This window comes from Elgaria multicarinata, chromosome 13 (assembly GCF_023053635.1).
Source record: "Elgaria multicarinata webbii isolate HBS135686 ecotype San Diego chromosome 13, rElgMul1.1.pri, whole genome shotgun sequence".
Taxonomy (NCBI): domain Eukaryota; kingdom Metazoa; phylum Chordata; class Lepidosauria; order Squamata; family Anguidae; genus Elgaria; species Elgaria multicarinata.
In genome coordinates, this window is record NC_086183.1 from 26,445,508 (window position 1) to 26,516,876 (window position 71,369).

The 71,369-nt window shown below is 45.6% G+C and overlaps 3 protein-coding genes across 3 annotated transcripts; all 3 read right to left on the bottom strand.

The window, feature by feature from the left end:
• Window positions 1–6,168: 6,168 nt before the first annotated feature.
• LOC134408399 (phospholipase A2 inhibitor and Ly6/PLAUR domain-containing protein-like) lies at window positions 6,169–14,130 on the bottom strand. Its single transcript, XM_063140657.1, has 5 exons — window positions 14,079–14,130; window positions 11,791–11,907; window positions 9,561–9,782; window positions 7,528–7,683; window positions 6,169–6,446 (listed from the first exon to the last, which is right to left on the bottom strand). The coding sequence occupies exons 1-5, from the start codon at window positions 14,128–14,130 to the stop codon at window positions 6,169–6,171; spliced, it is 825 nt and encodes a 274-aa protein (XP_062996727.1).
• Window positions 14,131–39,938: 25,808 nt separating this feature from the next.
• LOC134408400 (phospholipase A2 inhibitor and Ly6/PLAUR domain-containing protein-like) lies at window positions 39,939–46,352 on the bottom strand. Its single transcript, XM_063140658.1, has 5 exons — window positions 46,295–46,352; window positions 45,465–45,581; window positions 45,022–45,174; window positions 42,824–42,961; window positions 39,939–40,084 (listed from the first exon to the last, which is right to left on the bottom strand). The coding sequence occupies exons 1-5, from the start codon at window positions 46,350–46,352 to the stop codon at window positions 39,939–39,941; spliced, it is 612 nt and encodes a 203-aa protein (XP_062996728.1).
• A 5,926-nt stretch (window positions 46,353–52,278) lies between these two features.
• Window positions 52,279–58,907, bottom strand: LOC134408401 (phospholipase A2 inhibitor and Ly6/PLAUR domain-containing protein-like). The gene is made up of 5 exons (XM_063140659.1): window positions 58,859–58,907; window positions 58,160–58,276; window positions 56,542–56,691; window positions 54,585–54,725; window positions 52,279–52,436 (listed from the first exon to the last, which is right to left on the bottom strand). The coding sequence occupies exons 1-5, from the start codon at window positions 58,905–58,907 to the stop codon at window positions 52,279–52,281; spliced, it is 615 nt and encodes a 204-aa protein (XP_062996729.1).
• Between the last annotated feature and the right edge of the window lie 12,462 nt (window positions 58,908–71,369).

Genomic DNA, 71,369 nt, shown 5'->3' on the forward strand with positions numbered 1-71,369 from the left:
AGGGGGAATAACGTACTTTCTGCAGGACTCAGAAAGCTGCTTCCCCACACACACACTAGGTGTCCTCTTTTTTGGTTTCCCAAATATGGTCACCCTACCCTGTAATTGGATCTCATAAAAGCACAGTCTGTGGCTTTTTATGTGTTCACTTGATGCTTGTTTACAACCCAATTGGCCCTAAACAAGGTGCAAATAGTTTGTATTTGCCATGCTGCCCTGGTTGATAAGTGACCAATTTTACAGGCTTGGAAATCTTGTTTTCTACCTGACATGGAAGTGTGGGTAGCAGAACACCTTGAATTGTCAAGAGCTAGTGATCTGCACACAAAGGAATACATTATCCAAATGTAATGATGTTTGGAGTATGCACCAGAATATTCCCCCTACTCAGCAAGTAGTGATCTTTTGATAAACTTACTCCTTGCTCAGTGAACACATATGGCTTTTGTACATGAGGCTTTTCACCCACACCTTTAACAAGGCTTCTGCTTCCGGATTCTTTCTGGGATTTAGATCGGCTTCATTACACGTGCTTTTTTCTGGAGGTTTTCTTTTTCTACCTTTCTATATGTTTCATTATACAATCAGTAGATAGTGCTGTGGCATAGCGGAATTGCACAATTACATGAGACTCTCATTCCACCAAGTCTAATACTACCAAACTGCCCTCATTAGGGGGGAAAACTGTGATAATGGTGTCAAAGCATAGGAGTGGCCCTGAAAGATGACAATGTCATGTAAAGGACCCGCAAACTACCATGAATAAGGAATCACGATTGTACGATAAAAGCCTCATGTACAAAGGCTCACACACAAAAAGTGAACTTCCCAACTCATCTACATCTCGTTTCTCCTTTCATCCTTCTCTATGGGAATGTCTACACAAGGGCATATCCCGGGGATTGCCCCGGGATCATCCCTGTGCGTCCACATGATGCACGGGGGATCCCAGGGGCAGGAAGGGATGATCCCTCCCTTTCCCCGGGATAACCGGGATGGCTTTAATCCTGACTTTTCCTGTGGTCTCAGGATCATCCCAAAACCACGGGAGGTGTGGGCAGCTGCCTCCACCTGGCTCCTTGCTAGTAAATGCGAGGAGTTCGGAACAGGGCATAGGGCACGGAGCTTTTCAGGAGCTCTGTGCCCATCAGGGGTGGGAGGGGGGAGCAGGATCTTTTTTTAAAAAAAAACACTTACCTTTTCAATGGAGTGCTTGTGCGCCCATCTTCAATAGAAAAAAAACCACCAAAATGGTGGGCCCGACTTCCTCCTTCCTCCCAGGACGTCGCACGCCACTTGTGGGTTGAGGTGGGGGGATCTCACGATCACCATATTGCAATATTCTCCCCTCCCTAGGTCTAGACATGCCCTTATGTCAGCATGATCAAAACCATTCACACTGAAAACAAGCACTAGGTTTTCTGTGATTAGCAACCAAGAGAGACAGAATCACATAATCTAATGATTAGAGGCTTCTGGAGTTCTAGTTATTTTGACACCATATGATGTACTTGCTTTTTTTTGGGGGGGGAATAGTTTTTCTTTTATTTATTTATTTATTACATTTATGTACCACCCCATAGCCGAAGCTCTCTGGGCAGTTTAAAAAAGAGAGACAGAATCACATAATCTAATGATTAGAGGCTTCTGGAGTTCTAGCTGTTTTGACACTAAATGATATACTTGCTTTTTTTGGGGTGGGGAATATTTTTTCTTCTCGTTATTTATTTATTTATTTATTACATTTATATACCACCCCATAGCCGAAGCTCTCTGGGCAGTTTACAAAAGTTAAAAACAGTGAACATTAAAAAGTATACAAAATTTAAAACCATCAGAAAAACAACAGTATAAAAACAACAGTATCCATTGTAACCCTTCTCCTTTTAGTTATACCCTGCTCTTCCATTTTTGGTGGATGGATAGATAAATAGATAGATTATTATAATGACCTTAACCTCATGGCTGTCTTTTATTAAACAGTTCTTGCACAGGACAGCCCTTCAAATAAAGGGCACTTCCAAATAGAGGACGGCCCTCTGTACAGCAGGACACATCATACCCCTGTAGATTACTGGCAATTCTCCCCCTGCCAAAACAATAAGAAAAATGGAGGAGAACAGAAAGAGTCTGCCTATATAATCTAATTGATGAGAGCTGCATGAAAACAGCAAAGAAGAGTACGTCATTAGTCTGGCAATTAAACTGTGGCCAGGAAGGCACGCAGCTAACATAAACTGTGCTTTTGCACTCTCATAGCTTTAACTGTGTGTCCTCCCTGGGCATTTATTTATTTTTAAATGGAAGATGATTCAGAAATACAATCAACACCAACACCAAATAAATAAATAAAGCGGGTGAATTGACCCCAGAGACGTCCATTTCCTGGCATCATTTTAAGGGGAGGAATGGAACACTCCCAGATGGTATAGGCTGGCAGAGTGAAAGAAGGGAAGTTGGTCACCTTGTAATTTGAAGCTGGCTCCCAACTTGTATTTTAATAATATTTGCTATTTGTTACACATTAGAGTTCTCAAAACATCCCATGCATGCTGTCTTCTTCTTCTTCTTCTTCTTCTTCTTCTTCTTCTTCTCCTCCTCCTCCTCCTCCTCCTCCTCAGTAATCAATCAATCAATCAGTCAATCTTTATTTACAGTCAACAGACCATTATTATAACATATAGGTACATAGACATTAATAAAAATACATGACCGTAAAAAGAAAGGATACAAAATCTGTAAAAATGCTAATCAGTAGGTTTAAAATAATGATCAGACATCCATGAGTGGTCTAATGAGAATAGCCAGATCCAGATATTTGGCCACTTGCTCAGTAATAGGCTTGTTGGTGCCCGGAAGTAAAATAATTATAAGAGACTTGGGAGAGTGACTGGGGAAATGCTGTATAATAGGACGTATTAGGTCTTTCCTGGCCTCTTGATAGTAACTGCAGTAGAATAGTACATGCAAGATGGACTCCACCTCGATGTCATTACAGGGCCAGCATCTAAGGGCCTTGCTAGACAAGGCTTTAGCCCGGTGCGAGCCCTGGGCTCACCCTTGTGTGTCCAGATGACGCACAGGGTATCCCGGGCTCAGGCAGGGGTGAACCCTCCCTGGGCCCTGGGTAACCAGCACTGCTTCTGGCCCATTTTTTCGTGTGGTCTCGGGCTGAGCCCTGGGCTACAGACGTGTAGCCAGGTCCGCCGCTTTTCCCGGCTACTGCATTTACTTATAAGTAGCCAGGAAAAGTGGCGGACGGGCCGCAGCGCTCCACAGGAACGCTGCAGCCATCAGGACTATGGTGGGGACATGGGGGGTGGGAATTGTGGCCTATGGGACATGGGGCGGAATCGCAGCCTACCGGACATGGAGGGGTGGGAATCGCGGCCTACGGGACATGAGGGCGGAAATCGCGGCCTACAGGATATGGAGGGGTGGGAAACAGAGGCCATGGGGAGATGGGGGGAATTGTGGCCCAGGGGTGATGGGGGGATCAGAGATCGTGGGGGATGGGGGGATCGCGGCCAGGGTGGGGAAATTGGGGGGGAGCAGGGAAATGTATACCGCATTTCTTCAATTCTAAGACACATTTTTTCCCCATATTAACATCCCTAAAATTGGGGTGTGTCTTAGAATCACAGGTGTGTCTTAGGATTTTTTTTTTTCTGTTGGTGGTACTGAAATTAGTGTGTGTCTTACAATCGATGGCGTCTTCCAATCGAAGAAATACGGTATATATTTTTAGAAACCTACCTGTCGTCACTGGAGCACTCCTGCGCTGCTGGCCTTTTAAAACCTTTTTAAAAATGGCGGGTGCGATGGCTCTCCTCCAGAGCTCATCGTACCTCGCATGTGAACGGGGGTGAGATCCCGCGATAGTTTCATCATGGGATTTCCCCTCCTCTAGCCCAGATTTACAGGTAGGTCTAGCTAAGGCCTAATATTCTTTGGGATTTTCTTGAATCTGGCCTTGAATAGCTTGGAGGGGAGAACGCTGAACCTTGCTAAGGAGAATGCCTTCCTATATTTAGGGATAGTTAGCCATCCCAGGTATGACATTCCGTCTTTGCAGGGATGGCCTGGTAGACCCAATGACTGAGGGGAACATGGTCCCCACGCAGCTCCCTGGAGCTCCAGCAATCATTTCAAGCATTCCGTAATGTGTGTCAGCAGCTGCCTTCCCCATATTTCAGGGTTTAGGAGGAGAAGGCAGGTGAAACATGAGTTTTGCCTTTCTTTTGATCCTACTTTGGATAGAATAAAGCTATGTAAGTTTCTGAGATCTGCCCTCCAGATTTACATCACAGGTCCTCTGTCTCATCCTCCCCTTTCATTTCACGGCATTGATTATATTTCTATACCGCCCTGTAGCTGAAGGTCTCTGGGCGGTTCACAATACACCGTTTGGAGTACGAAATTCCCTCCAGGCACTGAGAAGAATCCCGCATGTTTTCTCCCTTCCTTCTCTTAAGGCCAGTCAAGAGTTTCAGGATGTTGACCCCCATCCAACCTGCTGTACTTTTGCAGTGTTGCCTGAGGGCATTGCGAAACAGACCCAGCATTGGCCAGTGTCCAGCGGTTAAGTGCACTGCAGTGAGAGCTGATGGAAAGTGGGAGAGAGAAGTCCGATCATTAAGTGCTGGGCAGCACTTAAGCATTTTAAAACATTGCGCTTAAGCATTATCTAAATGGGAAAGATCTCACGGTGAGCCAAATGTGCTCCAGCGATAATGGCTGGCTTCAACGATGGGCAATTGCCCCATCTCCCTTGGCTTGGACAGGGAGCATTTGCCCATGCCTGACACTGTAAGGCAAATGTGGGGCCCCACACACCCTTGAAGGCCCACCATGCCTGATGCGGGTCTCTCTTTTGGTATTGCGTTCTTTTGGTAACTTTTTGGGGGGCTCTGGGGCTCTCAAGAGAAGCTTGACCCAAGGGGGCAGCAGCTAATATCTTCATTTCCTCAGACATTTGGAAAAATAAGATGGTGGCGGCCGCAGCAGTAGCGTCACCTGATGCTTCTCTTGAGAGTGCCGGGCCGCCCCATTGCTGCCCACCATCCTGCCCCCTCATAAGTTCTTCCAACTGGCACCAAGGTTGCTCTGGCCCAGGGCCCTCTCAATCCTGGCCCTAGCACTTCTGGGGTGAGGGTGTGTTGCTCACCCTCCCTAAAATTATTATTATTATTATTATTATTATTATTATTATTATTATTATTATTATTTATATAGCACCATCAATGTACATGGTGCTGTACAGAGTAAAACAGTAAATAGCAAGACCCTGCCGCATAGGCTTAAAATAGTGTCTATTGTGTGTATGTGTTGGTGGGAGGGTGTGCGTGTGTTTGAAAGATCTTCAAAAAGTTCAGGGATAAGTTGGTTACTATTTATTTATTTATTTATTACATTTATATCCCACCTTTTTTCCTCCAAGGAACTTAAGTCAATGTGCATAATCCTCCTCCTCCTCCTCCTCCTGTCTGTTTTATCTTCACAACAACAACTGTTGTTGTTTTTATACTGTTTTTATGTTTTTTAAAATTTTTGTATACTTTTAATGTCTACTATTTTTAATTGTTGTAAACCGCCCAGAGAGCTTCGTCTGGGGGGCGGTATATAAATGTAATAAAATAAATAAATAAATAAACAACCCTATGAGAGTCTGTGACTGGCCCAAAGCCACCCGTGGCTTCCATGGCCAATTGGAGACTAGAACCCGGATCTCCTGACTTGACAGACCCCTCCCCTTTTCTTGTTCTGCATGTGGAAGAAGCTGCAGAATTTCCCTTGGATGATGGCTGACACTACCCTGACTCTGAATTTCCAGACACAGCATCAATCCAGGGCATTCCAGGGAGGGGGAAAGAAGAGAGAGAGAGGAGAGGCAGGAATGAAGGAAGGAAGTCAGCATAGGGAGTTGTAGTGCAAAATGTCTGAGTGCTCAGGTTGCCTACCACTATTGAAGCTTAAGGATTTTATGAGCAGGCCCTGTTAGAACTAGGCCCTTTCCTGGAGAGAGCTTCTTCCCCCAGGCCATCACCAGCGCTGGTTAATCTGCAAACATTTTCTCCGATGAAAATCAGCCGCTGTCACTCTTCAAGAGGGGAGGAAGTGATAACTGCGGATGCTTCCTCTATGAGATGTTATAGCAGTTGCGTCGGTTCAGAAGAAGGAGGGCCACGCTAATGGCTTTATCCTCAGGAAGGAGGAGAGGAACAGGAAATAGGAGGACATGAGAGCGATAGTGGGCTGAGAAAAGAGGCCTCCCCAAGAGCGGTGGTGAAGGCAGGCAGAATTAGTGCTGGGGGGTGCTGGGTAGCATTCCTTGACCCTGGATACCGTGTAAGTGAAAGGCCCCGAAAAAACAGACATCTCCTTGCTGTGCTCGCAGACACTTTGTGTGCTGCAACCTCTGGCAGTGAATCTCGAGCTGACAGCGGCTGCAAAGAGAAATTAATGCATCTCATTCCAAACGAGGCCGTGTCCGGTTGCACTGATTCTTAATTCAATTTAGATTGAGTTTAATTGATTGAATTACACCGTATGCTGTTCCTCACATAATCAAGCTACGGTGCAGCAAAGACAATGGTGTAAACTGACGACCTTCAAGGGCAGTTAGGTTTACTACACTGTAAAGCCATTGACTTTTGGTTGAGTTATTTCTATTAGTAATAGGAATGACTCCTACTCAAATCATCCCTTGACCAGTCCGAAGCCTAACAGCACACTGCTTGGCATCATTACTCAGAAGTAAGTCTTACCATGTTTAATGGGGCTAACTGCTAGGCAAGTGTGCATTCCAAATTGACCCAAGACCACAACCCCAAAAGGCCCTCTTTATACATCCAGGATCTCTTCTCTATGCATCCAGGATCTTTTCTCGATCATCCCAGAGTGCAGGACATGGAATAATGGGCTCAAGTTACAGGAAGCCAGATTCCGGCTGGCCATCAGGAAAAACTTCCTGACTGTTAGAGTAGTACGACAATGGAACCAGTTACCTAGGGGGATTGTGGACTCTCCCACACTAGAGGCATTCAAGATGCATCTGGACAGCCATCTGTCAGGTATGCTTTAAGGTGGATTCCTGCATTGAGCAGGGGGTTGGACTCTATGGCCTTGTAGGCCCCTTCCAACTCTACTATTCTATGATTCTTTATTTTGCTCAATTTTGTTTATTGCGTTTCAATCCTGCCTTTCATCTAGATGATCCCAAGGCAGCTATAAGTGCCACTTCTAATTTAAGGTGCAATTCTACTGATGTTTTGACAGGAAAAAATGTCTTACATGTCCCAGCATGCCCCAGCTACCCATGCTGGCTGGGGCATACTGGAAGTCATAGGATTTTTCCCCCTGTCGAAACATGCATAGGACCGCACACTCAGGGAGCAATCCTATGGTCCCTGGGCGAGTGTCCCAAAGACCCTAGGATTGCTCATAAACTCCCTCCAGGGTTGGAGTCAATGCCCCCACCTCTAAATGAATAAATAATACATCCATTGGTGTTCCTCACTGACTTACTGATATTTTGTAATAAATCCAGCATGCCTATGATGTAGACACAATAGTTCTCCGATCCAGTACAAGCCATGACCTTTTCAGCTTCACACCCATGTGAATGTTGTGCGTAGCAAGCTGGGCAGCTGAACCCATTCAACGAAGTATTGACTGGAGGTACTGAGAGAGGAAAGACAGGAATAACTACAAGAATGAGGATACATTTAAGGGGAATGGGGAATGAGTAAAATAATCACCAAAATTCCGCATTATGCAATTATGAAAAATTAATATGGAGTTTTCGTATGCCAATCTTTTGCCAGGAACTACAACACTGAACAGATGTTAGCATAAGATTATTTTCCAGAGTCAAGTTGAGGCGCCCTGTTGTGGAAAAGCCAAGTGTTTGCAGTCAGGAGGTTAAGTGCTATCTTTCTCGTGGTTGTACCTGCTACAGTCAAATCAACAGGTGACTATTGGCCATAGCTAGACCTATGGTTTATCCCTGGATCGTCCAGGTGTCAAACCTGTTCATCTAGGTGACACACAGGGGATCCAGTGCTCAGGCAGGGGCGAACCCTGGATGATCCCAGGATAAACCTTAGGTCTAGCTGTGGCCTATGTTTCTTCTTTTACAGAGGACAGCCCTCTATTTGAAGAACTGTGAGGGGATCATCCCCTATTTTAAGGCAGTCTCTGTCCGAAAGTCGGAACTGAAAGATAAAGAAGCATAAGGACTTTTTCCCATCAGCCCCTTGGCTGCAGAAAGAACAGACAGGGACACAGGGCACCTGATCACAGTCACCCACACTATGGTGAGAAGTGTGGTATTTCTATTTAAATTTTATTTATTTATTTATTTATTTATTTATTTATTTATTTATTACATTTCTATACCACCCAATAGCCAGAGCTCTATTTGTTTCAATTTTTTCATCTATTCATATAAATGAGCATATGTATAGTTTAGACAAATTGGTGTCCTCTTTTTGTACTCTTTTTAGGGTGATAATTTCCTCTTTTTACGGTGATTCATAAGTGGCCACCCTACACTGGTTGGGTGCTAGTATTCTAGTCTGGCCGCAAACTGAATGTTGCCATGCACTGTCCGAGATAACGAAGGCCAGCAAATCGGGTAATGCAAGCACCATAGAGATATACAGTTGTCAGAGAACTCCGCAATGGAATCAAATGAGTTTTCATTTCTGGGAATCCGACCAACAGATTCCACAGTGAGCTAGCTTTTCCTGAGTCACATGGATTCTATGGACATGTGACTGTTGTTGTTGTTGTTGTTGTTGTTGTTAACTTTCTGGAATTTCACACAAATTTAGTCGTAGACAAATCCATAAAATTAAATTAAAAACCACCAGCCAAAACAGCACATTTCTCCCCATAGGCTAAAGCATAATAATGTGTATAAGGAAGGGTGGGATTAACACATTTTAGGGTTTTTTATGCAATTCGCAAGTGCGAATTTGTGCAAGTTTGTGAAATCGGGGGGGGGGAATCCATTCTGTCACTGAACGAATGACTAAACAAAATGCAGATGGGATGTATTTCCCACAGCCCATGTGTCCCTATGTGTCCCTATAGAGATATGAGTATAGAGTGGCATTCCACAACACCCTCACTGTGGTCTTGCACTGCAGCTGAGGCAAAATGACACTGTTGCTTTGAAACGATTTATAACAGCAGTGACAACAGTTGAGGCCCAGGACACACTCCAGATACAGTTTTCAAACCATTTTCAACGTGTTATATCCTGCTTGGTGGAGATCTGGCCTTAGAAGTTTGTGAGTGAAGGGCTTTAAGAACATAAGACGTGCCCTCATGCTGGATCAGAGCAAGGGTCCATCTGGTCCAGCACTCTGTGGCCAACCAGACATCGGCCAGGGATGAACAAGCAGGACATGGTGCAACAGCACCCTCCCACCCATGTTCCCCAGCAACTGGTGCACACAGTTGTCTCTGCTACTGGAGGTAGCAGAGTAGTCTCTGCTATTGGAGGTAGCACATAGCCATCAGAGCTTTCTTCCTGTTACTCTAGCCTATACTGCCTTGATAGATGCAAGATTCTATGCAGCCTGGAGGCCCGGTCTCAAAGAGATTTGTGAGATACATGCATTTAGCTGACTCCCCCTGGCAGCTCTCGCTTTTGCAGCACAAGGCCTTCCTCCGCAGCGTGATCCCAGGGCCAAGCGTCATTGTCCGGATGCCAGCTCTGCAAGCTCGGTGCCCCGTGCAGGCCTTCAAGGCACCCATAAATCCCACTGGACCTGTGCCAAGAAGGAAAAAGAATGGAAATAGAATGATTTACTGATACATTACAAGAGCCCTTGGGGCAAGGGTTTGCCTTCTTTCCCGTGCCGTCACAAAGGTCACTTCTGATATAACCCACTGCAATGTCATCCTGGTGTCTTGCGACACAGGACACCCAAAGCGGTGTCAGCCCTGCATTGCTCCACATCAACGCTCCTACGTTTTCAGCAGCAGGTGGCCCTGTTGGCTACGAACCACAAATGTCGATCAATACAGGTGTGCATGAACATCACGCAGCAGACAGCTTGGTTTTTTTGTGCACCGCAGCTGCTGAGGTGTATTGCAAAGTGTTGATAAAATTGCAGGACAGCTGTGGCTTCTCCCCACCTATACCCACTCCTTAATTTAACTTTAACCACCAGGAGAACTATTAGCTACTTGGCTTCCAAATCTATATAAGAAATGGCTAGTGCAGAGTACATGTCTTCAGTGAACAGCAGGCGGTGTGCATCCTTCAGTAGAGTGTGCTACTGGAGGGCATGGGCCTTGAAATCTATCCCTTGATATGAAGAAGGGGGGAGGCTCAGTGGAAAAGCACATGCAGGACATTGATCCCTGGCTTCTCCAGGCCAAGTTTGCCTGGGAAAGAGCCCTGGGGAATTTCAGTTGTAAGTGAGCAGAGCAATTTTGTATTAGTGGTGGTACGGAAGTCAAGGGTTCAAGTCATTGTTTTATTTATGTTTGGACTACAACTCGCATCAGGCCCAGCCAGCTTGGCCAATGAGCAGGAATTATGGGAGTTGTCATCCAAAACATCCAAAAAGCACCAGGTTGGAGCAAGCTGGCCTATCCAGAAGACCTGGATCAGGCCGAAGATGTATCTAGTCCAGCATTCTCTTCCCACAGTGACTAACCTAAGTCCACAATTGAGATATGAGGAGAACTGCACCCTCCTACTCATGTTCTCCAGCAAATGCTACTGAAAGGCATACTGCCTCTGATACTGGAGGTGGCATACAGCCATCAAAACTAGTAGCCATTAATAGATTTATCCTCCTTGAATTTGCCTAATCCCCCTTTCAAGCCGTCCGTGTTGGTAACCATTCCTACATCTTGTGGTACCCGTCTCCATATTTTAACTATCCACTGCGTGAAGAAGTACTGTATTTTCTGGTGTATAAGACTTCTTTTTAACCCAGGAAAATCTTCTCAAAAGTTGGGGGTCGTCTTATACGCCCAGTATAAGATGACTTTTTAACGCAGGAAGATCTTCTCAAAAGTTGGGGGTCATCTTATACGCCCAGTATAAGATGACTTTTTAACCCAGGAAGATCTTCTCAAAAGTTGGGGGTCGTCTTGTACGCCCAGTATAAGATGACTTTTTAACCCAGGAAGATCTTCTCAAAAGTTGGGGGTCATCTTATACGCCCAGTCGTCTTATACGCCGGAAAATACGGTACTTCATTTCAGCTGTCTTCAGGACATTCCTGATAGATACCTCTCTCCTTTTATGTTCCTTACAGTACAATGCTATGTATGGCTACTCAGTAAGTCCCTCTGAGTTCAACACGGTTTAATCCCAGGTAAGGGGATATAGACTTACTGCCTCATAACATGGTTTGTTGTTGCTGTTGTTCTGATGAACTCAATTATGTACAAGGTGGCAGCTTTTATAAAGATACACTTTTACGTTTGTGAGAATGTGGGAGATTGTTCCATTATTGGGGGGGTGCACCATCAGGAGCACTTGCTCTCTTCTTGCCACCCTCCAAACATCCTTCAGAGGAGGCACCTGAAGGAGGACCTTAGATGATGACCGTAGTGCTTGGGCTAAATAAAAGTCCAGTGCCGACTCCAGGACTTTGAGGGCCCTTGAGAAATTCCAGCCCAGTTCCTATATATGGGGAGGGGGGAGGGAGAGAGAGAGAAAGAGAGAGAGAGAGAGAGAGAGAGAGAGAGAGAGAGAGAGAGAGAGAGAGATGCTAGATAAATGAAAGAAACCAATGCCTCATCCAGTTTGCCTACCAAGAGTGGTCTCCCCTAAGAAGCTTCCACAAGTATCTTCGCCCAAGAAGCAAGGCCGTATATTTCCATGACAAGTCTCCCCTGGAGAGATGCAGTCTTCACAAGACAGCAGGTCCACTGGAAAGAGAAATGCAAATTAGATCCAGCTGGAGATAAATCCACGGAATTTTGTACTCGAAACTTAACGTTGTTCTGTCTAAGGATTGCCCCTCCCTCTAGCTTCCCTTCTAGGGTTGCTACCTTTCTTCTGTGACAAGGGAGAAAGACTGCGCTTTTAACCTTAGATCATCATCATCGTCATCATCATCATCTTTTTTCTTGCTCATGGAAGTCTTTCTAAATTGACATGACAGGCTTTGCCAAGTCATACTGTCTTTTACTGATTCAGGAATTTCCTGGCTAGTCTTCCTGTTTGAGTCCTCGGGCTCAATTGAGGACCGCGGATGGATGCAGATAAGGGAGAGGAGGGAGGAGGGGTTTACCTGGCCCTGCCGCCGCCGCCTGTGCGGCAACAGCAGCAGAGCCAGGTAAGGGGGCAAGGAGGAGGGGGGTCTTACCTGCATCTGTCGCGCCCTGTCACCACCTTCACTAGAGCCTGCAGCTCAACCAGAAAGTGTAGGCCGCAATCAGGGCCTACAGTTTCTGGTTGAGCTGCGGGCTCTAGTGAAGCTGGGATGGGCCAGGACGGAAACAGGTAAGGGGAAGGAGGGAGGGGGGCCTTACCTGGCGCCACTCCCAGCCACTGTGGAGCTCTGGTTCGGAGCCAGAGCTCTGCAGTGGAGCGGAGTGGCCCCTAGGCGGATCGAGGCAGGGAGGAGTGGGCCTGATCTGCAATTTGTGGATCGGGCGAGAAGAGCATCGGGGGTCCGTGCACACCCCTAATTGTTATGCACACAGCACCTGGTGAAATCACTCTTCATCACAACAGTTAAAGCTGCAGGAGCTATACAAGAGTGACCAGATACAAAAGAGAGTAGGGACTCTTGCAGCTTTAACTGTTGTGATGGAGAGGGAATTTCATCAGGTGCTGCATGCATAACAATGATACCTGCTGAAATTCCCCTTCCAGTACAACTGTTAAAGGTACAGGAGCCCTGTCCTCCTTTCCATATGGTCACCCTATTCAAAAGACTATGGGGCCTCTCTGAGAAGGGGACAAATCATATGGTCACAGATGGGTGTCATAATGGTGGGACTAACCGAGGGATGGAAAGCCATGGTAAGGGGTTTCCTGTAGGGCTGTGCACAGACCCCTTGATCCTCTTCGCGGCCTGATCCAGAAGTTTCAGATTGGGCTGGTCCGCCCCGCCACGATCCGCCTGTGGCCCGGTCTGCTTCGTTACGAAGCTCCAGATCCGAATCGGAGCTCAGTTTTCCCCAACCCATAGACTTACCTGGCTGCGCCACCATCGCCACATGAACTGCAGCAGCAGGGCCAGGTAAGCCCCCCCCTCGTGCACACCACTTACCTGGTCCGTCATGGCCCATTGCCAGCTTCACCTGAGCCCACAGCTCAACCCGGAACTGTAGGCCTCGCTTGTGGTCTGCACTTCTGGGTTGAGCCGCGAGCTCAAGTGAAGCCGGCGATGGGCTGCGACAGACCAGGTAAGACCCCCCCTCCCCCCTGCCCCCTTACCTGGCTCTGTGCGGTGGCAGCGGCGGTGGCAGGGCCAGGTAGCCCCCTCCTCGCGCACACCACTTACCTGGTCCATCGCAGCCCGTCGCCAGCTTCACTTGAGCCCACGGCTCAACCCTGAACTGTAGGCCCAGCTTGGGCCTACACTTCTGGATTGAGCCGCGAGCTCAAGTGAAGCCGGCGATGGGCTGCGGCAGACCAGGTAAGACCCACCCTCCCTCCTGCCCCTTTCCTGGTTCTGCCGCCGTCACAGCATGGATGGCAGCAGTGCCAGGTAAGGCCCCATTACCATTTTTCAGAGCTTCGGATCGAGGCAAAGGATCCACCGTCATCTTGATCCGCTCCATGATGCTCCGCTGCTCCCCCAGATCCTCTTCGCCTCCACCTTAAGGGGAAGCAAAGCACCCCGATCCGCTACTGCTTCTCCGACCCGAAGAGAAGCAGAGCACAGCCCTAGTTTCCTGTGTGTCTGATCCAGCAGGGCTCTCTCTCTCTCTCTCTCTGATTATTTCTCCTTTCTTTCACTACCTTCCCTCCCTTGCTCCCAAAGGGTTTTCATCCCCACCCACCCCCACCCCATTGCAATGTGCTTCTCTTCCAACATTCTCTCCCTGGTCAACTCAACTGGGAAACAAATTGTAGTTGTATTTACCTGCAGCTACCAAAGAAGAGAAGATGGAGAAGAAGACAAGGCACTTTTGCATGGTGGCTGCTTGTGTTCAAACTGGGATCAAGGGCTTCATACAGTGGAAAGCAACAAGTTCTCGGCACACCTGAGGATTTATGGGTAGGTTGCAATTTATACATCAGATGGGGAAGAGAGTGGGCAGTTAGCCGTCTAGGGACATTTACCAGAATGCTAGAGCTCATTTTCCAAAGCTGCGGTGATGGAAATCAGACATTAGAGAAGTGCAAACAAACAATAAACCACATGAGTTCCCTGAATGCTGGGTGTGGCTGTAATACCCATAATATTTTATTAAGGCTTCTATGTTCTTTTATGATCATATGCAATAAGGAAACAAGAACTATGCAAACAGAGGTGTTTGCATTTTCCCCACCAACATCTCAACAGCTTTCCACCTGGTACATAAATAAATAGAGCTCCAGCTATTGGGTGGTATAGAAATGTAATAAATAAATAAATAAATAAATAAATAAATAAATAATTGGGACTTCACCTTGAGGTCCATTTGGTGGAGAAGTGAAGCCATGAAAAATCCAAATTCCTAGGGAGGGTGTTGTTGTACTCATGCCATGTTTGTGGGCTTCCCGTGGATAGCTGGTTGAGCAGAAGGCTGGACTAGATGGACCCTTAGTCTGATCCAGCAGGGCTCTTCCTTAGGAATCTCATTGCACCATTGTGACATCAATTCCATCCTTCATCTATTATATTTAGCAATATATAAATACCACATCTAAACAAATATAAATATAAATGCCACAACATGTAGTGATGGCCACCAGTTTGAGTGGTTTAAAGAAGGATTGGACGTATTCATGGAGGACAAGGCTATCAATAGCCATATGCTACCTCTACTATCAGAGGCAGTACGCCTACATACACTATTTGCTGGGGATCATAGGTAGGAGGATACTGGACTTGATGATTTACCACAGGCAGCTGCTTTGCCACTGTGTATACAGAATGCTGGACTAGATGGACCATTGGCCTGATCCAGCAGGGCTCTTCTTATGTTCTTGTGTCCTTAAGTTCTAAGGTCGTCAAAGTGAGAATTTGACTGTGCTGTGCTCCAAGGTGGAGAAAGAAAAGGCCTCAGTTGAGCCCCAGAAGATGTTGTGCTGGAGGTATCCATGGTCCTGAAACTCCAGCCTGCCTCACCCTACTTGCTACTGACTGACCAACAGCAAAATCTGATAATTGTCTACTAACAGAGTTCAATGGAGCTTACTCCCAGGTAAGACTCTATAGCTGGGGTCTCCGGTATGGTGCTTCTGGGCACCAATACATCCACCTTAGCTCCCTGTCACTTCTATTGTTGTAATTCACACAGACACACACTCACACACACACACACAAAATGTAGCATGCAGTTTTAAGCACTCAGACCAAAAAAGGTCACATAAGTAGCATTGGAAAATAAACGTACCCTATTTCTTCGATTCTAAGATGCACTTTTTTCCCCATATAAACATCTCTAAAAATGGGGTGCGTCTTAGAATCACGGGTGTGTCTTAGGGATTTTTTTCTGTTGGTGTGGTGGTACTGAAATTAATGTGCATCTTACAATCGATGGCGTCTTACAATCGAAGAAATACGGTATATAACAATAAGACAGCTGACAGTTTAGTGCCTTCTACTGGCATCCCAAATCTGCCACTTAATGCCATCACCTCACCCTCTCTCATGGAAGGATTGCAAATCCAGAATAGTGTAGAAAAAAGTAAGAAGAGCCGTGCTGGATCAGACCAAGAGTCCATCTAGTCCAGCATTCTGTTTCAACCAGCTGCCCATGGGAAATCCAGAGGCAGGACAAAAGTGCAACAGCACCCTGCCACCCATGTTCCCTAGCAACTGGTATATTATTATTATTATTATTATTATTATTATTATTATTATTTATTACATTTGCACACCACCCCATAGCCAAGGCTCTCTGAGATAAAACACAGGATAAAAACACTTAAAACAATATACAAAAATTTAAAACCACAGAAACATACAATTTTAAACCACAAAAACATACAATTTAGAACCACAAAAACATACAAAAACAAACCCAGGCTAATTACATATTGCTAAATGCCTGGGAGAAGAGAAAAGTCTTGACCGGGTGCCGAAAAGATAACAATGTCGGTGCTAGGCGAGCCTCAACAGGGAGATTGTTCCACAATTGGGGGGCCACCAAAGGAAAGGCACTCTCTCTTGTTGTCGTCCTCCGAGCTTTCCTCAGAGTAGGCACCCAGAGGAGGACCTTGGATGTTGAGCACAGTGTATGGGTAGGTTCATGTCAGGAGAGGCGTTCCATCAGAGGCGTTCCATTGTGGTCCCAAGCACATAGGCTCACTGCTTCAAAGCTTTTTCTTCTTCTGTGGTGTGTGTGTGTTTGTGTTTTAATTTGGCTACTCTGGTAACTCTGCAGAGCACAGATTTGATAACTCTGCAAAGGACATACAAACCTGTCCACAGTCCATGCCAAAAGAGGAAAATGCTGAATAGTTCATGAAATTTCACCCAACTTTGCCTTCTCCCTCTCTCTCACTAAATAGCAGTTTCAACATGTCAATAAATTCCATGTTGCATTCTGCTCTGCACAAAAGGGTGCAAAGGGACACCTTGTGTTGACACAAGGTGTGTCTGTGTGGTAAAGGGGAGGAGGAGAAGGACATTGTCAAATGAAGATAGACTTATTTTACTGCCCTGGTAAATCTTTCCTAGTATGCCACAGAGCCCCTGGACGTGTTTCAAGACTGTGTCAAGCTCACCTGTGCTTTAAGGACTGTATAGGTATATTAAAGGGCAGATAGTCTCAGACCCCAGAACGAGGATGCTCAGGTTCATCTACTGTAGACCTTCCCATCTCAGCATTTTCCATATGATTGCAGCTATGATAGCTATGATCCCCGGATATTATGTCCAGCGGTTATGGGTGATTAAAACTGCAAGCTACCTTTTGGGTGTGTGTGTGTGAATTACAACAATAGCAGGAACAGGAAGCCAAGGCGGATGTATTGGTGCCCAGAGGCATCACACCAGAGACCCCCAGCTATAGTCTTACCTGGGAATAAGCTCCATTGAACTCTGTTAGTAGACAATTATCAGATCTTGCTGTTGGTCAGTCAATAGCAAGTAGGGTGAGGCAGACAGGAGTTTCAGGTTAGCTCCATCACAACATCTTCTGAGGTTCAACTGAGGCCTTTTGTCCACCTTGGCGCACAGCACAGCACAGTCAAATTCTCACTTTGACGACCTTAGAACTTAAGGACACAAGGACATAAGAAGAGCCCTGCTGGATCAGGCCAATGGTCCATCTAGTCCAGCGTTCTGTATACACAGTGGCAAAGCAGCTGCCTGTGGTAAATCATCAAGTCCAGTATCCTCCTACCTCCTATGATCCCCAGCAAATAGCGTATGTACTGTAGGCATACTGCCTCTGATACTAGAAGTAGCATATGGCCATTGATAGCCTTGTCCTCCGTGAATATGTCCAATCCTTCTTTAAACCACTCAAACTGGTGACCATTACTACATCTTGTGGCACTTCTTTATTTATATATTTATTTAGATGTGGTGTTTATATACTGTAAATATAATAGATGAAGGATGGAATTGGTGTCACAATGGTGCAATGAGATTTCTAAGGAAGAGCCCTGCGGATGGCACCAGGTTGGGGAAGGTTGAGGCAGCGTACGAGGCCTAACATGCTTAGTGTCATAGATGATTACTTTGTATCGGCTTTTCCATGGGGACAAAAAGAGGTGCGCTGAATGAGACCAAGGGCCTATCTAGTCCAGTATTCTGTTCCCCACAGTGGCCAGACAGATGCCCCATTGGAAACGTCACAAGCGGGAGATCAGGGCGACTACAACTTCCCAGCAAAGGTGTTGAACGACATAGTGCCCCTGAAGCTAGTGGTGACATATAGCCGGCATGACTAGTACTCATTGACAGCCTTCTCCGCCATAAATTTGCCCAGTCCCCTTTTACAGCCATCCACATTAGTGGCCATCACTATGTCTAGCGGTAGTGAATTTCCATCATTTACGCACAGTGTGAAGAAGTCCTTCCTTTTCTCTGCCTTGCATCTCCCACCATTCATAGAATCATAGAATCATAGAATAGCAGAGTTGGAAGGGGCCTACAAGGCCATTGAGTCCAACCCCCTGCTCAATGCAGGAATCCACCCTAAAGCATCCCCGACAGATGCTTGTCCAGCTGCCTCTTGAAGGCCTCTAGTGTGGGAGAGCCCACAACCTCCCTAGGTAACTGATTCCATTGTCGCACATCTTCACACAGCTTCATGAGATGTCTGTGGGTTTTACTATTACGACATTATTATTATTATTATTATTTATTTATTTATTTATTTATATAGCACCATCAATGTACATGGTGCTGTACAGAGTAAAACAGTAAAACAGTAAATAGCAAGACCCTGCCGCATAGGCTTACATTCTAATTAAATCATGGTAAAACAATAAGGAGGGGAAGAGAATGCAGACAGGCACCGGGTAGGGTAAACAGGCACAGGGTAGGGTAAAACTAACAGTATAAAGTCCAAACTATCGGGGTAATTGCTTACCCAAAATATAGCAGAGTGCGAAATAGCAGCAGCGTAGAGTCTGGAAATGGTTTCAGCTTGAATTTAGGAACAAAAAGAAGCACTCACGGTCTTTGGTCAGTAAGAAGCTTTACTGACACTAAATAAATTACTTACAGAATAAATGGTCATATATACAGTCCTTTCACCAACAGTACAGCAACACAACGTAGCAGTATAACATCAGCAGTAAGTTCCAGCAGAAAGTTCCAGCAGTAAGTTCCAGCAGTAAGAAGCCATACAACATGGACTTCTTAAATACACTTTTCTCCTTGGCCCAATTAACCAATAGTCTCTTTACCTTGTACATCTCGTACCGCACGTAGGCCAGGGAAGAATCTGCTTCATACTGGACTTCTCCTGGCAGAGACAATCTGGCCAAGGACATCTTTTTAACTCTTTAGAGTCCTTTTCCTTCTGTGGGTAAAAACCTAACCCCAACACCCTTTCATTTTTAACTACAGAAAAAATACAATTTACATTTCATTACATTTCACCTGTAAGAAATCAACTTTACATATTTACAACAATCCCAACATTGTGTACATTTCTCTGTGTGTTACATTTCCCAGAGACTTATTTATATGTAAGCTTTTCTTTTCTTCTTCTTCCAAGCACTGTTGAAAAACTTGGTGCTTTGGGGCGTTGAACTACTTTGCAATCTTCCAATTTGCAAACTTTCAGCAATTTTAAAACTTTCTGCTTCTGGCTTTTTAGGTAATTTCCTTTGGAAACTTTTCTACCTCTACACCAAGGTAACACCTAACTTTCCCCAGAGACTTCAGTTTCAACCCTTCCTGCAGCTTTGGGCTGAGTTTTCTTGAATGTGGTCTTGGGAACTCCCTGCCACCAGTAGACGAACCACTAGCTCCACAATCATGTACTCTTTTGCTTGCCCGTTTGCATACAGACACGTGTGTTTGAAAACACCCCCTTTCAGTTTTCGCTGCCTGAAAACACTTTTCTTGCTCTTGTTCAGGCAATTTTAACACACCATTGTAACACTCGGGTTCAGACTTCACACAACAAACACTGAATTCATCTGAATACTTTAAAGGTGGAATTCCTTTGTTTTTTCTTTGTGAACGACGAGGTACACTGGAAATTTCTTCCTCCCTTTCATTTCCCTCCTCCCTTCCAGTTTTGGGAGTGGAAACACTTTTCTCAGAGATGTGAGGGCTCTGAGAAGTTAACCCCTGAGTTACTGTTTTTTCCTGGTTGTTCACGGTTTCTAACAGAACTTGGGAACCTTGAATCCTGTCCCAACCTGCCTCCTGAAAAGTAGCAGACCTAGAAACAACCACCTTCCCATGACTTAGGGAAAAACGCCAAGATTTGGATTGCATGCCAGAATAACCCACAAAACGTAATTTCACAGACTTGGTTTCACCTTTAGACCTTGGGATATTCACGTATGCCCAAGACCCCCATGTTCTCAAGTGAGACAAATCTGGCTTTGAACCAAAAAGTAAACAGTAAGGCGAACTGCCTGTAACCCTGCTCCAGGTTCTATTACACAGATAGTTTGCGGTTAAAAATGCTTCTCCCCACAAATCTTGCTCAGCGTTTGCATCAGCCATTAGAGAATCTTTCTTCATTTGAAGTACTCCAATTCTTCTCTCAACTGACCCATTTTGAAAAGGAGTTTGGGGATCTATTAACCTGTGTGTGATTCCTGTTTTCTTAAACCACTCACAGAACCTTCCAGAAACAAACTCACCCCCACGGTCCGACTGCACAGAAATAATGGGCTTGTTAAAGAACTTTTCCGCCCAAGTTTTCCAATCCCTAAAAGTTTCAAAAGCTTCTGATTTTCGCTTCAGTAAATAACACCAACTAAAGCGTGTGTAATCATCCAGAATTACAAACACGTAACTGGATCCCCCTTGTGTAGGCGTGAATGGCCCTACCAAGTCAATAAACACCAATTCAAAAGGCTTTTGTGACACCCTGTCACTTTTCCTGCAGATGTTCTGCACCCGGGATTTGGTCTGATGACAGATTGAACAATCCAAGAAATTTTTATAGTTTCGCAAGCTTAACCCTGTACACACTTGAGGCATGTGACTTAACACTTTAAAACTTGCATGACCTAAACGCCTGTGCAACTCATGAACACAATTTTTATGGTCTGGCACGTTACCAGTTTGTGCCACCCTTTCTTTACCTGCACCCATGTAGAACAGTCCATTTTTAACATGTCCCAGTGCCACATTTTGTCCATCCTTAATCACTTGGCACTCATCCTTCTGAAACGTAACAACGTATCCTTCAGACGTTAGAGCACTGACAGAAAGGAGACAAAAATCTAAATCTGGAACATACAGAACCTGTTCACACTCCTTTTGCAGACATGGAACGTAGCAACAGCCAATTCCTTCCACCCTCGACGTTCGTCCATCTGCAAGCGTGATTGACTTCACCTTGCTTGGTTCCAACTTCCGAAACGCCTCTGGATTATTAGAAATTGTTCTGGACGACGCAGAATCAATCAGCCAAACCTCTTGGGCCTCGTTACACCTCACTGTGGCCGAGACAAATGCATTCGAGCATTCCTTCTCCTCTCCAGCCTGTGTAACTCCCTTCTTCCTTTTTTTACAGAAGCGTTTGATATGGCCCGGCTGTTTACAAAAATAACACTTTCTTACTGCAACTGCGGCTCTCTCCACACTGTCGCCTTGGAAACTCTTATCTTTCTGCATTCTTTCTCCGCTGCCAAGGGCTGACTGCTTAACCCTTTCCTGGCAGTTTTCCTCCTTCCTGGAAAGACGCCGTTTCTCTTCTTGGAGCAAACGACCCGTCAAATAATGAAGAGTGAGTTCATCAGTCTTCATACTTTCCAGACTGGTTGTCAGAACGTCCCAGCTTTGAGGCAACGACCCCAAAATCAGGTAGCACTTATGCTCTTCCGTAAAAACGATTCCGACCTCCTGCAACTGGACAAATAGAGATCTCACCTGTTGGAGATGATTTGCCAAACTTCCAGCCTCCTCCAACTTTAACCGATACAGCTCTCTGGTGAGGCTCAGCCGTGTGCTTGCCGACGCACGCACATAAATCTGTCTCAGCGCATTCCAGCTGTCTCTTGCCGTCTCATCTCTGTTGATATGGACAATTTGCGAGTCCTCCATACTCAAGACAATGTTTGCTTTGGCCCTTTCATTCTGCTCTTCCCACACTTGTGCTTCTTGAGCAGTCTGACCAACCGGCCTCGGGACACTCACGACGTTCCAACATTTGTCCCGCTTCAAAAACATTTCCATCTTGAATGACCACGTTAAGTAATTTCTCTCATTCAGCCGTTCCACCGGAATACTGGATGCCATCTGAACCTGGGCCATCCTCACCGGCTGGGCTGGAGCGTGACTCACACTGGATACAGACCCGTCTGAGCTCGATGAACTGCCTGAGCTAGACTCCGTCTTTCCCTCCAGCGTTCCTTTGCTCTCAAGCTTTCCAGCAACCAAAAATTATGCCTTCCAGACTTTCTCTGGGCGCATAACCTATCGGGGTAATTGCTTACCCAAAATATAGCAGAGTGCGAAATAGCAGCAGCGTAGAGTCTGGAAATGGTTTCAGCTTGAATTTAGGAACAAAAAGAAGCACTCACGGTCTTTGGTCAGTAAGAAGCTTTACTGACACTAAATAAATTACTTACAGAATAAATGGTCATATATACAGTCCTTTCACCAACAGTACAGCAACACAACGTAGCAGTATAACATCAGCAGTAAGTTCCAGCAGAAAGTTCCAGCAGTAAGTTCCAGCAGTAAGAAGCCATACAACATGGACTTCTTAAATACACTTTTCTCCTTGGCCCAATTAACCAATAGTCTCTTTATCTTGTACATCTCGTACCGCACGTAGGCCAGGGAAGAATCTGCTTCATACTGGACTTCTCCTGGCAGAGACAATCTGGCCAAGGACATCTTTTTAACTCTTTAGAGTCCTTTTCCTTCTGTGGGTAAAAACCTAACCCCAACATCAAGTTATAAAAGCTTTAGGAAAGAGAAAGGTTTTTAGCTGAGCTTTAAAAGCTGCGATTGAGTTTGTAGATCTCAAATGTTCTGGAAGAGCGTTCCAGGCGTAAGGGGCGGCAGAAGAAAATGGACGAAGCCGAGCAACGGAAGTAGAGACCCTTGGGCAGGCGAGAAACATGGCATCAGAGGAGTGAAGAGCACGAGCGGGGCAATAGTGTGAGAGGAGAGATAGGAAGGAGCTAGACAGTGAAAAGCTTTGAAGGTCAACAGGAGAAGTTTATATTGGATTCTGAAGTGAATTGGAAGCCAATGAAGAGATTTCAGAGCGGCGAGCCAGGAAGATGATCTTAGCAGCAGAGTGCTGGACAGAAACCAATGGACTGATGTGAGAAGAAGGAAGGCCGGAGAGAAGTAGGTTGCAGTAGTCCAGCCGAGAGATAACCAATGCATGAACAAGCGTCTTGGCAGAAGAGACAGACAAAAATGATCGAATCCTGGCAGAAACACTGCTCTCTACCCACTTTCTCCACACCATCCATAATTTTATACATCTCGGTGTCCCCACCTCTTACACACATTTTTACTAAGCTTAATCTTCCTTTGCCCTCCCTTGGTTAAAAATGCATAATCAGACAAGTGTCCCTTGCTTTAAAATGTCACCATGTCGAGTGTTCCCCATCTAGGAATTCTCCTAGTCCATGTTTTTCTACTGCCCCCCCCCCTCCCATTTAAAGTCACTTAGTGCTCTATGGCTGCTTTTGAGAGGTTTCCCCTTACATTTTTATTTCCCCTAAAACTTTTCTGTACTTCTGCCAACCTAGGGGTTCGCCAAAGCCTGCTGATACTTTCCTTTCTGTGTAGGCGGTGCCAATTTGCCTGCACAATCAATGACACTCAGAGCGTGGACATTGAAAAGAAAGAGGGAATTACGGTTTTATTCTGTGATAATGGGTTTGTTGTTGTTGTTTGAAAAACTCTAGACCAGCCCTGCAATAGACTACTCTCCTCGAAGCACAGAGATTGGTAATCCCTGGTAAAACCATTCATTGTGGTTAGAAGCTAGAGGTGCTGGTCACAAAACCACACACCCTCCTCTTCCCAGCCTGGTGCTTTCCTTCTCCCTCACCACACCTAAAAAAGGATATTATAGAGCTGGAAAAAGTGCAGAAAATGGCAACTAAAATGATTAAGGGTCTGGAGCATCTCCCCTATGAGGGAAGGTTACATCAACTGGGATTGCTTAGCTTGGAGAACTGGAGGCTGAGGGGAGACATGATAGAGGTGTACAAAATTATGCATGGTACGGAGAATGTGGACAGGGAGACATTTTTCTCCCTCTCTCAAAATACTAGAACCCAGGGTCATCCCATGAAACTGATTGGTGGGAGATCCAGGACAAATAAAAGGACGGACTTCTTCACACAGCACATAGTTAAGTTATGGAACTCAGTACCACAGAATGTGGTGATGGCCACCAATCTGGATGGCTTTAAAAGGGGGTTGCATAAGTTCCTGGAGGCAGAGGCTATCAATGGCTACTAGCCTTGATGGTTGTGTGCTATCTCCAGTATTCGAGGCAATATGCCTGTGTGCACCAGTTGCTGGGGAACACGGGTGGGAGGGTGCTGTTGCACCATGTCCTGCTTGTTCATCCCTGGCTGATGGCTGGTTGGCCACTGTGTGAACAGAGTGCTGGACAAGGTGGACCCTTGGTCTGATCCAGCATGGCTCTTCTTATGTTCTCTCTCTCTCTCTTTCTCTCTCTCTCTCCCTGCTTCTATGGCTCCTCAAATCCCAAATCTTCGGGTGTGTTCAGATTCAGATTCAGTCCACTTTGGACTGCTTTGATCCAGACATCCCCTGAATCTGCCTAAATCACCCCACTTCAGTTCAGGATTCTCATTTCAAAAAAATACTCACAAAAATGTGTATATCAGAATATGTTGTGTACAACCATGCATATATTGGAAGGAAAGGCATACAAAATACACTCTTTTGCTTTTTTATTATTTAAAAAAGTACATATGAGTGCAAAAAATGTATAGAGTGGATGCATGATTGATTACAACTGAAATTGAGATGGATGGTAAATAGATTGATAGCTGTGCATCACATCAAGACACATGTACCCAGGGTTCGTTTATTCATCTCTTTAACCAATGCATCCGTTTCTTGAAATGAGCATGGGAATTTTAGCCTCATGTAGGGTCTTCAAGCATGGCATCATTGCCCAAGAAGCCACCTGGCATTAGCTGTACTAGGAGAGGAATTTCACCACAAAGATGCCAAGGAAACACGGAAAGAAGAAAGCCACTTGGGGCGCAAAGTCCTTGCGGTCCAGGGTGAAAGCCACACGCCGCAGAGTTGCAAGAGCACTGTTGGCTTGATGGAAGCTAACTGCAGAAAATTTGTAGGTGAAATCCCCCAATGTGAAGACCATTGGTAGTGTTTCGGAGAGTCCTTTCACAGACTTGCTGACGCACCCTTTGGCAGCAAATGGTATGTTGGCATCACCTAATGCAGAAAGAAACATTCATTATTATTATTTTTAAAAAGTATTGATATGCTCCTTCTTAATTATATGCTCCTTTATAGTTGTTGATAAAATTGTTCATAGTTGTTTTTAGATGGACATTTCTGTGTATGTGAGCCTCGTGTGGCGCAGAGTGGTAAGCGGCAGTTACTGCAGCCGAAACTCTCCCCACAGCCTGAGTTCGATCCCAGCGGAAGCTGGTTCTCAGGCAGCCGGCTCAGGTCGACTCAGCCTTCCAGCCTTCCGAGGTTGGTAAAATGAGTACCCAGCTTAGCTGGAGGAAAGGTAACTGCGACTGGGGAAGGCAATGGCAAACCACCCCACTACAAAGTCTGCCAAGAAAACGTCAGTGAAAGCAGGTGTCCCTCTAGGAGTCAGCAATGACTCAAGTGCTTGCACAAGGGGTTCCTTTCCTTTCCTTTTCTGTGTATGTAGCATGTTTTTGTGATTTTAAATTTTGTATATTGTTCTTAATTGTTTTAATCTTATGTAAACTGCCCAGAGAGCTTCAGCTATGGGGCGGTATACAAATGTAATAAATCATCATCCTTAAGGCCAGTCCCTCACAAAGTTACATACGTGAAACAGAATGAAACAATGGTACATTAGATAGACGATGGAAGAACACATAGCAAACAGATGTATGAGAGAACTGCTTTGGATCACGTAGCTATTGATTCTCATGGACAGCCGGTGGGCCACTGTGTGAACAAAACACTGGACTAGGGCAACGGCTAGACCTACCCAATCTAGCACGACGGAGGGGGTATGCTTATTGCGACATCTCCCCCTCTGTCCGCACGCGGCACGCAATGTCCTAGGAGGAAGAGGACATCGCGCCCGCCATTTTGGTTTTTTTTTTTAAGAGGAAGGAGCGCACAAGTGCTTGAACAGCAAATGTGAGTGTATGTGTGTTTTTTTTAAAAATCCCCACTCCCCCCACCCCACCCCCGATGGTCATGGAGCTCCTGAGGAGCTCTGTGACCCATGCCTGGGTCCCAACTCCTCGTGGTTACTCGCAAGGAGCCAGGACAAACCGTGACACCCCCAAACACATTCCACAGTCTCAGGATCATCCCAAGAGGATGGAAAAAGTGGGATTAAAGGCTATGCCGATATCCCGGGGCAAGGGAGGGATCATCCTTCCCTGCTCCCGGGATACCCTGTGCATCATGTGGACACACAGGGATGATCCCAGGGTGATCCCGGGATATCGGCAGGTCTAGCTATGGCCTAGGTGGAGCCTTGTGGGGTTCTGCTTATGTTCTTATGTTCTTATGATGCTGGAGATAATGTGTCGCCATCATGACTGATAACCATTGATAGCCTTCTCCTCCATTAATTTGTCTAATCCCCTTTTAAAGCTGTCCAGACTGGTGGCCTCACTACATCTTGTGGTGGGGAATTCCATAGTTCAACTATACTCTGTCGGAAGAAGTCATTCCTTTTTTTTCTGTCTTGAACCTCCCACCAATCAGCTCCAGGCGATGACCCCAGGTTCTAGTGTTATCACATGGGAAAACCTATCACCTTTTTCTGCATTATACATAATGTTATGCACCTCAATCATTTCTCTCCTTGTGCAACTATTTTTTTTGCTATGCTATTGAAGTCCCACTACAATATCCTTTTTTTCAGGTGCAATGAACAGAATAGTACTCCAAGTATGTTTACAGTATGGATTTACCTAAAGGCAGTGAGACTGTGGCAGTTTTATTTCTGGTTCCTTTCCTAATGATTCTCAACATGTGATTTGCCTTTTTCACAAAAGCGGCAAACATATCCCAAGGGATGGGAAAGGCAGCAAAATAATAATGATAAAGAAGGGTTACCTTCAGACAATACCCCAGAAATGGCACTGCAGTATTCATAGTCTCCTACGCAAGATACGGTTCCATTATCCACACAGCTTGATGCCCCTGGCTTGTAGCATTTGGGGCAGTTCTTTCCATTGTAAAAATTTCGAATGTATAAACCTGTGTGCAGACCCAAGACGCAGAGTGAGTTCTTGCTCCAAGACAATCAATATAAAGTATCCATCCAGAGTGGTTTGAAACAACTACAGTGGTGGCCAAAATTGTGGACACTTTTTGAAATGTTAATGTTTTGCAACGTTGCATGCTTATAGAAAATGTTCTGTTTCACGAAATTCAAATGTTTACATATCAACTGATTCACATAATACAACAATCCTGCTTCTTTTCCTGGGTGTCCAATCAACTCTTTTCTTTGGTGCAATTGCTCTATTTATGATGCATGTAAATACACTTTTAATTTGGGAAATACTTCAACTATTCACCCAATCTCCAATTGCGCTTCAGTTACAGAACAAACAGCAAAACTGACATTCCCCAACTTGAAACATGATGTATCACAGCTACTGCCATGGGATTGGTCCCCAGAACAAGGACTGTGATTGGCCAGTAGGGTTTGCAATTCCAATCCGCTTCTTCACTCAATCACCCCAGTGCTTGTTTTCAGACTAAAGTAAGCATAACTTTTTTTGTACTGCAGATATTTGCATTCTGGTTTTTGTATTGAATTCAGCATTAAATTCTATTTCAATTGATATATAAACATTTGAATTTTGTGAAACCAAATATTTTCTATAAGCTTGCAAATTTCCAAAACATAAAAATTTCAAAAAGTGTCCACAATTTTGGCCATCACTGTACATCTACCTTTCTCAGACTTTTCATACCTGGAGACCCGCCTGTGCTCTATATTTTAAACAATGGTATAAATGGATTCCATCACTTCTGTTTTGTAATTGCTCCAATATTCCAATACACGGCAGGATCCATTCCATTTGAATCTCAGAAGGAACTCCAAAGTGCTGGTGGCATATTTTGTGCATACATGCTCACAATAATACATTCCCCTATTCATTGTCACTGAAGAGTAACTGAGGCAGAAACATCAGGTGTAAGCTGTGTTACCTCCTGGGCTTCTCATGGGGCATCCCTTTTTCACCAACAGGAAAAGGAGGATGGTGCATGGAACATTTGATTTGATGAGCTCAAGTGACAAAGAAGAGCCTATAACCACAAAATCCTGTGCACTTTATAAGGAGGCAGGCCCATGGGATTCAGTGAGACTCATTTCTTGTGTAGTTTGTAGGACTATGCCCAGTTCTGGGTGACACATTTTAAGAAGGGCAGTGACAAACTGGAGCAGGGGCAGGCAACTAGTTTTGGTCTGGGGTTCAGATTTCCCAATAGGCTGGATGGCATCAAGGGAGAGGAGGCCCATCCCACCCACTTTCCCTCCTCTCTGTGCAGAGAAAGGCAGGGGACACCAAGCCTCTCTCCACAGAGAAAGGGACTCTGCCCCCTTTGGCCTGGGCAGCAACTTCTCACAGCACTCCCAACCCAATTGGGGCAGGAGTGGCACGGGGAGAGGCTTGCCCTCCTCCTGGGGATTCATCTCCACCTCCAGGACAAAGGGTGAGGCTTCGGGAGGAGACAGCTTGAGGTCTGCAGAAGATGCCTAACCCTCCATGGGCTTATTAGGGTCACAGGCTAGAGGTTGCTCTTCCCTGAATGGGGGCGTGCCTAGAGGAGGGTGACCAGGATGGTGAGGGGGTCCAGAAACCCAGTCCTATGAAGAATGGTCAAAAGAGTTGGGCATGTTTAGCCTGGGGAAGAAAAGATTAAGGAGAGGCATGAGAGCGGACTTCTTCCCTGTCACTCCCAAGGGCAGGGATGGAACCAATGGGTGGAAAGTGCAGGGAAGCAGATTTAGGTGAAACATCCATTTTACAAATTAGCAGGGGTACAAACACACAGGGCTATTCTGGGTTTGTCCAAGTTTGAACTTCAAAGATTCAAGCCAGGACCAATATCCACTTTAGGCAACATTCTTGTTCGGCTCCATCCAGAAAGGAGAAGTACAAAGAGCAGAAAGCCATTACATACTGTCAAAAGCAGCGTCGCAGACTGTTGCGTTGCAAAGCTTAGAAGCAATATTCAATGCTCTCTCATCTCCGAAGTCAAACAGGAAGGTGTTGTTCAAATTTGGTGCCTCCTCTGCACATGACATGAATTCCCCATGCACTAGTGTGTGGTCTAGTTGAGAAAACACAGCAATTAGAAAACATAGTGACCCCGCCCTTGTAACGTTGCACGACACTGTCCTGCATCCAGTGCCACAACTGGAGCAAGCCTTTGGAGAATCAGAGCCTAGCGGATGGCTCTCTAATCCAGAAGCAGAGATGCCGTCTCCTGGAAATGGAGGTCATAAGCCACAGAGTGAAGCCTCTAATGTGGGAGTTCCTCAATCCTAGGGGAAGGTTTGCCCCTCCCCACACTCACAGGCTCAATGAGGAAATGTGGGGAGCATTGCCATATAGTCATGCTGGTTGCACAAATCTCCCTGAAGGTGAAATAAAATAATATTAAATAGGTGTAAATCTCTCCAAAGATGGAGGGGGGAAATAGCATTACATTTGCACAAATCTCTCTGAAAGTAGGGGGTAATGTTAAATGTGTGCAAAACTTGGCAAAAGGGGGAGAATGCCATTCTCTAGGGAGGTGGTGATGTATCAGAGGAGAGGGTAGATGGCGAGGATGGATGAAGGCAGGAGGCATCACTAGTAAGATCATAAGGAACAACCGGGTGGGAGTATTTTGCTGCTCCTGTCAGGATGCTTTCTAAACCTTTCTAACAAGCCAAACATAAGCTGCTTTGCCTGGTTCACAGGTCACAACAAGCCATTCTGAAAACAAGGCCCTCTGAGCAACCTAATGACAAGCCATGCATTCTCAGGGTGGCTTGTGCATGGTTCACAAACCCTGCTGAGGAAACCATGCCAGCTTAAAACATCACAACAAGCCACCATGAAACAAACAAGGATGACAATTCACTGTGGGTTGTTATGTCGTGCGAACCAGGTCAGTCTCCTCTCTCTTTCTCTGTCTTTCTTTTTTTCTTCACCTGCTCCCTATTGTTAACAATTATGGCTGCCATTTCTTGATTTGGCTATGTTAGTCTTGGTCACAAATCAAATCAAGTCATTTATTATTATAATCAATGAACAGCATGACAAATTAAAAACAAAACAGAAAAACACATAAAAATTAAGTACAGAGAATTACAGAATCTGTGAAGTCAGTTCCTGGCGAGTTTTGCACGCTGCAGCAGAAGAAATTGGCAACACTAAAAGTGGTGGACGCATTTTGGTCAGAGAGAAATGAGAAAGCACAGAAGGGATCCAACTGTCCTGGCAGTTTTAGTAAAAGTGGTTTTTGTTGTTTTGTTTTTAAATGCATAAATCATGGTAGGAAGAACAATACAAAAGAATATGAGTCTCCAGAGCCTCTCCAGAGCCTCTCCAGAGCCACAAGACATTTCCATTTGCAGGAGGAAATTTTCTGATATCTTCCTTCCAGAATTGCTGGCGGAAGATGATTGAAGTGTGCCAAGGTAAAACCTCTATGATGCTTCTGGACCAAGTTCACAGAATGATAATTTGCTGTCTTATAGGGCTGGAGTGCTCTGTCAGATGAAATGTGGCTGGAGGCTAAGTCACGGCATGTTGGCATTCAGCACCTACAATACTTTGCTTAAGGATCACTCTGGCCTTCTCATATTCCAAGAAGATCAGATGGCCGCCCAAGAGGATCCATATATCTAGAGCTTTCAAGACAAGGTTTGCTTCCATACTGACTGAAAAACGTCTTGTAGAATTAGCGAAACTAAACTAGTTGAGAGAACAATTAACTTCAGTCAGGAATTAAAGTTAGTGAGCCAGGCTCTGCTTGAAGCCTTCTGAAGGCCAATCTCCAGTCACCAGATAGCATTTTTGGACACAGCGAGGTACTTGGAGAATGTCTCCAAGAAATTTAGAACAAACTGGTTCCAGAGATGTAAAACTGGAATAAGGGCCAACTGGACTCCATGTAGGAGTAGGGTTAAAGATTTGGGCCTCATTTACACCAAGCAGGATATTGCACTACGAACGCAGTGTATAAAAGGCAGGAGCCACACCAAGCAAGATAAAGCAGTATGAAAGCAGTATATGGTCTGTGTCAATGGCCCCAACAGCTGTCAGTGCACTTCAATACCACTATAAAGCAGTAGTGTGGCTCCTGCCTTTTATATACCGCTTTCATAGTGCAATATCCTGTTTGGTGTAGATTAAGCCTTAGGCCACAGCTAGACCTAAGGTTTATCCTGGGATCATCCAGGGTTCGCCCCTGCCTGAGCACTGGATCCTCTGTGTGTCACCTAGATGAACAGGTTTGACCCCTGGATGATCCAGGGATAAAGCTTAGGTCTAGCTATGGCCTGAGTCTCAAACAGCTTAATTATCACCAATACATAATAACTTCCTCTGGTGTGGAAATAATTTAGTATGCCCAAGTATTTAAATAGCTTTACCTGTTCAATCTTGGGGCTCTTTATATGCCAGCCAGCTACTGTATATGATTTTTGGTCTTTTGGCAAAGACCATTACCTTTGTTTTCTGAGTCTTGGGCCAGATCTACACCAAGCAGGATATAGCACTATGAAAGTGGTATGAAAGCGGTATATGGTATGTGTCAATGGGCCCCAACAGTTGTCAATGGACTTCAATACCACTATAAAGCAGTAGTGTGGCTCCTGCCTCTTATATACTGCTTTCATACCACTTTCATAGTGCAATATCCTGCTTGGTCACTACTGGCCTAGGTCACTACTGGCAGGTAACACTGTTACAGAAAAAATAAGAGAGGCTACCCCCATGGGCATCCTGAGGGTGAAAGCTTGTTAGCCCAACCTACCACTCATTACTGGATGGTTTGAGAAGATGGAGGAAAGGAGTGGCCCTCAGGCCATGCAACCTTCAGTCTACAATCATGGTAGGCATGTGATGAAAGACATTGGCACTGTTCAGAAGACACTTTTAAACCACAACTTAAACCATGGTGAATAGGGCTTTTTGTCCCACTCACTGTGGTTAAAACCACGGTATAAGTTGTCTTCTGAACAGGGCCACAGATTGGTGACCAGTTGATCTGCTGCTTTAAGCTAGCATGTATTACTTGGATTGGCATCTTGACAAGCAGCTTGGGTGTTCCATCACTGAGACAACTTTGTGAAGATTGAGAAGATTAGACACACACATAAAAGGGGGGTTAATGTGGTCAGAGAATGCAATTATGGGTGTTTTAAAAAATGGGGAAGTGACGTGGGATTGGATCCAGATTTAGGCTAGATCAACTGCACTGACAGAAGTGGGTTTCGTTGCCCCCTCCAGCCCCCTGAGGATGTTACGCCCAGAGTCAAGAGAGAAGACTCTACCAAACAGAGTGAAATGAGGTAGGGGGGAAATCCCCCCAAATTGGACAGTGGGACATTCTGCAAATGGAACCCTTCTTCTTACAGAAGGCACGTCTTGGATTCAACCTGTGGCCTGTAAATGGACAGATTTATATGCGAGCCATTCGAAGCAAAACAACTTACCTTTTCCCAGCGTGTTGTCAGCCAAGATACTGAGGCACAGCTGAGTGCTGTTGCAGCTGCTGCAGTCTAGAGAGAACATTAAAAAGCATTGTTCATTTTTATTTTAGTTACTTGACATAAACAGCTTTGAGATTCTGCCCCCACCCCCACCTGCCACCGCCACTCTCACTAGCTCTACTGCTGTGACACTTGGGTAGTAGAGCAAGGTGGCTGAGTTCTCCAGGGCCAGATCTACACCAAGCAGGATAAAACACTTTGAAAACGTTTTGAAAACTGTCTATGGAGTGTGTCCTGGGCCCCAACAGTTGTCACTACTGTTATAAACTGTTTTAAAGCAGTAGTGTAGACCCTACCCTAGTTTGGGATTTGTTGCTATGTTTATCAAGTGTGCCTAAAGTCAACATAGCTCAGTGCTGAAGAAAACGTCTACCACCACTTCTCTCACCAATATAAATCAGGCCTGCCCAAAAGTCTGAGAGATGAAGTACACCCTTCCCTCTCTGGATTATAACTATCTGGAAGCATCCTTCAGGTTTACATCCAAACAGGTTTACTTTAAGACTGAACATGTATGTTACCTTAAAGGCACAACAAGCCACTGAGTCTGTTGTTGTTTTTAACTCTAGCACAAATAAAGGGGTTTTAATCTTTATCACTATTCATGAATATATATTACAGGCACTGAATTGGGACTGCAGTGGAGGAAGGTTTAAATCCTCTCAGATGCCCCCATCCCTGCCCCCACCCCACACACAGGTCAGGGGTCCAATCTAGATTTGGTTCCCTGTGCTTACTCTAGTACAAAAAGTGGGGGGAGCTTCTACTTGCTGAAACATTGAAGTAAAGTGTGCTTTGGCCTTGGATTATGTATCAATAAGAACTACTCATTCTCAGGCTGGCCCATGACATTTTGCTTCCCAAGTTGAAGAACAAAATGGCACCCTCTCCCATTTCATGTATAAAAGCTGACTAGACTGTTTCTTCAACACTGGGGGTGGAACAGCATCCTCCATTGATCCTGAAGGTAGCAGGCTAGCTTAGGAGTGTAGGGCAGGATGTGAGAAACAAAGCATTATTCTCCAACACCTAGCTGCCACCTCCCAGAATCTGCCGTCTGAGGTGACGGCTTCACCCTGCCTCATGGTAAGGCCAGGGAGGTCTTCTGCCCTGAAAAGGTGGCTAAGAAATATTTTAAATAAAATAAATAAATAAAAATTAAATAAATGTGCATACACACACACACACAGAGAGAGAGGGTGTGTGTGTTAGTAATTAAGCATTATAAAGTTAGTGACAGTTAGCATTTTTTTTTTTAAAAAAAGGATCATAATTTAAAGGTGCATAAAATAAAAAAACACCCTCTGCACCTATTTGTTTGAAATTTGGCAGGTATAATCCCCTCATAAGGATCACCTATAACTGCCAATTCCACCCACTTCTGGCTAACAGAAAATAAATTGCAGCTATTGGTTAATTTCCAGTGAATTGATCTGGATGGCTTCCAAAGTGGTCCAAACTGGATTGGGTTATTTTTTGAATTACTGAACAGGGGTTCAAACCAAATCTTCTCTTCAGTGCACATTTCATTTACCTGGGAGTAGATCCCATTGATTTCAGTGGCTATATATGAGTAGGCACATATAGAATTGCACAGACGGTGACATTGTATTGATGATGCACATTTTCTGGTAAACTAGTGTTGCACCGAATCCTGCCCCCCCCCCCATTTTGGGGGACTTTTCCTCTCCCTGTGAAGGAGGCATTCTTTTTTCTGCCTCTTTTGCAGGGGCGGGGGGAATTTCTGACTGCCTATTGGTGACCTCATCCTCTCCAACGGACATTCCAGAAAAACTCTTGGGCTCCTGAAAGTGCCGGGGGTGTTTTGTTTTGTTCTTTAAAAAATTAAAAATTAAAAGAAAGATCCTTTAACAACTGGCTTCACCTAAAAAGTTATGTGGAAATCCTGTACCTGTCTCCAAGGAGAAAATCCTTGAAAATTCTCATTTTAACCCCACTGGATGAAGCAATTTTTTTGGAACGACACTATTGTAAACCATTTTAAATTTAAATAATATGCTGTATTATATATATATATATATATATATATATATATATATATATATATAGCACCATCAATGTACATGGTGCTGTACAGAGTAAAACAATAAATAGCAAGACCCTGCCGCATAGGCTTACATTCTAATAAAATCATAATAAAACAATAAGGAGGGGAAGAGAATGCACCAAACAGGCAGTATAAAAGTCAGAACAAAATCAAGTTTTAAAAGCTTTAGGAAAAAGAAAAGTTTTTAGCTGAGCTTTAAAAGCTGCGATTGAACTTGTAGTTCGCAAATGTTCTGGAAGAGCGTTCCAGGCGTAAGGGGCAGCCGAAGAAAATGGACGAAGCCGAGCAAGGGAAGTAGAGACCCTTGGGCAGGTGAGAAACATGGCATCAGAGGAGCGAAGAGCACGAGCAGGGCAATAGTGTGAGATGAGAGAGGAAAGATAGGAAGGAGCTAGACAGTGAAAAGCTTTGTAGGTCAACAGGAGAAGTTTATATTGGATTCTGAAGTGAATTGGAAGCCAATGAAGAGATTTCAGAAGTGGAGTAACATGGTCAGAGCGGCGAGCCAAGAAGATGATCTTAGCAGCAGAGTGGTGAACAGAAACCAACGGACTGATGTGAGAAGAAGGAAGGCCAGTGAGAAGAAGGTTGCAGTAGTCCAACCGAGAAATAACCAAGGTTTTTAATCTGGAAGCTGCCTTGGGGAGCTTCGAGGGCAGGAAGGTAGGGTAGAAATTTTCTAAACTAGTAATAATAAAAAAGTAATCAAGTAAAGCAATAGACAAATACATATTGACTCTAAAATAATAATAGGAATAAATGATCATAACAACATGATCCAGTTTGGAATTTGTGCAAAATTTGTTTTGAATTCTATTGATTTGCAATTTCTAGCAAGAACGGGAAGAAAATAGCTGCTGGTGGGTGTATATGGGCCAAGGGGAGTACAATACATAGCACTAATATAGCTGTATGTCCTGGCTGTGAAAATCTGACCCAGCATAATTCAGAAGTAGCACTGCTAAATAGAGACGTTGGAGAAATCAGTAACAGAACCAAACGGGTTCGGATTTCTATGAACCCAATCCACATATCCCATAGCAGACATTTTTTTCATGAGTCCCACAGTTTCACAGATTTACAGAGCAGTTTATTTGCTTTCCAGAAGTTTACACAAATTTAGTTGTGGGGGGGGGGGGGGACATTAACTTTTAAAAAAAAAAAAATCAGCAAAAAATGCACATTTCCCCCATAGGCTAAAGCATGAGAATGTGTATTTGAGGAGGATTTGTGCATTTTCACAAGCGTGGATTTGCGCAAAATTGGGAAATCGGGGGGGGGGGGAATCTGGTTCCATCAATGAGCAAATGATGCGGGGAAAGGCTCCTGATAATCCACAAAACATAGGACAGATTGTGGGGGATCCATACATCCCTAATGCTAAGCCAAGGTATTTTGCTGCTTGGAGCAGAGTCCTAAATGTGCCCTGTCCCTGCTTGCTAAGACCAACAGCAGAGAATCATAGAATCGTAGAGTTGGAAGGGGCCTAAAAGGCCATCGAGTCCAACCCCTTGCTCAATGCATAATAGGTCTTGCTGTGCCTTTCGGACATCAGTTCCTGCCTTCATGGCTGCTCCTCCCCCATCCCATCGTGCCACTGAAGCAGGTTCCCTCAACCAGCTGCGTGGTGCAGCCAACCTAAGCAGGAGCAACAGAAGACAATTGCAAAGAGGAATAGAGAGTCCCCAGATTCAAGGGTTACAATCACTTACAGAGAGAAAGATCTGACAGCTCCAAATGGGGTTGAATGTCACCCCAAGGACAACATACCTAACGGTTCTGCTACGGCAAAGAAAGCAGCCAAAAGGAAGAGCGTGAGGAGAGCCATCAGGACGTCACGGCAGGCTTAGCCCTTTGAGAAACAGATGCTTTGTGCATGCGAGATTTATAGATAGGGACTGCCATCTCCACCTACTTCCCGCTAATAAAGGCTTGTTGTGTACATAGTACACTTACCCATAAAGAGGTTTTACAGCCCAGGAATGTAGCGAAAGGTGCTACCACCTTTGCGTTGCCTTTTCTAACTACAAAGCATTACTTGTACAAATCTATTTTACAGCCACTCCATAGGTTGGGGAAAGAGAAAGGATGGCTTCAAGTCTGAGACAGCCCGAGTAAGGTGCCTTCTGGTGGGACGAGTTTTGGACCTGGGGCAGGCAGAACCAGCTGTAACAGGCAGAAACACTCTAAGCAACAGTGGGAGGCTGAGGTCCTTTCTATTATTATTATTATTATTATTATTATTATTATTATTATTATTATTTATTTATATAGCACCATCGATGTACATGGTGCTGCACAGACCACACAGTAAATAGCAAGACCCTGCCGCATAGGCTTACAATCTAATAAAGTTGTAGTAAACAATAAGGAGGGAAAGAGAATGCAAACAGGCACAGGGAAGTGTAAACAGGCACCGGGTAGGGTGAAGCTAACAGTATAGAGTCAGAACAAACTCAGTGTTTAAAAGCTATAGGGAAAAGAAAAGTTTTTAGCTGAGTTTTAAAAGCTGTGATTGGGTTGGTAGTTCTCAAGTGTTCCGGAAGAGTGTTCCAGGCGTAAGGGGCAGCAGAAGAAAAAGGACGAAGCCGAGTAAGGGAAGTGGAGGTCCTTGGGCAGGTGAGAAGCATGGCATCAGAGGAGCGGAGAGCACGAGTGGGGCAATAGTGTGAGAGGAGAGATAGGCAGGAGCTAGACCGTGAAAAGCTTTGAAGGTCAACAGGAGAAGTTTATATTGGATTCTGGAGTGAATTGGAAGCCAATGAAGAGATTTCAGTAGAGGAAGAGAGGGGGGGGGGGACAATCCTGGAATCACCTGCTTCCAGGATTGACCCTGGGCATCTAAACAGAAGTGTAACATCCCGGAAGGGGAAAGGGACATCACAGCCACCATTATTTAAAAAAAGAAAAGAAAAAAAGACAGGAGATGGAACTTGTGTTCCAGCAAAAAAGTAAGTAAAACCAACAACAACAAAACCAACCCCGCTCCCCCCTCGATGTCCTTGGACTCCCCCCCCCCCGCCGGCCTGGCTCCTTCCCTCTGCTGACCCCACTACTCATGGGGAGGAGGGAAGAATTTGGGGCAGGCATCCACACCACCTGCGGTCCTCGGTTATCCCAGGGAAACGGAGGGATCATCCCTGCCTGCTCCCAGGATCCCCGTGCATCATTTGGACACACAAGGACAATTCCGGGACAATTCCAGGGTGGGAGGAAACGAAGGTGTAAAAAAGCCCCGAGTCTCACCGCCATTTTAATTTCTCCACAATGCCCTGGAGTGAGGCTACATCACTGGACCTAGCTATCCAGTGCAAAAACATGCCACAATTGATGCCTCCAGCCTACAAGTAGTGGGGACGGGACTCCGTAAGGTGGGTGCCGTCATGGGAAAGCCAATAAAGTGGTATAGAAATGTTATTAATAACTAACTAACTATTTTTCTTTTCTAATTGCAACTTTAGATAACATCAATGAGGCTTCCACGGCAGAAAGCAATGAATATATATATATATATATATATATATATATATATATATATTCTGCAGAATATCAAATAAAGTGATAAATAGCAGATGGCATTTTATTTTTAAGCCGGGAGATTAAAAAGCAAACGGAAGAGAAAAACAAAAAAATCACCTATCTGCTAATAGCCTCGCATGCCTGTTATACTGTATCATCGGCAGCACCTAATTATGATGCCTGTCGAAACCAGGAAGGAAAAACAGTGAAACGGTTTATTGGTTTATTTTTATTGCATCAGGAGCCAGCTATTTATTTCATAAAGTATCAGGATGCACTTGCGGAGTTTGATCCTCCAGTCGAGAAGTCACGACTTCTTATCTCATTCCAAATATAAGTCTTTGGCAAGAGCAAAGTCTGCTTTTGCACACTGACACAGATTTTGTTGAGACTGTAGCCAGTGTTAATTGAGTTAATGCTTGAAATAGGTCACCTGAGTGACCGGCAGCTTAGTGTCAGAGGGGATCAGAGGTGGGCCGAAAAGAGGATCAGGGTAGTGAAAACAAGTCCTGTGAGTTTGAAGGAACTGGGTGTGTTTAACTTAGCAACATAGGAAGCTGCCATATACTGAGTAGGACCATTGGTCCACCTAACCCAGTATTGTCCACATGGACAGGCAGCAATGGCTCTTCAGGGTTTAAGGCAGCAGGAGTCTTTCCAACCCTACCTGGAAATGCCAGGACCTTCTGCATGCAAAGCAAGGGGGCTACCACTGAGCTACAGAGAGGACTCAGGGGAGTTACTCTTTGAAGTCTTGAGCAGATGATGTCATGTAGAAGAGGACAAGAATTCATTTTCTGCTGCCCTGGGGGCTTGGACCTGATCTAATGGGCTTAAGTTACAGAAGGGTGGATTTCAGCTGAATATCAGGATGAAAGAACAGTTCGGCATGACACCAATTGCCTAGAGGGGTGAGTAGGCTCCCCCTCAATGAAGGGCTTCAAGGAGGAGTTGGATGGCCAACTGCTGGGGATGCTCTAGACAGGGCTGGCCCAGGACATTTTTCCACCTGAGGCAAAGACCAAGGGGAACCCCTACCATTCCATGTCAAGTGGATTGGCAGATGCATCTGTCTTCAACATTGGTAATGGTACAGCATCCTCCAATGCATCTGAAGGCAGCAAGATAGCTTTGGGGGTGAAGAGCAAGCCACATGGCACACAAGTCTCTCCTCCAGCATCTTACTGCCACCTCCCAGAATCTGCCACCTGAGGTGACTGCTTCAGTCTGCCTCGTGGTAGGGCCAGCCCCGGCTTTAGCTCTGGCTTTTCTGCATCACATGATACACTGCACAATTCACGCAAGATGTAGTCTGACCCAGTCTTGAAAGAAAATCTTTAGAATGTTGTAATAGACATCCCAGTATTCTAGATAGGGACCATTCCATTTTAAAAAATGTACAAGAGACCCTTCAGTAAATTCATTTCTGTTTATTTTGGCCCAGGAAAAAAGGGCAGAATATTCTCCACCACCCCTCCACATGCTGTGTTGTGGGAAATGGCCTCCCACGGATATTTTCCGGATGCAGGACATTGCTTCTAGATCAGCAGAGCCTTGGGCAGGCTAAATAGGGAGGGTGGCTCTTTGTAGAGAGAACGTTCCAATGCCAAAGGAGCTGTTTGGGGTCTTAGGTGCCAATTTTGGAAGCCCGGCTGCACTCCACCTTGGTCAGTGTTTCAAGGAACAATCCTGGTATTCCAAATCTGCCCAGTTTATCAAGGCACGTATGCTTGGTCCCACAGCCTTGTTTGACAAAGGTCTCATTCTTGACACCTGCAGGATGGGAGAAGACAATCAACTCAAGGCCTGTTTGGAATCAGTAAGCCAAGCCTCCACATCCTACAACATGGGTGAACCTACAACTCCCATCCCATGGCACTCTACATAGTAGTTGGGCATGCACATTTTGGAATCTTATTATACTTTTGAGGAAATAGATCAAATTGCAGAGTGAATATCTTTCTTAGTGTGATCTCCCAATTCTTCCTAATTCACCCTTCCTTCCTCAGAGGGACACGGGTCACACACTCACACACACACACACACAGAGAGAGAGAGAGAGAGAGAGAGAGAGCCTTGAGTGCATTGTACTTATTTATCTCTGACAGGGCAACCACTTTACATCTGGAGGCAGGACTAACCTCCCCGACCATGCTGGTGGCCCAGATGATGTCAACCTTGAAGCCCCACCCCTTCACATGACATAATCTGCACCTGCCCCACTCCATCAGGCTGCTCCTTCCTGCACCACTTGCACCACAATTTGGATGCAAGCACCACAGAAAGGGAGTCAGTCGGAACGTGGAAGAACAAACTCCTACAAATCTTGGCTGAGTCAAGCTCCTTCTTCCCATGCACCGAACATCATGAGATGTGGCATAGGAGAATGCCCAGCTTATCTCCCAGCTCTGATCTCTTATTTCTATGGCTTCCAGGGCATAGGCCTTGATGGGTGCCCAACTTTGTCTCTGATCAGAGGTAACAAAAGGATTCCCCTTGGCACCACTTGTCCTTAGAGGGTGGGGCTTTGAGAGGGGCAAGGCAGGAGAGAGGGGCCACAGGGGGTGCCCAAGCCTCCATGGTATGCATTGGGAGCCAGCCTTGGCTGGAGGTTGTCCTATCCTGGTCCATGAGAAGCTTAGGTGAATCTCTGACAGGGAGTGTGGGCCTCTGATTTGGGGGGATCAAGGGCATTTTACAGGATATCCTCAGTGTGGGGGGTCTTTCAGTGGCCCCTCCTCTTCACTGTCAGTACTGCTGGAAGTTCATTTGCCAAAGACAGAGTTGTTGAGCAAGAAAGTAGCAGGAACTGCTACTGCTTCCACTTGGTGCCATCCACATCTTCTTTTCCTCCCCTGTAGGCCAGCAAGTGAGTAAGCAGCCAGTCAGCAACAACAAAGCATTCCTCAAAATGAGTAATTTATTGCATGCTCATGATTAGTCATTCAGGGGCATTTTCAGATCAATGACACAACATTGTAAATCAACAAGACATCTCCTCTGGAAATCCTGCTATAAAAGAACCACTTCTAATGTCGTAATATCTGAGAAAAAGTTTGATATTCTGCCACTAGCTTGTGCTATCTCTGTAGAAGTGAAGTGAGGGAAATTATTCAATTCAAAAGAGGTGGTCAGCCCTCTCCACCTGAGCAAGGCATCTCATAACAATCATGCAAAAGAACATGATTTCCCCTTAATGTAGAGATGCTCAAAGAGGCAGAGCAGCAGGGTTGGGAGGAGGGGACTTGTGGCCGTTGGTCCTCTTCCAGGTTATGGGCCTTGATGGGTGCCCAATTTTGTCTTCCCCATATCTCAGCCTTGTACTCTGCCAAGGACAACTTATGCTGAGTGCCTTCCCCCTTTGTCTAAGATAAATCTCCACTTGGAGTCTAGTCCTTATGATCCTGGAGGCCATTTTTCATATTACACAGGAGTAGTGAAAGCAAATCACACTTCCATGCATCTTGTGTGAGAAGAGAGGAGCAGCACCTTTTCCCTCTAGAGAGACATAAGCACCCAACCCATACTCACTACCACATATCTCTCAGTGGGAGAAATAGCACAACTTCCCCCTCACACCAAAAGGATGGAAAGAGGAAGCACAACACACCCATGTGAAACCAGCCATAGATAACAAGATGATAAGGAGACAGGTGAGAAAGAGTCAATAGCTCAGTGATAGAAGGTTGGTTGGTTTGTTTTTTGCATTGTAAGCATGCTCAATTCGTGACAGCTCCAGTTAAAAGGATAAGGAAGTAGGTGTTAGGGAATGGGAACCCTCTGCCCCACCCTGAACACAGGGGAAACAGAATACACAGAGAGAGAGAGAGAGAGAGGCTTTTTTGTCCTTGTGGGAAAAATAGAAATGTTCCCCATTTTTCTGTTGTTGTTTTTCCAGGCATTCACATCCCCAGTAAAGACCTCTAGAAAAGTCCACGGAGAGCTACTGCAAGCCACGCTGGCCTAGATGACCTGGCACAAGGCAGCTTCCTTTCTCGGCAAGGGTGCTGGATGAATTCATTCCTTACATATTCCTCTACAAATTGTCCTGGTCTTCATCTCCCAAACTAATGTGCACAAACAAACTTGAATGGAATGATAGAGAGTTAAAGAAAAAGAAAAGTGAGATTGACATGGATCAGGAACAGACAGATTCATTCATCCATCCCTGTCCTTATCTAAGGTGTCGAAGTGGAACGCCATTCTAACATGCTGCCTGCGAGTGTGGCTAAATATGGCAGCTATCCAGCCAATATGTTTGTGGTCTCTCTGTGCCAGTAAAACCATGTTTTGTTAGGTCACTGTTACTGGGGTAAGAAAATCCAGTAAACTCTAGAGTGGTCCTGGATTCAGCCATACACATCAGGTTCTGACCTGGTTCTAATCCATCTCTCTAATGGGGCACAGGGGGTCTTCCCTCATTCTACCTGCCCTGGCTGTGCCCCCCCCCAAAAAAAACACCACCCAGTAGGGAGAGTATTTTCTTTTTTAAACTAGAGTTGACAACTCTACCAGCTTGAACATGTCCAGCATGATAGAAACAGTTGACCTCCTGTCCGTGGCAGTGAAGTTTCTCAGCAATGCTGCACTTGGAGTCATCACGCTTCTGTCCAGGGCATAATCGGAGGTTTGGTTCACCTCGCACTGGCACTAGGAATGAGACAGAACAAAATGGGTGACGTTTTACTGATAGTAACGGTGCTACTCATCTCAATTTTGTTGCTGCCGCTGCCACCTATTGAATATCTCCCGCCATTGCTTCTGGGCACTATTTCTTTCAAAGTTCCTTCCTGTCCAGACAGGAAGCACTGCTTCTTTCTACCGCCTTAACAGGCATGGTATCTTTCTGAAGCCACACCTGAGTGACAGCAGGAATGGGAAGCTTCAGGATGGCACCATCCAAGTGATGTAAAATGAAGGAAGGGAGGACTTTGGATTAGAAGAGGGGGGGAATGGTGAATTCAGGGGATAAGGGCAAAAAACCCTCTGCATGGTTTTAATGCAGCTCTTGCAGCTCGATGCATTTTGGAGCCAAAGTTTCCCTCCTCAGGAGCTTGCAAGGTTTTCTAGCACCTTTTGAGATATAGCAGCCTGGAAATGATTGTTAGAACAAAAGAATAGCAGCGTCTGTTTGTGAATGGGGAAAGAAAGAAAGAAAGAAAGAAAGAAAGAAAGAAAGAGAAAGACATTGATCTTTTGTTATAAAACTGATTTCAATGCAGCTCTATCTCCAGAGGTACTAGAATATTTTACAAGTTCCTGAGGAAGGAGTCTTTCAGCTTCTCTAAACAAGCAGTTCACAGCATGCTTGTGACTGGCCACTCATGGAAGTTTGCAGGTTGATTCCATGACATCATCAACATCTAGGACTTCTCCTGAAGTTTCCCGCAATATTCCTTTGTTTTTAAAAATACAGAGATAATCTAGTATCTAATTTATGACAGCATTTATTCCACCACTAGATGGGGCTATTATATTTAAAACAATAGGCTGCAATAGCATTCCCTTTTCAATTCAAAATCATGTGGTTGCTGTCTGAAGGAGCCCGTTGTGAACGTGAAAAGACCCAAGACCTGGCAAGAGTGCAGGTTTGTTTGTTTTCTTAATGTAGAGATGCCCTTTGATTCCAAAACGTGTCAAGCAACAAGAGCTACAAAGTTATCAAATGCTAGCGGAACTCAAACAAAAAGGAAGATGCTCAAGGGGCAGAGAGTTCCACACATACAGGGTGCTGCCACTAGTGGTTGTGTGCAGATATTGCAGCTGCCTTCCTGATTCCCACCTGAGCATCATCACTTAAGGAAAGAGGTTGGCGACTGGGTGCAGAAGTCCTGTGCAACCAGCCCCACTCATGGCGTGGTGGCAACCACACATATGCCACAGTCGGGAAGATGTGGCTGCCATGCTGTTGTCTACAGGAGTGTGAAGGGAGCAGAAACAGGTATTATTTATTTATTTAATTAATTAATTTATATACCGCCCCATAGCTCTCTGGGTGGTTTACAAAAGTTTAAAATAGTGAACATTAAAAAGTATAAAAAATTTAAAACCATCAAAAATATAAAATCAACAGTATAAAACAGTATCCATTTAAACAACAACAGTTCTGGGGTCCATTAAAAAAACACCTTAGCATATGTTGTTAAATGCTGTTAAATGCCTGGGAGAAGAGAAAGGTCTTGACCTGGTGCCGAAAAGATAACAATGTTGACACCAGGTGAGCCTCATCGGGGAGATCATTCCACAGTCGGGGGGCCACCACCGAAAAGGCCCTCTCCCTTGTTGCCATCCTCCGAGCTTCCCTCAGAGTAGGCACTTAGAGGAGGACCTTAGATGTTGAGCGCAGTGTACAGGTAGGTTCATGTCAGGAGAGGCATTCCATCGTGTATTGTGTTCCCAAGCCATGTAAGGCTTTATAGATTAAAACCAGCACCTTGAATTGGGCTCGGAAACATACACACAGCCAATGTAAGCGGGCCAGAATCGTTGTTATGTGTTCAAACCTTCTGGTTCCAGTTATCAGTCTGGCTGCTGCATTTTGCACAAGCTGCAGCTTCTGAACGGTCTTCAACAGCTATCAAATGAAGCAGTGTTGTTGAGGTCAGGATGCTAGGATTCTGCCCCCGGGCCTAGCAAATGGTGGAGTTCTAATGGATATGCCTAGCTGGCTAGCCCGGGATGGGGAACTATGAAGGTAACAAAAGCCGTACATCTCAAACCTCCTTTGTTGCAATGATCCCAGCAGCAGCAATCTGAGTTACTCCGGATGCGTTCATGTAAGGTGGTGGTGATGGTGAAAGGCCCCGGAGGGCAGTGCACCAGATTGGTACATCCTTTGTAAGTGGCCACATTTCTCACCCTACCTGGTTACACAAGAAGGAGATCGTTTATCCTGGAGAGCTGAGACACAGCTAATCTCTCTGCCCATATTCCTTTGCGTCTGGATTGATCACATATGCCAGAGATGCCAAACCTCAGTTTCCTCTGATGGCCACACCCCTTTCCCCTAGCCCCACCCCATTTCCTCCAACTAACGAGAACCCCATGCGTTTGCACATTCTTGTAGAAGGAACAGGTTGGGGGAGGCTGCGTTAAAGGCTCGAGAAATATAGCAACCACCCACACCCTCGCCCAAGGAAGCTGACCCACCTACCGATTCTAGACTCCATGGTGAGAATCAAGCAGGCATTTTCATCCTCCTCGCAGGTCTGCAGCGGCCCAAAACATGAGCTGGTGGCACTTCTGCAGCGCTCGCACTGAAGACACGTTCCTGGTGGAGAGATACAGCAGCTGGATATCTCCTGTTCAGACCCTTTAAATGAGGGGTGCACAACCCCTGGCTTGGGTTCCCAATCCGGTCCCAATCCTTCTCTCTGGGGTTCCCCAGATGGCTATACTCTTGGCGTGCCACAAAAGATGCCTGCAGAGCAAAGTGCTTATACCTCTAGGTGGCTCCAGGAAAGGCCCTGCCTCACGCTAGAAATTCCGTGGAGGTGGGTTTAATTTGGGCAGAGGATGAGAGCAGAATGCCAGAACGTAAACACAGCCCTCCCACCACACACACACACACACACACACACACACACACACACACGACATTTAAAATTCTTTCATTCTATTCCTTCTTCCTGAGCAGTTCGGCAGAATCCTGGCTGCACATGTGAAAAGGCTAGACTCAGGGTGGGCAAAATCCTTTTCCCTACAACTTCCGTCATTGTTCCCCGGTGGTGATGCTGCTAAGGGTTCATGGGAGATGTACGCCAAAACATCTGGAGAGCCACAAGGCGCACATTCCTGGGATAGAGATGTGTGTGTGTTTTAATGAAAGCAGGACATCTCGGGAAAAGCCTGGAGTAACCATGATGGGGGCAGAGTTCCCACCCACCCATAGCTATGGCCGTGGAAAGGAACCAATGATGCATAGTGCACGGGGAGGTTGCAAGGCTGCTGATGGTTCCACGGCTTCTAAACCAGACAACTCACCTGTGGCTAGCAGGGCTGTGAGGACACAGATTGTGATGGTCACGGAAGAAGTCTTCATTGTGCTGAGAAACTCAAAGGACCAAGAGTCAAGTCGTGCGTGTGTGTAAGAGAGATGGACAGTTCTCAGCCCTGATGATTTACCGCTTTGTGGATAGAAAGAGCCACCAAATAGGATGCTGTGTGTGTGAGTGAGTGGAATATTAGTTCCTGGACACATCCGGTTCCAGAGGCATCAATTACATGTGTTCCTGTCTTGGACTTAACAACCACGATGACATCTCTTTCTAAGAAACTTAAAGGGCCAGCCAGCCTTCAAGGTGAGGGTAACCCTATGGAAAGGAGGACAGGGCTCCTGTTTCTTTAACAGTTGTACCAAAAAGGGGATTTCAGCAGGAGCCCTGCCCTCCTTTGTATCGGGCCAAGAGAGCAGTGCTCCTGCAGCTTTAACTGTTGTGATGCAGAGGGAATTTCACCAGGGGCTGCATGCATACAAATGACAATTGCTGAATTTCCCTTTTCTGTACAACTGTTAAAGATACAGGAGCCCGGTCCTCCTTTCCTTTCCATGAGGTCACCCTAAGATAGGCATAGGCTTGCTTCTTGCAGCTCCTATTCAGTCCTGTGGAGCAAAGAAAGTGGGTGCAATCTGGGACACTGCCAGAAGGGAGGCAAACTTTCCCCTCCCCCCTCCTCTCCCCCCCCCCCACTCCCTCTTGTGATCTGATTCAGGTTAAGGCAGGCAGCGTTTGTGTGTGTTTGTTGAAAAGACTTCTGAGTCTGGAATGATTTACAGCCTTGAGAACAGAAAGAGCAGCCCAATAGGGCGGAGTGTGTGAGACAGAGTTCCTGGGTACATCCGGCTCCAGAGGCACCAATTACCGGCTAAAACACCCCTGTTGTGAGTTTACGAACCATGACGTCTCCTGGGAAGGGGATGTGAACCTCAAGCCTCTGATACTGATGCCAACGGTGCAAGGTAAGAGATCACACAGCACAGAGTTGCACAGTGTATGGTCACACTATGCATTATTTATTTATTTATTTATTTATTTATTTGATTTATATACCGCCCCATAGCCGAAGCTCTCTGGGAGGTTTACAATGGTTAACAGTGAACATTAAAAACAAATATAAAAATTTAAAACCATCAAAAGCATAAAAACAACAATATCCATTTCAAATAAACTAACTAGAATTTGCTACTACAAGATGTAATGATGGCTACCAATTTGGATGGCTTTAAAAGGGGGGGTTGATCAATTCCTGGAGGAGAAGGCTATCAATGGTTACTAGTCCTGATAGCTATGTGCTACCTCTGGGATCAGAGGCAGTAAGCCTGTACACACCAGTTGCTGGGGAACATGGGTGGGAGGGTGCTGTTGCACCCATGTCCTGCTTATGGGTCCCTGGTCGAGAGATGGTTGGCCACTACGTGAACAGAGTGCTGGGCTAGATGGACCCTTGGTCTGATCCAGCAGGGCTGTTTTAATGTTCTTATATTTATTTAAGAGGTCAAAAACAGAAGGCAGATTTTTCATTAAGATTGCCAGAGATCAAATAGAGTGCATGGTTCTTCTCATGTCTTCAGTGGCAGTGCAGAAGGCGAGATTTCCGTGGACACAGCTTCTACTCTCGTACCAATAAGAAATGCTGTGTTTGCCATGATCAGCCTATAGAACTCATGCCCACTGCATATTGCAATGGCCAACAGCAACAAATAACAAGAAAATATTTTTTCTTTTTGAAGTTAATCTGTGATTTCATAACTTACTCTAACTTTATTTATCTTCCCATGTACACATATTTCTTTGGCATGGAATCTACTAATCCATGGAACTTAGGAAGCTGGATGGACAATAATTAATCACTCTGCTCCATCTTACCACTCCTTATATTGCTCTACACTATTTTTGTAGCTGGAATCGTTTTCAATCATGTGTTCTGAATGTGATTTTAATATTTATATGTGAACTGCTTAGGGATTGTATTATATTAAGGGGTATAGAAGTATCACAATTAAACCAATTAAATAGGGATGGAAAGGAATGGCTATGAGACTAAAAGAATTTTAGAATTGAAAGGTACCTTAGAGGCCATCTAGTCCAACCCCTTGCTCAGCACAGGATCTACAATGCAGGGTGCAATTATAGCACCCCTGACATGGTAATTCAGCCTCTGCTTCAATACCTACAGTAAAGGAAACCTCCCGAGGTTGTCTGTTCCAACACCAAACAGCTTTTACTACTAGGAAATATCTACTAAAGTTTAACCCAAATCTGCTCCCCTAAAACTTCCACCTATTGATTCTAGGCCAACCATCTGGAGCAGCAGAGAGAACAGGTCTGCTCCGTCAAATGTGTGACAGTCTATTAGATATCTGAAGACAACTATCATGCCTTTCCTTAACTGTCTCCTCTCCAAGCTAAACATGCCCAGGTGTGGCTTCCTTATCTCCTGCCAAGTTTAATTTAATGTCCGTGGAGATGTAACGGTAAATGAATGTCCTCTTGCTCTGAATCTGGCAACCATACCTGGGGGAAACCCCTTGATGAGATCTTTGAGAGCTACTGTTAGAGAAAGTGGCAGGAGGCATAAGAGAGCCAGTGTGGTGTAGTGGTTAGAGTATTGGACTGGGATTTGGGATGACCAGGTTCTAGTCCCCACCCAGCCATGAAGCTCATGGGGTGACTTTGGGCAGTCACTGAAGGCGTTGCTAGACAAGGCCTTAGCGCGCCTTGAGAGCCAGTTTCCCTGCTGTGCTTCCACATGACGCACAGGGGAATCTGGGCCCAGGCCGCACTGAGGCCTCCTCTAACGCCTCCTCTAACGCGCCATAAGCAAAGTCGCTTATGGCGCGCCTTTTCCGCAGCTCCGGCCTGAGGCCGGGACTGCAGAACTTCTAGAGACTTCCGTGGCTTTTTGCGGCTACTCGCGAGTAGCCACGAAAAGCCATGGACCTGGCACAGCGCTTATACGAGCGCTGTGCCCATCGTGCCAGGGGGGGTTTGATCCGGGGGGAATATGGGGGGAAGGCCAGACCGCCAGGAGAGGGGGAGGGCGCAGGGCGAGACAGAACGACGAGGGAGGGTGACACGGAACGATGAGGGAGGGCGACATGGGACACACGGAGGGAGAGGGAGCACGGGCACCATGGGCATCAGGGAAAGGGAGAGCGGGCACCATGGGCATCAGGGAAAGGGAGACGGACATCGGGGAGAGGGAGATGGGCGGCACGGACATCAGGGAGAGCGCGGGGAGCTTAATTTTTTTTTAAAAGGCTCTTATCTTCTCCGGAGTCTTCGGGCGCACGTGGCCCCTTTAAAAAAAAAAAAATGGCCGACGCTGCAGGGCTTCCATCGTCCCTGCGCATCGTGCGTCTAGGAGGCTGGGCGGCGCGCGTTAAAGTTAGCGCGCTGTCGCCCCTCCTCCCTGCCGGCTTATCCCGGCAGGTCTAGCAAGGCCCTGAGTCTCACCCTAACCTATCTCACAGAGTTGTTGTGAGGCTAATATGGAGAAGAAGAGGTCTACATGAGCCACCTTGGTCCCGTGTGAGAGTTAAAAAATTAATAAGAAATAAATCAGTCCAAGTTCAGATGTAGCATCCCCAGTGCAGGAATCTATGCTTTGTTGGAGTTTTGAAGAACATAAGCTATGTTCTTCAAAACTCCCAATTCCCCTTTCTCATCTCTTGCATGCCCAGCTTGAGAGGAGATGTTTTGCTTTATTTATTTATTTCAACTAATTTGACCCTGTTCTTCAGTCAAAGAAGGCTCCTAGAGCAGTTTATGAAGATCAGTCCTTGCATTTGGGTTCACCAATCTAAAAGACATGACACAAAAGAAAAGGGGGATTGGGACGGAGGAGGAAAAGAGCCAACTCAGACACTAGTTCTTAGTTACAACATTTGGCATATCATGAGGTGGATCTAAGCACAATGGAAAGGCTGCTGCTTCCTCTCTGGTGGCCACAATTACAGTTCGCAGCTGCAGGGAGGGCATCTCAGGCAGAGTTGTGTCGAAGCATGTTTAAACACAGTTTTCTGCTTATGTCTGAACCAAGAGCTGATGGTTTGCAATCATGATTTGTGGGGTGTGTTTAAACCACAATCTCATCATTTGGCTGTCTTGGGGGGGATTATGGTATAACAAACCAAGAACGCCAGATCTACACCATGCAGGATATAGCACCATGAAAGTGGTATGAAAGAGGTATATATGGTATGTATCTTATGGGCCCCAACAGTTGTCAGTGCACTTCAATACCACTATAACACAGTAGTGTGGCTCCTGCCTCTTATATACTGCTTTCATGGTGCCATATCCTGCTTGGTGTAGATCTGGCTGAAGTCTCCTCTCAAGCCAGGTGAGCCAAAGGAGGACCGATGGAAAAGGAAGGAGTGTTTGAGCTGGCCACTCACTTCCACTGTACCAAACCATCCTTTCTTGGACTTTGAACATTATCCAGCTAGAGTATTTTCTGCCTGCATGTGCCAATTACTAGTCCATATTCGGTTTACATGTTTCATTATGCCAGTACTGGAACTTAGCTACCAGTTGTCTCTGGCTGGCACAAGACCGACTGCTCAAAGCAAATCTCATCACTTTACGAGTAGATGCTCTGTCTTGAAAGTTGGAAAGAAAAACACACACAAATTTGAGGCACTAGTGAAGACTGAAAATGATGGACACCTCTGCCTTGCAAGGAAATGCATGTTGTGGTGCAGTCCAAAATTCAGATTGGACTTGTTCAGAAGACACCTTAAACCCTGCGGGTTAAGGCTTTTGGTTAAGCAGCAGGGTTTAAGATGCCTTGTGCGATGTGTTTTGCTAAACCCTGCTCATTCACTAACCACAGTTGGACCGTCTGCAGCAGGGTTGGGTTGTGTGTGACAGCATGGCTCATGGTTAAATGCCTTACACCCATGCCCAGCAAAAGCCTGGGTGTGGGAAGGCTAATTGCGGGTGAGGGTGGCATGATGGGATGTGGTGGCCAGCCATTGGCTGCCTCTGTTTTGGTGCCACTTGCACTGGGAGGGGATTTATTGAGTATAAAAGCAGATTTACCCCTCCCAGCTGCCTCTTTTGCTGCACGGCTCCCTCCCTCCCTTCCCTGTAGACAGTGTGGGTTCACTGGTCATCTTTTAGGAGGCCAAGTAGGAATTTTTTGCTCATATCTAACTTGGTTATGAGTTTTTTTTCCGCCTACTTCAGACTGTAAGACAGGCAGGGTGTATAATTAGGTTGATTTGGTTCTATTTGGTCACATTTGTTGGATAGGTGGATAGGAGCGAGCATCTGGTGCGAGGTGTAAATTGGTGAGCATTCACAGGCACTGTTGTGGTGAGAGGTAATCCCTGAGGGCCAACCACTGGGAGCCCTGTGGCACCAGCTGGTGGGATAAGCGCTACCTTTGAGGCCAACCCTCCTCAAACCACTCAGAGCCCTGCGGCTTGAGGGGAGTTTGACACCGGAAGGCCTCCCCACCTCAGGAGGGCGAAGCCCATCTGGTGGCAAAGGAACAAGCGCCACTTGACGGGCAGTGAGTGCCTTGCCCGATCCCAACAATGGCCTCATAAGTGGCCAATAGATGATGCCCGCTTAGGCCTTCCCCCCTTTTGCAGATCTTTTAATAAATGTGGCCCATATTTAATCCCACTCTTGTGTCTCGTCTCGTTATTTCTCACCCTTCACTCTGCAATGCTAACCCCAGAGAACCACGGTTCCACTAACCACACAGCCTGAAGTATCATCTGAAGAGGCCCATTGGCTGCTAACAATGAAATGCTGACATTCATGGACTTACGAACATGCAGCGAGCCTTAAAAAAGCAAGACTTCTTCACTCTTGACATGATTTTATTCCATGTGATTTATTTTTTCCATGAAGAAAAGTGGTTAAATTTTCCCACCTTCTTGAGGAACGTGTCAGCAGATCTTGAACGTATGGCAGGATCTCTTCCTCAGAGGTGCATTCAAGAGGGACTAGCTACTTGCCAATTTTGCTGAGTATTCGGGGAGCGGGAGTACACTGAGGAGACTTCCAAATTTCCATATAATGTCTGGGCACACCAAAAATGCGTTGCTCGTTCACGCAAGCATGTATGGTCCCACAGCCACGTTTAGCAAAAGTGTAGGTCTTTCCATCTGCAGAAATTGAAAATAATAATAAAAGCCACTCAAGAGATCCTATTGAATTATATCCAAAGAGGAATTTACCCTCTGATTTGTACTATTTCCGAGGGCCACATTTTTTCTCAAAAATCTTCACTGACTGCCTCTAACTCACTACTTACTAGTCTCAAAAGCAGTTAAACACATTCTGCTCCCTAGCGCTCCATCCTTTTCTTATGGATTTTCTTTCCCCAAGGGATAGGGGAAGCCATAAGGTCTGAAGCCCTGGTTAAGCAGTGATGGAGTGGTAAAAGAGTCCAAAAATTGCAGGCAGCTGTGTCGATCCATATCAACAACACAGTTCTAGGAATTTTCATCTATTAGGAGAAGGTCTATTGTAAAGCTAATGGGTCTTAATAGCCCATTCAAGCGCAACTCATCACTACCCCCTAAATACTTTGCATTACAAACAGAGAGTAATGTTTTGTTGCTGAGAAAATCCCTCCCTCCGCCACCAGCTACTGTGGGCATTGCAGTTAAGCTCAGAGCGATCAAGGAACTCTGAGGGGGTGGCAGATGATGTCAGAGACCCAGCTCAACAAAAAGTGTCAGCACTACCTCCCTGCAAATCCCAGCTTCACTACACCACTGTTATGAATGACACTCGAGGATTTTTGTTCATTTTGCATTTTTAAGCAAACGAACCTGATTCACTCATCCCAGACTAATACAGAACACAGTTTCAGATGTTGTTCTTCTCCAAATTTTGTGAGGACCATTAAAAAAAAACCTCTCTCTTTTTTTAAAACACTATTGAAGTAAAGTCCTAAAACACAGATAATAATAATAATAATAATAATAATAATAATTATTATTATTATTATTATTATTATTATTATTTATTTATTACCCGCCTCTCCCTCTGGATCGAGGAGGGGAACAACACTAAACACAATATAATACATAAAATTAGTTAAAAGAGCCTATAAAACCAATACAATATTAAAATAACAATCACAGCATCTTAAAATTCTTAGGTTTAAAATTCATCTGGGTAGGCCTGCCAGAAGAGACTAGTCTTTACAGAGATTTAAGGTAAACTTTGAACGTATTCTCTGTTCTAGATATCACTTTTAACATCTCCTGGGGTAGGAGAAAGAAACACCAGGTCAGAGACAGATGAGGCACCTCAGAAGATGTTCTCAGCTATGGACACTGTTAGATTTTGGAAGAAACACCCAAGGTGTAATGTTGCCTTCCCCAGTCTGCTGCCCTCCCAACATTTTCGGTCTACCACCACCAGGAATTCTTATCATTGGCTATGCTGGTTGGGGCTGATGGGAGTTGAAGTCCAAAACACCTGGAAGGAACCACGTATGGGAAATATTGAATGTGACAATGTCTGTAATACTAGATACCAGGGCTCGCTAATGGGTGATTTGTGGTCCAGATGGAAATTCCTAAGCAATGTTAACTGAACCCTGGTGGTCATACCAAATTTTAATTGGACTACAGTAAAAGGTTTGCTCAATGTTTCATCCATGGGAGGGGGGAAATGTTTTCAAGTTATAAGAACTAAAGATATTCCGTAGCTTTGTGTTATATTTTTCTTTGGGGTTTTGATTTTGAATGTACCTGTGCGTACATAATGCTATGCCTGAGCACATGGAATCCATCACCGTAAGCCTCTTATTGCAACATGGTGTTAACTTACAGAGCAATCCTATAGGAGGGGGGAGGAATCAAACCAGAGGAACCCCCTTTGCCAATGCCATGACGGTTCACACCAGCAGGGTGAAAGATGGGATCTTATTTTTCTTTTAACTTTTCCTTCCCACTGAGGGAGAGAGACATGCCTTAGGTCAGAATTGGGCAGACTACAGGCTTGTGGGATCTACTTTGTTTTACTAGAACCCTGAGATCTACCAACCACAGCCTGGTTCACAAAAACTTAGAATCAGTGTATTCTGAGCCCAGTAATCTGTTTTGGGTACCAGAACTGAATGGAGCCCCAAGCTTTCTTAATTTCTACAGGATGATTCATTTCTGGAGGGGTTGAGGAGACACTCATTTTTCTGCTATCGTAAAACCATTTAGAGTCAGAAATCCTTGCTACTGATCACCCAGAGTTTTATTAGTAGATCCAGATCTGTCTGCTGCCCACTCTGCTATAGGTCTTACCTTGTTCCACTGACACATCATAGTAGACGCAATTGGTTTCCCAGCCGTTGCAGTTTATTATCTCAGTGGGTGTGCATTTTGGATCCTTGGAGAAACACCCAGGGCACTTCAGGCTATTTAGTCTGATCCCCAGACGTGGCACTGGGAAGGAGGGCACAAGCACGGAAATAGTTAAAAACCATCCCCTGCTGGATCAGTTTTGTGATTCTGAAGGCAGGAACAAGGTGTACCCTCAAAGAATCATAGAATCATAGAATAGCAGAGTTGGAAGGGGCCTACAAGGACATCGAGTCCAACCTCCTGCTCAATGCAGGAATCCACCCTAAAGCATCTCTGACAGATGGTTGTCCAGCTGCCTTTTGAATGCCTCTAGTGTGGGAGAGCCCACCACCTCCCTAGGTCACTGGTTCTATTGTCGTACTGCTCTAACAGTCAGGAAGTTTTTCCTGATGTCCAGCTGGAATCTGGCTTCCTGTCACTTGAGCCCATTATTCCGTGTCCTGAACTCTGGGATGATTGAAAAAAGATCCTAGCCCTCTTCTGTGTGACAACCTTTTAAGTATTTGAAGAGTGCTATCATGTCTCCCCTCAATCTTCTCTTCTCCAGGCTAAAAAGGCCCAGTCATTTCAGTCTCTCCTCATAGGGCTTTGTTTCCAGACCCCTGATCATCCTGGTTGCCCTCCTCTGAACACGCTCCAGCTTGTCTGCATCCTTCTTGAATTTTGGAGCCCAGAACTGGATGCAATACTCCAATTCTGTTGTCCCACTCTTGGTTCATGGAAGGTGGATTCCTTCCATCCACCGATACACTTTGGTTTCTATGTTTATTTATTTAGCAAGCAAGCACATGTCCACTGAAAACATTCACGAATTGTCAAGACTCCCAGTTCAATTTGCACAAACATCTGAATTTGCACAAGTTTCCTCAGTGGACTGCATCAGCCACACATTCATCTATGGAGGAGAACGGGTTGGGGAACGGGTGCAAATTTCTGGAGATTTATGCAAATCTCCCCCTTCGGTCACTGCTCAATTTGTTCATGTTTCTCATTCACACAAAGCAGCAAACACAAACAGAAATCTGGCACAAGACAAGCAGTGAGGCGATGTATAGAGAATCCTAGTTACCTTAAACTAGGGGTGTGCTCCGCTTCGTTATGGATCCCCAGATCCGAAGTGGAGCGGGCCGAATTGAACTTCCTAAGCCTGGTTCCGGAGTGGAGTGGGGGAGGTTTGGATTGGCCTTAAGCGGTTCGGAATGATCCGAAGCTTCGGAGCCAGGAAAGTGGGAAGGGGAGCCTACCTGGCTCCCCCGTCCGCTGTGGTTCGTGCTGCAACGGCAGCAAAGCCAGGTAAGGAGGGAGGGGGCTTACCTGGGTCTGCCGCAGTCCATGCGGTGGCTTCAACTGCAGCCCAGGCCTGGACTGCAGTTGAAGGCGCCACATGGACCGTGGCGGCGACGGAGCCAGGTAAGTGGGGGAGGAGGGCTTACCTGGCTCTGCCATCTGCCGCCACCGTGGTCTGTGTTGCGATGGACGGCGGAGCCAAGTAAGGGGAGGGGGCTTATTTAGCCCTATTTTGTCCCCCCTTCCCCACTTACCTGCCTCCACCGCCCGCCACGGAGGCAAGTAAGTGGGGAAGGGGGGCAAAATGGGGGCCGAATATCAATCCGGACCTCTGGATCTCACTCCGGATCCAGTTCCAGAGTGGGTCAGGGGAGGTCCAGATTGGGATCTGAAGCAGTTTGGGTAGGGGGTGCACAGCCCTACCTTAATCTAGTACTTTTCAACATCGATAGAATTCTCTGCAGGTGAGTCCCCCACCCCATCCCTAAGTTTTATCCCAGGGGTCCATCTTTATCCTATTAGATTTTTCTGTTTTAGATTTACATTTTCCTGTGCTGCACCTGAGAGCAGATGGCAGGGAGGGGCTTAAAAGGAGGAACATGGGGCTTACGTGTCACTGTTCCATTGTTGCAAAGATCCTTGCGGCAACACTTGGCGGCTCTCCTTTCGCGCATTGAAGGAAAAGTGAAACTCATGGGACTCCGAGGGCAGTACATGTGTTTGGTGCAGCCTTTGTAGGTGGTCAACCGCTTCTCTTTCCCTGGAGGGTGGAGAGAAGTACAAGAATAACAACATACATTTGTTGTATTTGTTTTTGAACTATACATCCCACTTTAAAAAATCAAAGCAGCTAAAGCAATGGTGAAGGAAGGAAGGAATTAAAACACATCAAGGAGGGAATTACTCTCACTAGAGTTGGGAAATGTCCCAGGACCCCAGAGATGAGGGGAGGTGCATAAGCAACTGTGGCGATACCCACCTTTCTGTCCCTTAGGTATGTCTGGGGTTTATATATCTAGCGAGTGCGGAATGTTTGACTGAGTGGGTGTGGCTAGTGATGTGGTGAGGAAGGGGGAGGGAGGAGTAGAAATAGGTTGGCTGAGAGGTTGGTTGGTTTAGTTTTAGTCTGGGAGTTTTAGTCTGGCTTGTGCTTCGTGAGAGTGTTCGGTGTGAGGAGTGAGAAGAGATAGAATTTTAAGGGACTTGGGATTGTTGTTTTAAATATAAAAATAAGCAGGTTTGATCTAAATTGAAATACCAAAGATCTGTTAAATTTCAATAAACTTTACTTTGTGTTCTGTTACCACAAACCGCGTGTCAGCTCGGATTCATTACCTGCTATTTTACACAGTGTGAAAGCATCTAACAATACACCTGCAGTTCAGAACCTCAACAATAGAACCTATTTGCCAAAACCCTTTACCTTGTTCCCTCACATATAGGGGAGAGGTTGTGTTGTTTTTATCCTTTCCTCGGGCTTTCTGAGAAGTGGCGCTTGGCTTGAGAAGGGTGTGCTAGACAAGGCCTTCTCTGTGAGGTCGGTGCTGTTGCAGCAGCTCTTATGGCAAATAATTTATAGAGCTGGGATGGCCAACTCATGGCCCTCCAGATGTTTGGGCCTAAAATTCACATCAGCCCTAACTAGTACAGTCAATGGTGAGAAACACATATGAAAATGCGTACAAATTTGCAAGCGGACATGTTCCAAAAATCACATACTGTTTGTTCATTTATTAATTTGTTACATTTCTATACTGCCCAATAGCTGAAGCTCTCTTCATATTTAAATATGTATGTAAATATATATATTTGAACATATTTGGATACCAAATGCATTTTTCCTCAAAGTGCATCTTTCTAAACTTAGTTCATCCTAAAATTTGCATTTTATCCAAAAATACGCAATGCATCCTAAAAAAAAAAAACTCCTATCCTAAAATATGCACTTTAAAGCTTTTTGTTTTATTTCAAGAACTAGACTGCAAAATTCTGAGAAGTGCAAAATCTGAAGGATAATTATGTTCCAATCCACGCATTAGTTCCAGAATGTGTGGATCAGGCCGGTTGGCATTGGAATTCCCATAGAACTAATTCTTCGAGCATTCCTAATTGATGCTCAGCCAATCCCTTACACTCTGAAAATTCAAACACCTCCATATCTGAATTTCAATTCTTGGGGGAAACACTTCTCTCCAGGATGAAACATGGCAGATGACAAAATTACCCACCAATGGTGGTCTCTATGGTCTGGATGAGGCAGGCATTTTCTGATTTTTTGCAGTTTTGTGGTGTACCGGTGCACGAATTGGTGCCGCTGCTGCACTGTTCACACTTCAAACAAATTCCTGGAAGAGAGAAACAGCAGAAGAACATGAAGAGATGCGGCCAATTCCAACTGTTGATTATCCATTTCTTTTTGCCTATTCATTTTCAGTTTCATCCTGCGTTGCTTCTCTGTTGGGTCACCTACATCTCTAATTTTGTGGAAGTGCATGAAAAGGATGGCATTTGTAAGTTACTTGGAAGCGATCAAGCAAAGAAAACAAACAAATTTGGGTGTCTATTTGTAGTGATGAGCAAATACATGCACGTGTGCAGCTACAGTGTTAATTTGGATGGATTTGCATGCTAGTGCAGATGCTAGCCAAAATCACATGGAGCTAAATGCTCATCCATCACCCAAAATGGCAACTGCATGTCTAGTTTCTCTCCATTATGGCAGTGTCCATGCTGCGATATTCCACTACTTCATGTTTTCCTACCCTCACTCTATTGGTGGTCATTGGTGGTGGACGCCCAAGGTTTTGCAAACAAAGGCATGTCTCTGATCAGCCAGAAAAGCTTTTAAGTAACAAATGACCTGTTCTGAAAGCACTCAGTCCCTTCTGGTGATATGATTCAATTACAAGTTAAGCACAATGACTTACCTGTGGCAAGCAGGATGGAGAAGACGTAGGAGATCAGTGATACCTGCATGGTCTTGGGAACATGCAAGAGAGGGAGAGAAAGATTAAGAGTGTCATTGCACGGGCGAAAATCGCATTTGTTTACTGTCGCTTCTCCGCCTGTGCGTTTGTCCCTCGTTACTTCCTCTTTTGAAAGAGGAAGTAAACAATGTGCACATGGCCCATTTAGCGGGCCATTTTGATCCCGCTGCTTCTCTTGCACACAGCAGGAAATAGCAGAAGTTTCCATCTTTAAAAATAAGTCCGACTTACTGGGGTGGCAGGCCAGAAGGGGCGGGAGGTGCGCGGGAGGCAGACAACAACGTGAGAGGGACTTGCAAAAATCCGTGAGTGGCCAGTAATGAGCTGCAATACAACGCTCATCTGATGGAGCTGTTAGACCAAGGTAGCAACTGCACGAGGGTGGATAGTTTAGTCTGGATGGTTGGGATTTATAGCTTCTGGGCTGAGGAGGATATGAGGCTGGGGTAGGCAAGGAGGATGGGGTGTGTGGCACAGTTCCTGGTCCATTGAGCTCCAGAGATGATTAATCACAGGATGAAGCCAATACCTGTGTTGGGTTTGGCGACCATAACGACATGCAAAGGCAAGGGACCATAACAGCATTCTCAAGCAGCTGGGACTGAAGCCAATGGGTAGAGTAGAAAGTGGATAGGTTTCCCAATGCTGGGTGCTTTTCAGTGAATCTATGGGTACAGACGTAAGTAGTGCTGTTCCGAATCACTCCTGCCCACATTTTCATTAAATGTTTAGCCTCCTGCGAAAGAGATGGCACTTTTTCTCACCTTTTTTGTGGGGGTGGGGGGGATGGTGAGAACATTGCCACAGGAGAAACAGAAATGCTTTCAAGGCAGTTGACAGGATCAATCTTTCGATCAAGAAGAAGTTAGGCATGGGGCAATGAGCTTGAAGGGTCCTGGAAGGACAATTGCAAGCATCTTAAAGTGGAAAGAGTAAAGCTAGCAACAAACAGAGTGGGCTTGGTTCCCCAAAAGACTACCCACTGTGCGCAGCCTATTTAGACTTGTCCTTGCTAGAGTCCTTAGCTAAAATCCCTGATAGGAAAAGTGAGAAGAAGTTCACTGGACTCTAGCATTGGAAATACTCCCAGTAAATTGTTTCCTGTGCGCACCTACCCAAATTATGGACTCAGATCAAGTTCCTGCCAGAGCTTACCAGCCTTGGAACTCAGCTGATAATTAGAATTTTAAACAGAGATTGCCAGCTCTAAAAGAAGATCCTGAGCTGGTTATTGAAGAGCTGCAGGATCTGGCAACCCTACATAACCACTCTCAATAGTTCTTCAAGTGGTTGTAACTAAAACGACTTAGATAGAATCTTAGTTGCTGCCAGACTTACTTAGGGTGACCATATGAAAAGGAGGACCGGACTCCTGTATCTTTAACTGTTGCATAGAAAAGGGAATTTCAGCAGGTGGCATTTGTATATATGGGGAACCTGGTGAAATTCCCTCTTCATCACAACAGTTAAAGCTGCAGGAGCTATACCAGAGTGACCAGATTTAAAAGCGGGCAGGGCACCCTGCCATCTCATGGGTGGCAAAATTGCTGCCACCCCCTCCCCTGATGGCTGTTATGTCCAACCCTACTGCCCCTGTCTTGGGAGATGTTTCAAGCTATCAATCAGAATCAGATTCAGAACTAGAAGATGCAGCACCAGACACCAGCCAGCCTGTACCAGAGGGGGAGGAAGCTCTCACAGGTGATTCACCAGCTGGGAGTCAGCCCTCTCCAGAGCTTATCTCCTCAAGGCCAAATCCTACACACTCCATGGGAAGTGAGCTTTCTTCTGGAGGAGAGCGCCCTGACAATCTAGCTGATGCTAGGGTCCGCCGAAAGCTCAAAAGCATGGGGCAGAAGGAAAGTGTGAGAAAGTCAGTTCAATTACACCAGAACCTGCCTCCACACCAGGCTGTCTGAAGTTACAGGCATTTGGGAAAGGGCTTCCTGTTCTTCTTGGTCAGACAAGTGTCTTGCTTAGTTTGCATAGTTTTGCCTAGGGGGACGTATCCAAGAGGTTAGATTCTCGTCATGTAGAAGAGACGTTTGCCGCATAATAAAAGCTTTGTGGAATACTTAGCAAGGCTCGTCATTTGCCTCCCATCAAAAGCAGGAGTTTTCTGAGAAACATGACAATGGCACAGAGCCACACAGCGTGGCTCTGTACCCATTTCTGGTGCTGCACTTACTCATGAGTAAGCAGGCACCAGGCAGGATGGTCACCCACATTGCCCACGGTCCTTGGGATTATCCCGGGGATGCAGGAAAAACGGAGGGGTCATCCCTGCCTGCTCCTGGGATCCCCTATGCATCATTTGGATGCACGGGACAACCCAGGGACAACCCTGGGAAAAATCCACAGTGCAGAAAGGGCCTAAGCCTCAGAAGAGGCAATTCAACTTTGTACAATGGAGAAGAAGTCACACAAAAGCCAGGAAATGACCCAGCAATTTGCAGTTGGGGGAAAAGTGTGTGTATCCATCTGGGGACCCCTAGAGGGCCAGGTTGAGCCTAAGAGGTCCTGGTTCGGCACATGGGCCTGAGGTTTCCCACCCCTAATGTCAGCCAAACAGGGACCCAGTGGTTATTCCTGGTGTTGTGACAGTTCATTTTTCAACCACTGTGATTGCAGGAATCTCTTTCTCTGGGTCTCTCTCACTGTATCGTTTCACAAGTCCCGCCACCAATGTGTGCCCAGGAACATACAGTGCCCATTGCTGGGAGTCATTTAGGCAACTGCTCCTTAGAGTAGGTAGTAAAGGAGAGGCTTTAACAAGGTTGGGACGCTTACCCTTCACCACTCCATTGTTGCAGAGGTCCTCGGGGCAACACTTGGAGGATATACATTTCCGCTAGGAAGGAAAGTTGGAGCTCACGGGCGATGGAGGACAATACTCGGTTTTGATGCAGCCTTTGTACATGACAAGCCATCCATCACTGCCTGGGATCTGCACCAAGGAAGAACAATCATGTACATTTATTTTTAAGCTATTTATTTTTAAGTTGTACATCCTGCTTCTTAAAAAAAATCCATCTAAAATAATGGAATGCGGGAGATCAAGGGAAAAGGGACACTCATCAGGATTCCAGGATGTCTGAAAGTTGCTGCAGGGTGGAGTGGTTATAAGCAAGACTGATACCAAGGGTAGTGATGGTTGGGCACCTTCCAAGGGTCCACACCCTGGCTGGGGCCCACTGATTAGGAGTCCCTGAAGTTGGTGCTCCTCTTTATCCTTGACACCTGCTTCTCCCTCTGGCCCAGTCAACAGAGGTGGTGAGAAGGAGAGGCAGGAGATGCCACTGACTACTTGCTTGTTGGCTCTCTGCCTGTCAAGCAAGCAAGTGGTAGCCATGATGAGGAAGAAGAAGAGGAGCACAAATGACAAACATGGGCCATAGCTAGGTGGGGTGATATCCTGGGGATTGCCCCAAGATCGTCCTTGTGTGTCCACATGACACACAGGGGATCCTGGGAGCAGGGAGGGATGATCCCTTCCTTTCCCCAGGATATCGCCCTACCCTTTCAGCCTGCTTTTTCCGCGGTCTCGGGATGATCCTGAGACCACGGAACATGTGGGGGGGGCATCGCGGTTTGTCCCAGCTCCTCACGGTTACTTGTGAGGAGCCAGGAACCACGCACAGGGCGCAGAACTCCTCAAAAGCACTGTGCCCATTGGGGTGGGGTGGGGGGGGAGTGGGACAAAATGGTAAAAATAAAAAAAACTCACCTTTTGTACACAAGCGCTCATACGCTCATCTCCTTTAAGAAAAAAACAAAATGGCAGGCGCGATGTCCTGTACTTCCAAGGCTGTCACACACCACATGTAAACAGAGGGAGCAATCTCACAATAAAAATATCGCGAGATCCTCACCCCTCTTTTACACTAGATCCGTAGGTCTAGCTGGGGCCATGGTGAGAAGGTCGCCTTGCTGAATGAATGGGCCTACTGAACGTATCTTGACCAAGGGCCCTCGAAACACTGCAGTTGGCACTACTTATAACTCATAAGGCACTCCATTGGAGTCCCAGAGCTTGTAGAAGGCTCACATCATTGTCTTTGTGCAACATTTGATCTTATCTTATCTTATTTATTTACAATATTTATACACAGCTCCCCATTCAAGAATTCTGGAGCAGTGAACGAATAGAATAAAGGAATAGAAACACATTTAAAAAATACATTTTAAAAAGAAACAAAGTGCAAATAAAACTGTGGCTGGTCATTAAGGGAAGGCTTCCTGGAACAACAATGATTTCAGGAGGCGCTGGAAGGAATACAAAGTTGGTGCCTGCCTAACCTCCAGAGGTAGGGAATTCCATAGGAAGGGGGCCACCACAATGAAGGCTATTTCCTGGTGGACTCCCATTGGACCATATCTTTTTCTTCAATTTGTGGTTACAGTGGTGTAGGGACAGCCAGGTGGAGAAGGAAGGGTCTTAGAAGATGCTCAGGTTATAAACCCATGTGTGTGGATGCATGCCAACTCCTACCACCACCACACTTCTTCATGGCTTTCCTGGTTGGAGACATGTTTATCTCATTCTTCCTTCAAAAGAAGTAGAATGGTGGGAAGAGGGAGGTGGAGGTGAGTACAAATTTTGCACCTGCCCCAGAAGATCCTGTTTGTGGCCCTGGACTGTCCCTTATTTATTTATTTATTTATTTATTTATTTATTTATTTATTTATTTTATTGCATTTATATCCCGCCTTTTTTTCCTCCAAGGAACCCAAGGTGGCCTACATAATCCTCCTCCTCTGCTCCATTTTATCCTCACAACAACAACCCTGTGAGGTAGTTGGGCTGAGAGTCTGTGACTGGCGCAAAGCCACCCAGTGGGTTCCCATGGCCGAGTGGAGACTAGAACCCAGATCTCCCGACTTCCAGTCCAACACTCTAGCCACTACACCACACTGGCTCTTAGAGAATCTTCCCTTCTTTTTATGGCCCAAAAGGAAGGGCATGCCCAATCCCAAACATAGTTCCTTGGACAGAATTCTCAACCATTTCGGTATTTGAAATGAATTGGGAATGTTCACCTAGATAGGCCCACTTAGCCTTGCAATCCTTATTCTCTGAATGTTTTAGAGCAGCATCGCCTGATCCAGACCCCGCCTGACGTTTTGACCTACAACTCCCATCAGCCCCACCCAACATGGACAATAGTCAGGGGTGTTGGATGATGGGAATTGTAGTCCAAAACATCTGGAAGGTTTCAGGTTCAGGAAGTCTAAAGAGGTTAGTTGTCATTCCTCTCACCAGGACAACCCAGAGAATGTTGTACTGTGAGATTTGCTAAGTAATTTCTAAAGGAGAATTCTGAACAGCCCTGTCAAGCTACAATTCCCACGAGTCTTTGATGAAGCCATGATCTTTAAGGCAATGTATTTAAAAAAAGGTGTGCAATATAATCTTTCCTAGCTTTAGATCCGTATTTCGCACTCTGGGTCCAGCCTTTATTGGCAGAACTCCCCAGAATGGAGCAAACCATTCCATGGGAAAGGACAAAAACACCCACCCACAATGTTCTCCATGCTAAGGGAGAGGCAGGCATTTTCGAATCCTGGACAGGTTCACGGTACACCAACACATGAGCCACCCTTATCACTGCAGTATCTATCTTGCAGGCAATTTCCTGGCGGAGAGAAAAAGCAGAATAACATAAACCATTGTGGCCGATTCTGACATCTTTATTGTCAACTGGTAACATGTGAGCCTAGGATTGCTTCTCTGTTGCAGACCACTCCTTCCATTTATATTTTCTTCCCCTGTTCCTTCTCTATGGGCACTCCCAGGACCGCACGCACCACTCATTTTCTGACAGTACATAAAAAGGACTGGGATGTGTACGCTTGTAAACAAGCAAACAGAAACAAAAAGGGATTAGGATGTCTATTAATGGAAGCTTGGATAAAGTCCTGGAGGAGAAGGCTACCAAGGGCTCGTCTATATGCCCTGTATACCCCCATTGTGACTGCGCAGCAGCTCTGCGTTGTTTATATGATGCGGCCGCCAACATCTTGCTTTCCTTCCAGGAACTGCACTTTTTCACAGTGTTTTACCACAACTTTTTCAGCTCTTCTGAGGCATTGTAGTTGTTTGGCCATCAGATATCTGGCCTCATAAGGAGCTCCTGGTCAAATTTAAAAAATGAGTTGGAAAAAAGTTTTAAAGAGAGAAAGGTAATGAAGTTAAAAGATTGGCTAGAAAGGATGAGAACTAGGGAAGAAATAAAGGAGAGATTAAAAGAGGGAAATATAACGTGGTTAAATTATCTTCAATTAGAACAGTGGACGAAGAAATGGTTAAATGATAATGGAGAGTGTAGAGCCATTACGAAGTTTGAGGAGCTGATTTTAAAAAAAGAAAATGAGAAAAGAGAAAACAAATTAATGAAAGGTCTAACGAGTGAAATACATAGAATATTAGTGGAAAAGGGAGAGACGGAAAGTGTAGGCAAGACGGTATGGGAAACTGACTTGAAGGAACAAATAGGGCAACAGAGTTGGAAAGGGATATGGAAACAACGAGTGTTGAGAAATATGTCTGTGAGGATAAAAGAAAACTATTACAAGATTGTTTGGATGTGGTACCTAACCCCGTTAAAATTAAATTAAATAAATAAGATGAATTCAGCAACATGCTGGAGAGGTTGTCAAGAGAAAGGAATGTATTTACATATGTGGTGGGAATGTGAATTTGTACAAAAATTATGGAAAATGGTGTTTAAAGAGATAAAAGAAATTTTAGGAATGGAGATTGAAGAGACACCTATAGTGGCATTGTTATCAGTATATGGAGAATTGAATTGTAATAAAGAGACAAAAGAATTGATAACGAATTTGTTAACAGCAGCAAGATTAATGATATCTAGGAACTGGAAGGTTCAAGGGGATTATCATATAGAAGACTGGTATAAAGAAATATGGGATATTGCTATTAACAATAAATTAACATGTAATATAAAAGTTAGAAGAGGAATGATAAAAATGAATGATTTTGAAGGAATATGGAAACAGTTTTTAGAATTCGTATTATTAAAGGGGAGAGGGAAAACACCTCCAGAAGAAGTAATGAGATTTTGGAAATATGAATAAGATCCCGGGTTGGGGGGAGCACTTTTATGTTAAGTATGATTATGTTAAAGAGATTTAAGTTAGAACATATGTTTATCAAATGCTTACTTTATATTACTATGTATTATGTGGTATTGTTTTATATCGTATTGTTGTATTGTTTGGATGTATTAAATAAATAAAAGGTGCTCCTGGTCAAAGGCTGCATAATCATTATATATCATCCATCAGGTGCTTACAGGAAGTTAGATAATGTTTCGGTGCCAGGAGGGAATTTTCCTTTAAACTTTCTGTGTTGCTCCCATAATTACATCAATTACGTACTCAGAGGAACAAGGATCGTTGTTGTGGCTGCTACTGTTTTTAAAGGTGTGTGCGTTCAAGTTCGCTTGGCAACAGCAGAGTCTGAAAACACTCCCCATTGGCTGACGTTTATAACATTATTGCTCTGTCCCTCCAGCTCCTCCTTATCAATCTACAACAAAATGGAGTACTTCAAAATAAGGGCTGCTGAACTTAGTAGCTGGCTTCGGACCATCAGTGGGATACAAAAGGCAGTATCAGTTGTTTCCTCTGCCCTACATATGCTGGTCACGTGAATGAGATCACCCTAATTACTAGGGGTGTGCACAGACCCCCCGCTCCGCTTCACTTGCAGATCCGCCATTTTCCGGATCGGGCCGCTCCGCCCCGCCCCCGCTCCGCCCACTTCCGCTCCGCTCCGCCCGGAGCTCCGGATCCGGATCCGGAGCTCCGTTTCCCCCCCCCATAGGCTTGCATTGAAAGCTAAAAAATTATACAACTTTTTTTCTGTTCAAGTTAGAAACCTCATGTTTGGCACCATGACACCTCATGGGGATATACACACGCATGCCAAGTTTCAAAGCAATCCCATCATCCCCTGATTTTTGGAGAATTTTTGAAAATCGGGCACCCCACACACACCATCCCTGCGAGGTGGGCAGGGGAGGAGGGAGGGAAGGCAGGCAGGCATGCAGCTGGCATTTCTGGGGGCATAAGGAAGTGAGCCAAGGATAAGCCAGTAATGCATATAAAATGGAATAAATCAATCAATAAACAAAGGAGGGGTGGAATTAAAAGCAGCAGTGTTGCTCAATAAACAACAAGAAGAATTTTTTTAAAAAGGCTATATCTGTCTTTTACCAGCAATAGGGGGACGTGCCCGGGGGAGGGGGAAGTAGCTGCCAGTTCAAGACACTGACAGCCACCAACAGCTCCGAGAAGAAGTAAAACGCTCACTTCGACTCAGAACAGGCATTGCTCCACCACTGAAAAGTGACCATTCACTTCAACTCATGAGAGGCATTGCTCCACCGTTTTACTCTCTTTGGAAGGCTCTATGGCCTTCCAGTGCAGGAGAGAGTGGGGGCACGTCCACGATGAGATGCCCTAGGGGAGCTCATCCCCTTGCACCACATCGATTCAGTTGTTCCCCAAGGTTAGGGTGGGGAGCAGTGCTGTGTTTCTATCTCTTATTCTTGGCTTAGTATATGATTTCAGGTTGTGTTTGTGCATTTGGTGGGGCTACTGTGTTAAAAAACACGGGGAAAAGCCCGTTCAGATGAAGAAAGAGAAGTTTCCCAGAATCCCAAGTTACCTGTTTTGCCTATGCCCTCCTCCAACTTTGGGATCATCATGACCGGGAGCTGACTCTGCCCCTCAGCCCTTTGAAAAAGGTATTTTTCCCGCCGATTTTTTAAAAACGTCTAGCCCGCGACCCGTACGATGCAGAAAGTTGAGAGTGGTCTCAAAATGACCCCCATCCACGACTCTCTGTGCACAAGAATTTTCAGAACGATAGCTTAACCCCCCCCCCAGTTATCCCCGATTCTTTCCCTCAATGCAATCCTATGGGCGAAAAGCCGAAAACTAGGGGTGTGCACAGACCCCCCGCTCCGCTTCACTTGCAGATCCGCCATTTTCCGGATTGGGCCGCTCCGCCCCACCCCCGCTCCACCCACTTCCGCTCCGCTCCGCCCGGAGCTCCGGATCCGGATCCGGAGCTCCGTTTCCCCACCCCCATAGGCTTGCATTGAAAGCTAAAAAATTATACAACTTTTTTTCTGTTCAAGTTAGAAACCTCATGTTTGGCACCATGACACCTCATGGGGATATACACACGCATGCCAAGTTTCAAAGCAATCCCATCATCCCCTGATTTTTGGAGAATTTTTGAAAATCGGGCACCCCACACACACCATCCCTGCGAGGTGGGCAGGGGAGGAGGGAGGGAAGGCAGGCAGGCATGCAGCTGGCATTTCTGGGGGCATAAGGAAGTGAGCCAAGGATAAGCCAGTAATGCATATAAAATGGAATAAATCAATCAATAAACAAAGGAGGGGTGGAATTAAAAGCAGCAGTGTTGCTCAATAAACAACAAGAAGAACTTTTTTTAAAAGGCTATATCTGTCTTTTACCAGCAATAGGGGGACGTGCCCGGGGGAGGGGGAAGTAGCTGCCAGTTCAAGACACTGACAGCCACAGCTCCAAGAAGAAGTAAAACGCTCACTTCGACTCAGAACAGGCATTGCTCCACCACTGAAAAGTGACCATTCACTTCAACTCATGAGAGGCATTGCTCCACCGTTTTACTCTCTTTGGAAGGCTCTATGGCCTTCCAGTGCAAGAGAGAGTGGGGGCACGTCCACGATGAGATGCCCTAGGGGAGCTCATCCCCTTGCACCACATCGATTCAGTTGTTCCCCAAGGTTAGGGTGGGGAGCAGTGCTGTGTTTTTCTATCTCTTATTCTTGGCTTAGTATATGATTTCAGGTTGTGTTTGTGCATTTGGTGGGGCTACTGTGTTAAAAAACACGGGGAAAAGCCTGTTCAGATGAAGAAAGAGAAGTTTCCCAGAATCCCAAGTTACCTGTTTTGCCTATGCCCTCCTCCAACTTTGGGATCATCATGACCGGGAGCTGACTCTGCCCCTCAGCCCTTTGAAAAAGGTATTTTTCCCGCCGATTTTTTAAAAACGTCTAGCCCGCGACCCGTACGATGCAGAAAGTTGAGAGTGGTCTCAAAATGACCCCCATCCACGACTCTCTGTGCACAAGAATTTTCAGAACGATAGCTTAAACCCCCCCCAGTTATCCCCGATTCTTTCCCTCAATGCAATCCTATGGGCGAAAAGCCGAAACGCAGTTTGAGCCGCGCGGTTGACCCGATTTTTAAAAAAATATTGCACGTGAACCACAGCACGCAGAAAGTTGAGAGTGGTCTCAAAATGACCCCCATCCACGACTCTCTGTGCACAAGAATTTTCAGAACGATAGCTTAAACCCCCCCCCAGTTATCCCCGATTCTTTCCCTCAATGCAATCCTATGGGCGAAAAGCCGAAACTCAGTTTGAGCCGCGCGGTTGACCCGATTTTTAAAAAAATATTGCACGTGAACCACAGCACGCAGAGAGGTGAGAGTGGTCTCAAAATGACCCCCATCCACGACTCTCTGTGCACAAGAATTTCCAGAACGATAGCTTCAAAAACAACCTAGTTATGCGCGATTATTTGCCGCAATGCAATCCTATGGCGAAATGTTTTCAAGATGGCGACCGGAGCGCTCCGCCTGAACTCGGAGCTCCGAAAAATGGTCGCTTCTCTTCGCCTTGCTTCTAGGGGGTCCGCGGTCCGCTCCTACTCCGCCTCTGGGTAAGGCGGAGCAGGCCAATCCGCTACTGCTTCTACGCTCCTAATCGGAGCGGAGCACATCCCTACCGAAAACGCAGTTTGAGCCGCGCGGTTGACCCGATTTTCACAAAAATATAGCCCGCGACCCGTACGATGCAGAAAGTTGAGAGTGGTCTCAAAATGACCCCCATCCACGACTCTCTGTGCACAAGAATTTCCAGAACGATAGCTTCAAAAACAACGTAGTTATGCCCGATTATTTGCCGCAATGCAATCCTATGGCGAAATGTTTTCAAGATGGCGACCGGAGCGCTCCGCCTGAACTCGGAGCTCCGAAAAATGGTCGCTTCTCTTCGCCTTGCTTCTAGGGGGTCCGCGGTCCGCTCCTACTCCGCCTCTGGGTAAGGCGGAGCAGGCCAATCCGCTACTGCTTCTACGCTCCTAATCGGAGCGGAGCACATCCCTACTAATTACCTGTGTCATGTCATGTCATGTCCAAACATGAAGCCACGTGTGGCTGGAATGACTTTTCACCCATCCCACAACCCATAGCTTGCTGTACATTGTATATTTTGATGAATCCCTTTAATGCAGGGTTATTAGCTCTTCTAACAACCATGGTTTGCTTTCCCATCAGGTTAGCAGATTCACTAACTCTCCCCACTGCCAAATATACAGCCTGACAAATAAGAGATGAGACATCTAAGGGCTCATCTACACCAAACAAGATATTCCACTATGAAAGCGGTATATAAAAGGCAGGAGCCACACGACTACTTTATAGCGGTATTGAAGTGCACTGACAACTGTTGGGACCCATGACACATACCATATACCGCTTTCATACCACTTCCATAGTGCAATATCCTGCTTGGTGTAGATGTGTCATGGGCCCCAACAGTTATCAGTGTACTTCAATACCACTATAAAGCAGTAGTGTAGATCCTGCAGTGCACTTCAATACTGCTATAAAGCAGTGGTGTGGCTCCTGCCTTTTATATACCACTTTCATACCAGAATATCCTACTTGGTGTAGATGAGCCCTAAGTGTGAATATGACCTATTGCAGCCAGTTCTACTCTTCCTTTTGCCAGGGGACTGTTACAAAGCGGAGCTAAAATCCTGCTGTTTTGAGCAGCCCACGTTTGGGAGACTATTTTGGCCACGGAGAACGATAGAACAAAAGCTCCACTCAGGCCCTTCAGGCCCTTCACGTCCCAAGTGAAATGGCAGGTGAGCTCATGGCAAACAATTCTCTAGCAAGCCCTTTGTGTCTTGTTACTCATCTGCATTAACACTTGCAGATTTTGTGGGGCCAAAGACGTAATGGCTGGTCCCAAAATATTAAAAATAACAGCAGATTTCAGCTTAAAGTTCTGACTGCTAGTAACTAAGCCTAGAAGAGACAAATCAACCTTTTATAAAGTTGGGGGACTGCACCAATTCTGGGGAAACAAGAAATCATAGAATTGTAGAGTTGGAGGGGTCCTATAAGGCCATCGAGTCCAACCCCCTGTTCAATGCAGGAATCCACCTTAAAGCATCCCTGACAAGTGGCTCTCCAGCTGCCTCTTGAAGGCCTCTAGTGTGGGAGAGCCCACTACCTCCCTAGGTAACTGGTTCCATTGTCGTACTGCTCTAATAGTCAGGAAGTTTTTCCTGATGTCCAGCCGGAATCTGGCTTCCTGACACTTGAGCCTGTTATTCTGTGTCCTGCACTCTGG

Coding starts and splice junctions, on each gene's coding strand:
- LOC134408399 (XM_063140657.1), bottom strand. CDS start 14,130: ATGCAAAAGTGCCTTGTCTTCTTCTCCATCTTCTCTTCTTTGGTAGCT. Junction 9,783..11,790: donor CTTAGGGGAGACCACTCTTG/GTAGGCAAACTG, acceptor TTCTTGGCACAG/GTCCAGTGGGATTTATGGGT. Junction 6,447..7,527: donor GGATTTATTACAAAATATCA/GTAAGTCAGTGA, acceptor TTCTCTTTGCAG/CCGCTGTCAGCTCGAGATTC.
- LOC134408400 (XM_063140658.1), bottom strand. CDS start 46,352: ATGAAGACTTCTTCCGTGACCATCACAATCTGTGTCCTCACAGCCCTG. Junction 45,175..45,464: donor CACCATGGAGTCTAGAATCG/GTAGGTGGGTCA, acceptor TTGTGTAACCAG/GTAGGGTGAGAAATGTGGCC. Junction 40,085..42,823: donor TGCTGGACATGTTCAAGCTG/GTAGAGTTGTCA, acceptor CCCATCCTGCAG/GTGTCAAGAATGAGACCTTT.
- LOC134408401 (XM_063140659.1), bottom strand. CDS start 58,907: ATGCAGGTATCACTGATCTCCTACGTCTTCTCCATCCTGCTTGCCACA. Junction 54,726..56,541: donor CAACAATGGAACAGTGACAC/GTAAGCCCCATG, acceptor CCTCCTTCCCAG/TGCCACGTCTGGGGATCAGA. Junction 52,437..54,584: donor TGATGTGTCAGTGGAACAAG/GTAAGACCTATA, acceptor CAATTTCTGCAG/ATGGAAAGACCTACACTTTT.